The sequence below is a fragment of the Meriones unguiculatus genome (assembly GCF_030254825.1).
Source record: "Meriones unguiculatus strain TT.TT164.6M chromosome 13 unlocalized genomic scaffold, Bangor_MerUng_6.1 Chr13_unordered_Scaffold_28, whole genome shotgun sequence".
In the NCBI taxonomy this organism is placed as follows: domain Eukaryota; kingdom Metazoa; phylum Chordata; class Mammalia; order Rodentia; family Muridae; genus Meriones; species Meriones unguiculatus.
Window position 1 is genome coordinate 6,902,951 of NW_026843644.1, and position 72,089 is coordinate 6,975,039.

Sequence of the window (72,089 nt, forward strand, 5' to 3'; positions counted from 1 at the left end):
TTTAATTACCTATTTGAATCATACAGTCAACTCTCCATTGCAATAACAGGAAAAATATTTGCATGTCATGCTCAGGTTTGCAATCACAGTAAAAGGACTAGTTTCTTTTGTACATCCGAGAGAGAAATAAGGTATTCAAACAGCTACTGATTTCACCATTATGAAAATGAACTGATTGTGGCAGGGTGAGTGTTTTGTAATTTCCAAAAGAGTAATAATGTCAGAGGACTGAAGATAGACCAGATTGGTGGGTGTACAATTTGGGGAGGAGAGCATTGTGGGGATTTAGGAGCCAGGTGAAGGAGGTGTGGGAGTGTTGACAAAACCAACCCAGAATCCTGGGAAATCAGACTGAAGGTGCAGGTCTAACTTTATTGTCCAGTGCAAAAGTCTTTAAATAACTGAAAAGCCAAAGAGACCATCCCATGGTAGTCTGACCACCAACAACAAAGTTTGGTGCAACTCTAAGGAAATGGGGGGGGGGGGGCAAGGTCACCTTAGGAGACTCCTGTAAAGAAGGGGGAAGCAGTCCCAGCCCTAGTTTCAGATCCATTTTGAGAGTTTAATAGTGAGCTAGGCGTCCCTAGGAGATGAACACTGTATGCAGTAGATCAGGATCTTTTGAGGATCCATAGGAGCCACTGACATCACTCACCATTCCTTTTTGGGCCTCCAAAAGGATCATGTGGCCACTCCCCTCATAGCATGATCTATTGAATAGTGAATATCCAACCAGGGAACTGTCCTTTGCAGATATGTCCAGGCAACAGGCACATTTAAGTCAGCTCTGACGTTTGAGACACAGGCCATTCATTATAGGTGTGTGTGTCAGGTAACAACAGATCTAAACAAATAACATTGCTCTCAGGATTAAGTTCACACAATATCTTAATAATGTCTTTCCCTTTGCAAAGGAAAGGCCTGATCTTTTTCAGTGTCAGTTAGGCAACATTTAATTGGAATCTCTTTACCATTCCACTACCAGCAGCCACAGTGGTGTGATTCAGGAAAATTCAATTCCCAGTACAAAAGAAATTGCTGAGCTGCAGAGGTTTCTCAAGTGTGCATGTGTTATTCAGGTAGATAGGGCAGATTTCACATCTTGTGCCATTATCCATATGTCCAGGAAGCTGACATGAAAATATAGTTCAACATTATTTTGTGTGTGGGCATCACTGTGGCTGGGTTTGCTGAAATTACAAATAGGCTTGAGGAGCTGCAGATCCATAACAGACCTTTCTGATCACTTCCCTATACAGAGAGATGTATAGAACATGGGACCTCTCTGGAAGAGAAATAAGTAGTAGCAGGAGAGTCAGAAATTAGTTATTTTGTTTGAGTTATGAAATTTGTGTTTGTTTAATTTCTGTGCACACACAATTGTAACATTGGTCAGGTTCACATTCTTCCTGTTTCCTTAGGTCATTTAATGAAAACTTGAATATAATTTGGGGCTTATGTTTTCTGTATTTTGGTCTTCATCCACTTCTTCTTTCACTAATACTGTATACCTTTTGAATATTTTTGTTTTAGGGAAGTACAGAAGTCATGTTGTCCCAGTGTGTGTAAAATGTCTTTGTAGTCATAATGGGAATTCTGAGTTTTTTACATGGCACATGGCTTTTGAATCAGCTTTTCCTTAACAAATTGTTAGGAATTCTCTTTGAATTGTTTTTAATTCATGCTGCAAATTGAAAGTTCAAAGTCTTTTATCTTTTTCTTTTGAAAACATAGCTTAAGTGTTTGAAATGGGAGAAGATATTATATGGTCATTATTTGGTGTAAAACAGTAAGTGTGACATTTAAACTTTTGTCAAATGATGTTCAAAGCTATATAAAGAGGGATAGAGTTTAGTGACAACTAATACATTCATATGGTCACATAACAACCACATTGAGCAGAATTCTTATAAAAGGACAGAATTGCTATGGGTTAAAGCAATCTTCTCATTAGATTGTCTAGTCACATGTAGTTGGTATTTAGAAGTATCACAGTTCTCATTTTCATTGCATTTATAGTCATCATTGCCTACATATTAAAATATCTCCCATGCTTGTTTGCCCAGGATAATCTGGTGCCTCAAGAGGACATCATGATAAAAGAGTGAAGACAATAACAATCACTAAATGATTATACACTTATAACTGACTCTTACAGTCAGTGCTGTATTAATCATGAGACATCATGTAAAAGCAGGAAAGTCAGTGTCAACCCACCTTTTCTCCCTTCTGATTTTAATTATTAGTGCAAAGTTTTTTTTCCAGATGGATAGGAGAGATTCATCCATCTTGTCTACACTTCAGGTGGTAATAGTAAATGACGGGCTGAAAGCACAGAATCTAGCTCACTCAGTCTCCTTCAAAATGTTTTTCTAATGTTCTTTTAGGTGGTATGTGGATAAGAAAAATTAAATATCAAGATTTTGTAGCAAGAGTTGTTATAAAAAGGAGAAGCAAATGTGCTGTTACAATAGATTATAAAAAAAAATCCAGAAAGTTGATTTACTTGGATGGTATGAGAGATTTCTTCCAATAAGTCACACTGCAGGCAAAACTACAAATGAGTTTAAAACACACATTGACATGGGTGGATTTAAACAATGACAATAAATTACAGTTGAACAAAATATGATTTCTTAGAAAAGTGACTCATCTCTTTTTCTGATTAAATAATCACTGTAGATGATAAGAACTTCACTTTTGCTTTGGATAATGTGTTTAAACATGTAACATTTTTATACATCAGTTTCTTTATGTTTCACATATTATATAATAAATATATGTGTACTGGATAGTATTTCATATTTATTTCTATTTGAATAGTTATTCAAACACTTGGTTTCCTTACAAAGAAATAAGAGTATTCTTTTGGAATGAAATGCAGGAACTTCTGTAATTCATCAATAAAAACTAGTGAAAAATAACACCAGAAAATGACCTGAGTTTGTTTTCTTTTCTTTTTTTAAGGAGTTATATATTATTTATACAACATTCTATGTGTACACCAGATCTTACTATAGATGGTTATGAGCCACCATGTGGTTGCTGGGAATTGAACTCAGGACCTTTGGAAGAACAGCAAGTGTTCTTAACCTCTGAACCATCACTCCAGCCCCTGAGTTTGTTTTCTTTGTTTCACTTTGCTGAGAACAATGCTTTTCATTTCACAGATTTAGACATGGCCTGAGAAAGAGCTTGTCATGAATTCCCATGTGATGTTCAGCCACTACACAAAAAGAAAGGGAATTCTGTCTGTCAAAATCAAGCTTTTCCTATCTTTATTATTTTGCTCCTCTTTGTCCTTTATTGTTTCCGTTCATCCTGCTAATGTACACAACAAACTAATCCTCCTGTTGTGGTCTGAAAGTGTAAGCTGATCATGATATGCTACAGCTGGGATACAAAGTGAATGTACTGTAATTAGTAAAAAAAATTAATTAATTGTAAATAGATGTAATGCTCATAGCTTCTTCTCCAGAACTATGCCTGTCATGTTCCCCACCATGGCATAAACCTCTGAAAGTCTAGTATAGGTCATCCCAAATCAAATGTTTTCTTTTGTTGAGATGTCATGGTCATGGTGTCTCTTCACAGCAATGGAAACTGTAACTAAAGCTAAAGTTGTTACTAGGAGCTGTGGTATTGATGCAATATACCTTATCATGCTTTTCTATGGAGGAATGTGGATTTGAGAACTGTAGATTAGGAAAAGAGCTAGAGAAATGGAAATAAGGGAGTAGCGACCTCAAGATAAGACCCTATGCAGCCAAGCTTCCATTCCATGCATGTTTAGGGCCATGCATGGTGGTATGTACCTTCAACACTAGCACTCAGGGGATAGAAACATGTTGATTTCTGAGTTCAACGTCATTCTATGGAGCAAGTTCCAGCAGAGCCAACCTTAATCAGTGAAGAAAAACTTTGAAAAAAAGGAAGCTTGTATAGAATTCATTTAACAATGATTCCATGTTCCAGCCCCAGCAAGCAGCAGAACTCAGCAGCTTCAGCCAAGTGGTTCTTCCTTTAGAGTTTAGAATAGGAGAATGTGGTTATACCATATTCTGCAGTGCTAAGATGGCTCACACAGGTAATCCAGCACTCAGGGAGGCAGAGGCAGGTGGATCTCTGTGAGTTCGAGGCTAGCCTGGTCTACAAAAGCAAGTCCCCGACTGCTAAAGCTACACAGAGAAACCCTGTGTAGAAAAACAAAAAAACAAAAACAAAAAAAATCAAAGGAATAAAAAAAAAGAAAAGAAACAAATACCCTGAACTTACCATGAAACCAAATTAGTATAGTTCAAGTAAGTAAAAACCCAAATAGTTGGGTTCTGTGAGTGATTTATTTTATTTATATCTTTTGACATAAGAAAACCCTTCTTTAATCTGGACTATTTGAGGTGATAAACTCCCTGAATAAGCTAACCCACATATCTGGTGGCAGCCTACATATATAATGGACATTGAAGATGGTCAATCTGCCTCTTGTTCTGCATGCCTAAGCTCTGGCTAGTAAGTTTATTATTATTTTTTCACTGACATTAGCGACTACTTCTTTGAAATTCTGTAATATTCTGATAAGCAAGAAGCTTAGTTATCCAGCCAAACGTTCTGAACAGCTACTAGATTCAACGCTCCACTGCCTGTGAGCCATTCTTATAAAACAACTTTCCACATACACAGAGAACTTCCTTCTAACAGTTTTGTTCGTATAGAGAGCCTTTACTAACACAGCTTTGTTTTTTCCACACCTTTCCATCGAGGAAGAAGTGCTAGCTGATACTAATACTCCAAAGTGTCATGTGTTTCCTGCTTTTTACCCCTGGGTTGTCTTATACCTTCCCAGAGGAAAGTAGCTGCGGTTTATGTGACCCCAGCATGAAATCACAGAACAAAAATCTCATTACATTTTCTAAAATTTCTCTTTAATTCTTAATATTCTTGGCAACCTGCCAGCTGTAGGTCATATGGTTCACTCTGTGGGTTGAAAAATGGACTGTGTGGCATATAGCCACCTTGATTCCAAGAGGAAGAGGGAAATTGCCCACTGAGTGTAAGATAAGGTAGGCCAGGGGAGGAAAGGCACAAATGATGATGAAATACAAATATCTGAAGGTCTGGAAAAAGTCAGCTCCTGAAATGGAATCTGCGCCAGGTATCACTCACTGTACCTTTTTGCTCCCATACGCTGTAACGCTAAAGATGTGTTCATGTCACTCAAGACTCACTGGCCAATCAGGACCCTGAGGCCATCCCTCCAGTCAGAGGAAGAGGCGGGTTCTTCCTGGTGCATTGCTCCCTGTTCGCTCTGTAGCTGAGCAGGCGCGATGGTCGGTGTGCTGTGGTCTGAGCGCGGCTGGTGAGTACTCTGAGGGGTTTCAGGCGAGTTCCAAAGTCGCAACATGGTGAGTGTGTGGCTGCTGCCCCTAACCTGGTGGGGCAGGAGGCTGAACAGCAAGGCCTGCATGTCGGGTCCTTCCTGGGAATGGGTGGGAACCTGCAGCCAGAGGCAGCCACGGGAGAGATCCTTTGTGCTAGCCTTGAATGCTTTGGGGGCATCAGAATGTATTGGGTTAGCAGTGTAAGCTGAGAAATCTCACTTTGGGAACAAAAGGTTAAAAGGAAAGCTTTATTTTCTAAGCACAGGGAGGCGGCCTGTTCTGCATCTGAAAAGCCCCCAAGGGGGTAAGGTTTGCTGTATGATTAAAGGGATAAATCCACAAAGCTAGGCAACCTTGCTGAGTGTCTGGGTCATCCAATCAAATTTTAAAATTGTGGGTTAAGCAAGGGAGTTTCTGTTCAGGACACCTGGGCTCAAGGCCTTTAACTATTTTCCAAGACATTTGGTCTGGAATCCAAGGTCCTTAATTCATCGCTAGACATTTGGAGATCTAAATGATGAGGGAACAAAGAAGTGAATCCTCTGTCTGTGGAGAGCCGAGACTCAGATGCTACTGGGTGGCCCTGACATCTCGCCCTCAAAACTATAAACCTCCAGGGTGCATGCGTAGATGCGTATACACGCTAAAGATTGCGTAAGCACGCTAAGAATTGCGTAGGCATGCCGGTAAGAGTGAGCAGCCAATCAGGGTATTGACACGTCACTCAGGTGGACCCGGGCTTATATAAACAGCGCTACTCCGGGGCCCGCCCTCTCCTTCGATCTCTTCCTTCCCCGTTTCCCCGCCTGGGGCCGCGGCCCTCGGGAAGCCGCCCGCGCCCACGAGGTGGCAGGGCGGCCTCTCTCCCCTCTTCATCGCGTGACTAATAAAGTTTACTGCGGAAGGATTCCTGTGGTCGCGTGCGTTTCTGCCGGCGAAACATTCACGCGGCGGCTCCCAACATCTGTCCATAGTGAGGGCTTTGTAGGTGATGCATTTTTACAATTTAGGCACCTCTGTTAAGGTAACAGTAAGTTTAACCAGTTCACAGATAATTAGGAAAATGTACGGGGGGTAGGGTGGGAGATGGCCTTGCAAGCTTGGGAATGTGAAGTTAATTTAACCTTTCTAGTAAAATGGAAGAGCAAAACTTAAGAGTTGCTTGGAGAAGGCTGGGCTCTGAAAGGCTGCCTCCTTACACACTATGGGGCTGCAGGTTCACAAAGCGTTTGCAGCAGGGGTTTGAAAGTGGAAATGTCCTTAGTAGGATGCAGACTCAGAGAGGCCTTGTTTCTAGTATTTTCTCTAAGTTATGATCTTGGAATTTGACATTTAATTATAAGATTCATTTGGAGTTAATTTTTTGGAGGTTGTAAATAACACATATGTTAATTAGCACTTCATTATAAAGATGAGATGTAAACGAGTAAAATTGTTGATGTAATGGATTTACCAGTGGTTAGGAGACAGGAAGTCACACCAAGTAGAATTTAGCTAAGGGCTGTTTTAAAACACCCCATGTATATGTATCATGACAACCAGGGCTGTTAGAGATTAGGATGCTAGGAAACATGTTTCCTTAAGAGGATAGTCAACAAATTTGTCTCCAACCAATAATCAAGGAAACCTCCCTGATTCATACCAACCATTTTCCCATCTCCATGTCAAAGAAGAGGCATGTAACAAGCTGCTTAATGGACCAATACAGAATCATAGCCAACAGTAATTCCTGGGGTGCCATAAAGTTGCAGATTCCTTCTTGAGAAAAGCATAGTTTTGTCACATGTGCAAGACATCTGGTTTGAAAGAGAGATCAGTAGGAGGTGAAGGTTAGAAATACAATTTAGGGGTCACTTTGAATTGTTTTGTAGGTGGTATGAATTCTGCATAAATTTGTTGTACACATAGAATGAATGTAACTTGGATCAGATTCACACCCTATATTATGCTAAGTTTAGGTGAAAACCCTAAACAACAGTTTACTAATATCTGAGCAGAAAAACCCACCAATTCCTGAGCTACCCCCCCCAGGTATTATCCATTAGTTGGAGTTCATACCTATCTCTGAACAGGAAAACAAGGAAATCCTGAACTCCCCTAAGTGCAGAATTTGAAAACCTCCCAATCCTCACTCTGAAAATCTCTGCCCTAGAAAGCTCCACTCCATAACAAATCACATTAAAAGGCTGTGTCTGCTCACTTCTCTGCTGCCTTCTCCAGGGAGCAGAGGCAGCCACTCCTGGATTTCTTCCTCCACTGGCTAGATCCTCCAATATAAACAACTTTTATGAGATTTACTGCCAGGTTTGACTCTGCTTGGAAGGAGCCAAGAAGCACAGCAAAGGAGAGGTGAAGTAGGAGTAAGGACAAGGCTCCTGATGCCCTTCCTAAGTTCAACTGGGGATACCCTCCCATGGGAGTTGTGACACCTCTGCTGAAGAGGCCTCCTCTCAGAATTATGTGCTTCTTTGACTCTCCTGTCTCAAGATTCCATTCCATAGGGACATTGTCCCACCTCTGAGCTGTGTGGTTTCTGAGCTCCCGTATCTCAGGATGCATTTTCATTGGGATACTGTCTCTCTTCAGATCTGTCTTGTTCCTAGGCTCCCAAGTCCCAGGACAGCTTTCCATGTGAGCAGGCAGGCCAAAAGTATGAGTTTTATCTGGAGGACCAATTCATTGATGAGAGTTGCCTGTCATGCTAGGAGCCAGGTTCTTCAGGGAGTCACGCTAGAGAGTCTGCCTTGTAGCTGATCAGGCTCGAAAGATTCCATGTGAGGTGTTCTGAGCACTGCTGCTAAGTGTTCTGAGGGTATAACCTCCAGCAAGTTCCAAAGTCCAGACATGGTGAGTGGAGGGTCACTGCCCATGATTGGGATGAGCAGGCTGCTGATCAGACCTAGATGGAGTGGTGGTTCCTGCCTGGGAATAGTTGGGAAGACAGATGGAGGACAGGCACAAGTGCTACTGAAATCCAAATCTCTGCAGCGTGGAAAAGACCCAACACTCATCTGGAATCTTGGCCCAGTAGTATTATGTTGTGTCCCTCAGCACACTCTATCCCTAAGAGAGGGGCTCATGTCACTCATGACTCACTGGCCAATCAGGGTGTCTAGGCAGGAGAGAAGGTAGGTCCTTCTAGGTGCCCTGCTCTAGGTAATGCTCTATTTATGAGCGGAATGTGTGATGAGATGTAAGAGCTGCTGCTGGATGTTGTGAGGGAAGCTAGAGCAAGTTCTGAAGTCCAAAAATGGTGAGTGGACAGTCATTGCCCACATATGGGAGGAGTAGGCTGCTGAACACAGCTAGCTGGAGTGGTGGTTCCTGCCTGAGGCTGGATGAGAAGACAGATAAGTAAGCTATGGGAGGACAGGCACAAGGGCTACTGAAATGCCAATGTGTGCAGACCTGGAAAAGGTATGGCCCTGAACTGGAAGCCTACTACTGGTAGTTACGCTTTTTCCCTTCAGCACACTCTAACCCTAAGTGAGGGACTCATGTCACTCAAGACACACTAGCCAATCAGGGCCTGCAGGCCTAAGAGGAGGCCTGTTCTACCAGGCCCCAAGCTGCAGGTTCTGCCATTTCTGAACTTGCTGCAGCATCTCTTAGCACGTCAGGGTGCTGTGAGGGGAGATCTGGCAAGATCTGAAGTTGCAACAGGGTGAGCTCAGGTTCACTGCCCACAACGGGGAAGAGAAAGAAGCTGAGCTCTAGGAGCTGGTGGGGTGGATTCTCACTGAAATTGGGTGGTAAGCAGCAACAATGTGCAGCCACCTCCTAGGTCTCTTGTGGTCCTAGTAATTTCTTTGAGCCAGAGTGGCCTCTGAATAACTTCACTATGAGGCTACATTTGGGCAAAACTTTTGGAGCAGGGGCTTGTGTGTAGAAGCATCTTTGTTAAGATGCCAAATCCAGAGAGCATTAATTTCTCTAAAATCTTCAACAAGTTCTGCCCTTAGCATTTAACATTCAGGTGTAAGATCCATTTAGAGTTAATCTTAGGGAGGTTCTGGCTCACATGCCAGGTATTTTTGTTTTGTTTTTATATTATTATCTGTTAGGCCTGGAATGTAGGTTTTGTACGTGTCAAGCATATACTCCTGTATTGATCTTCATCATGATATTAATACTACTTGAACCTTCTGAGTCACATTGTTTCAACTGTGTGATTTTTTTTTCCTTTTTAGTGCTTGTCTTAAACATTTTTTTCAATGAATAATATTATTTTTTCTATAAGTAATGTGTGTCTGGTCCTCTAGCATTCAGAATATGGCCTCAGAATTTCTGAACTTAGAGTAATGGATAGGTGTGTGCTCCTATGTATGTCAAGGTAAGCTTTTCAGAGGCCAATAGGGAATGGCAAGTGAAGCTTCAGTGACTCCTACGACTCCTTGAAAGGTCCTGATCCACTGCACACAATGTTGTTCTACTAAGGACTGCTAGCATACTAGTGAAGTGTCAAAATGGATGACAGCCAAGAGCGATGACTGCTCCCCCCTTTTTTATGACTCTCCTAAGGTGACCTTGCCTCCCCACTCAACTACCTCATTTCCTTAGAGTTGTACCAAACAAATTTATTGTTGCTGGTACTTGAGGCTGGCATGGGATGTTCAGATTGGGGCTTTCAGTCATTTACAGGCTGTTACAATGGATAATGAAGTTAGATCTGCCCCTTCTAGTCTTGTCTCTGGAGTTTGATTCTCAGGATTCTTCGAGGGCTCTGTTGCCACTCTGTTGCCAGTTGCCCGCAGTTCTTGATTCCCATATTTATGTAGGTACTGGCAATCAGTACTAATTATTTGCAAGACCAGTGAATCCCCTCTGCTGAACCAACTCTCATGCCCAATGTTGCCTATTTTTGACCAACATTTACATTGCTGATGCTTTCATCTGTTTTGTAACTGTTTAAACATAGATTTCATTTTAGGAAGATCATATCAACGTTACAATTGAAAGTGAGGCACTTCAGGTTTCTAGAAGATGTGTACATAACTAGAGGGAATGAATAGTTTGAAGAAACTTGAGCAAAGATCTGTCAGTTCTTTCTATCTATTGTTTGTTTGATTAATTCCTGCAGAGTATTATGTGCCCCTGACTATTCTGTAATTCATTGCATAGACCAGGCTACTGTCCAGCTTTATGAGATATACCTGCCTCTGTCTCCTGAGGGTTGTTGGAATTAAAGGCATGATAAAATACACCCAGCTTGCCTATTGTTTTTATACTCAGGAACTGTTCATACACTTTCTCTGAGGTGGGGTAAGCACAGTTGATCTGTTTACTTGTCTCCCCTCTTTATGTCTGTTAATTAGCATTTCTTTTTCAAAGCTACATCTTTTTTGAAATTTTAAATTTATTTTTATTTTAATTAGAGTTTATTCACTTTGTATCCCCCTGTAGCTCTCCCTCCCACCTCCCCTCCCAGTCCCACCATCACTCCCTCTCCCCTACCAGTACCCCTCCCCCAGTCAACTGATAAGGGAGGTCCTCCTCCCCTTCCCTCTGATCCTAGTCTATAAGGACTCATCAGGATTGGCTGTATTGTCTTCCTCCCTGGCCTGATAAGGCTAGGTGTGGGGAACACACCTGCAGGATAAGCACTCAGGAGGCAGAGGCAGGAGGATCATGTTTCCAAAACTTTTTAAGGAATTATTTATTATTTATACAACATTCTGCCTGCACATTAGATCTCAGTATAGATGGTTGTGAGCCACCATGTGGTTGCTGGAAATTGAACTCATGACCTTTGGAAGGATAGCAAGTAGTGCCCTTAAACTCTGAGCCACCTCTTCAGCCTCATCCAAGAACATTAAGGAGGAACTTAAGGTATTAATTTGTTTGTGGTCCTTTCTTTCTTCCGATTTGTTGGTTTATTTATTTATTTATCTATTTATTTATTTATTTATTTTACATTGTTCTGCTGCATGTACCACTGCAAGCCATACGAGGGCATGAGATCTCACTATAGATGGTTGTGAGCCACCATGTGGTTGCTGGGAATTGAACTCAGGACCAAGAGCAGCCAATGCTATTAACATCTGAGCAACCTCTCTAGCCCTGGTCCCACTCTTCTTCATGTTGCTTAAATTTTCTAAAACATAAATGAATGTGTTATGAACATCTGTAGAAAGAGGCATTGTCTTCCAAGGAAGAAAATGAAAAGATGATTAACAAATGTCTTAATGATTCTTTCCTATGGTCACACATAAGTTTGAATGAATACTGTCAAGTTCATCTCAAATGTCACCATATGGTGAATTAAATTTATCATTGTGTTTTCAGGATGATGTTTCTTACTCATGACCACTGGGAGGCTGTATGCTGCCTTAGTTGAGCTAACTGGATGGATGAGTAAATTGCACCTTTTCATGGGGAGGTGGGGAGGCCAGCCTTGAACTTGTGATCCTCCTATGTCAGCCTTCTGAATGCTGGGGTTCAAAGCTTGGGCCGCTAAGGTGAGATTATTGAAGCAGATGGTACATTTATCTGTTTGCAAGGGTTATCACCTTTTGAGATTTCCAAACTTGATATGGTTAATGTATCTCACACATTTAATAATTATTAAAATGTATCCCTCTGCCATTTCACGCAACCCCTAACCAACTGTAATTCCAACTTCAGGGAATCCACTGTCCTCTTCTATCCTCCACGGAAACACATACACACTCACACACACACGAACATGTGTGTCTTTTAAAAAATAAGTGTGCAATCGGCATCACAACCAGAAAGCATATTTTGAAGAGATGCAGCTGAGAAGCACCGTGATAATGTCGCCTTGACTCGCTGAATATTTCTGCAAGTGTTTCATACCATTCTTCTTCAGTAGAAGGTGTTCATATGTTCCCTATACAAAACAAAAATAGAACGCTGTGTCTCCCTGCAATTGCATGGGACTTCTGTAGTTTCTCCTGCCTTCTTTGCTTTTTTGTTTTCAACACATTAAGAATTTCCAGTAATGGAGATTTAAAAATTGAAATAAATGAAGATTTAAATCTTTCTTCCATCTGCTATTTTTTTCTGTAAACTCTACTGTGTGCCTTCCTTGTGAAAGGAACCTGGCAAAGTGCCAGCAGGCATGGCTTTGATGTTTGGATTATTATTATCATCATCATCATCATCATCATCATCATTATCATCATTTTGGATTTTTTGAGACTGGGTTTCTCTGTGTAGCTCTGGCTGTCTTGGACTTGTTCTGTAGGCCAGGCTTGCCTCAAACTCACAGAGATCTTACTGCCTCTGCCTCTCCAGTGCTAGGATTAAATGTTTGCACCACAATGCTTGGAAGGACTTTCTTATAGCCTGGTTGAAGTCATACTATGGGACTTAAGACATGTCCAGACATGTGAGTGTGAAGAGCTGACAGCAGGTACAAGCCCCTGTTTTTGAAAGACAGGTTTTCTCTGTGTGACCTTGCATGTTCTGGAATGATTTACAAACCCAGATGACTTGGAACTCACACAGACCCTGCCTACTTCTGCTTGCCCCACTGATTGTTACAGGTGTCTGACACCACACTTGGTTTTTTGTTATTATCTTAAAAAATGATTTATAGTCTCTGCCTTCCTGAGAGCAGCCCTGTTTTTTACTGAGAGAGTCAGCACTCACTAAAAGAAAGTGTGGCAGGGATCCCAGGATTTATTTTTTAGGGAGGAGGGACTTGCTGGGCCCTGGCTGAGCAGGAGAATTTAAACTGGACGCATTTAAACTGGGATTATGTTGTGGCTGTGGGGCCAATAAACTATCTGTACTTACTAATGGATGCTTCTGTTTTTTGTCCTCTCCTAAGAACTGTAAATCTCATCTGTTTGTTTATTTTTACACATATGAGTGCTTTGCCAAGGTGAACAGGTGTACCTGTTTTTACCAGGTGGATGCCTGGTTCCTGAAGAGGCCAGAAGATGGAAATGAATCCCCTGGAACTGGAGTTACAGATGGGTTGAGCTATCAGGTGAGAAACATATCTGGTCCTTTGCAAGGACAAGTGCTTTTAACCTTGGAGCCATTTTGTAGCCCCAGAACTCTGAAAGGCATCCATGATCTCATCCTTGGTGTTGTGGCATATTGGTAGAAATCTTCTCACAATATTGACTGTAAGTCTAGAAGGCAGTCACCTACATTTCTGGGTTCCCATGAAAACTCTGCAGCTACCTTGCCCCCATTGCTATGGGGGTCAGTCAGGAAAGTGGCCAACACACTGCAGAACACCAGCACACTGGGTGTCAGGAGCCTGGCTTTTGTAAATCAGTCAGGAAAGCTCTAGCCAGAAAAGTCACAGTGGACACACCTCAGTGACAGGACAACTGGGTATCCCAGGACAGAGTAGAAAGCAGGAATTGTGTCCTTGTAGAATATGACAATTGCCATGGCCCAAGAGCATAGATTCCGGTCACTCCAAATTCCATGTTCCAATGTGGAGGCAGTCCCATGAAATATTTATAGTATCAGAACAGCCATAAATGCTCTTCAGTTAGACCTTAGAAAAGTGGGTTATGGCAAAGCATAGAAAACTCAGCTATGTGACTCAATGCTATCAGGTGAAATTCTTAACATAGGGCCTGCCAGACGCTTGTGTTCTAGTTAGCACAGTCCTACAGGTATTCATCAGTCCTAGGACACTAGGTTCAAAAAAGAGGCTGGCAAGGAATGGCTAATAGGGGCTAAATATGGCCCAAGAAAAATTGTTATTAGGCTCTGGACACACCAACATCTCCACATCACTCCAGGTCTGATTGTGGCCCCAATACGACTCCCTTGGAGAAAACTAACTTTTAAATGTATTATTATTATTATTATTATTATTATTATTATTATTATTATTATTTAAAGAGGTAGTAAGTGTTCTTTTTGTAGGGAGGGGAACCTTATTGATGATCCCTGGTGTAGTTCTTTTTGAAGATGTTTATTATTTTTACAGTATTTTGCCTACATGTACACCTGCACGCCAGACGAGGGCACCAGACCTCACTATAGATGGTTGTGAGCTGCCATGTGGGTACTGGGAACAGAACTCAGGACTGTTGGAAGGGAAGCCAGGGCTCTTAAGCTCTGTGAAGTCTCTCCAGCCCCCTTATTTCTTATTTTTTATTTTTAAACTTTTATTTATTCATTTCACATCACTGTCGTAGACTCCACCCTCCTCTCCTCCCAGGTCTACCCTCCCTGTTTCTCCTATCACTCCTTACCTGGCTCCTCAGAGAAGGGGATCCTCCCTCCCCTGTACCCCCCCATGCCAGGATATTAAGTCGCATCAGGACTGAGCACATCCTCTTCCCCTGTGGCCTGGAGAGGTAGCCCCTATAGGGGAAAGTGATAGTGAAGCTAGCTTGTGAGTTATGGTTGCTCCTCCTGTGTTTACAAGGTCTTGTTACCTTCCTGTCCTTCATCCCCTCTGGCGCTTACACTCAGCACACAGTGTTCCTTGAGCCTTTAGGGGCAGGCATTACCTGGGGACATCTCATTTAGGGTGGAATGCCTAGGTCTAAGGCTTCTCACTCTCTGTGCATCAACTGGACGTGGGTATCTTTATTTGTTCCCATCTGCTGCAATATGAAGTTTCCGATGATGGCCAAGCAAGGCACCGATCTGTAAGTATGGCTGTACTCCTTTAGCACAACTGAAACATTTAAATTTCTCTTAAAATCCCTGGCCTGTGTAGACTCAGGTTCCTGGCCACCCAAGCAGTATTGGATCAAGTTTCCTTATCATGGAGTGGGCCTCCTGAAACCCAACCAGATATTAGTTGGTTACTTCCATGACATTTGTGCCACAAGAGCACCAGGAAATCTTTTAGGAAATCTTTTGGAGAGTGAAGGGTTTATGGCTGGGTTGGTGGGTATTTTTCTTTTCTGGTGGAACACAGTAGATGTTCCAGTATCATGAACAGCAGTCCACAGGGGGTGAAGGTTCTAGGTAGGCGCCTGCTGGAATTCCCTGTGTCCAATGACTTGTGGAGGTATTGTACTCAGTAATAGGATCTTACCATCAGGTTGGGTGGCCCCAGGCCCTGCTTTGATCTAGCACAGATTCCTCCTGCTCTCAAGACACTCCTTTGTCTGTTCTTATTGAATTGAAATAAATACGTAGTATTAAATTAAAACATCAAATATATAAAGCTAGTTATTAAGTGACACATGCGCGTCACCAGAGGGCACCAGATCCCTTGCAGATGGTTTGAGCGCCACTGTGTGGTCCCTGGGAATGGAACCTGGCACCTCGGTAAGAGGGAGTCTTTGTGTCACAGAGCCCTGACCATTGGGATGACAAGCATGAGCCACTGAGTCCAGCGCTCTCTTCCTTCCTTCCTTCCTTCCTTCCTTCCTTCCTTCCTTCCTTCCTTCCTTCCTTCATCCCTTCCTTCATCCCTTCCTTCCTTCCTTTCTTTTTCTTCCTTCCTTCCCTTTCTTCCTTTCTCTTTTCTTTCTCTCTCTTTCTTTCCTTCCTCTTTTCATTCATTCATTCATCCTACAGCATTCTGCCTGTGCACCAGAAGAGAGCACCAGATCTCATTACAACCAATCTCATTGGTTGTAAGCCACCAACTGAACTCAGGACCACCAGAAGAGCAGCCAGTGCTGTTAACCTCTGAGCCATTTCTCCAGCCTCCATTTTATTTATTTATTTATTTACTTATTTATTTATTTTTTAATCTTTAAAAAATATTTATATCCGTGTGAGTGCGTTGCTGCCTTCCCAAGACCAGTCCTGCTTTGATTGGATGACTCGAAATGACTTTAAAAATAAAAAGTGAGGGACCCCCAGATCACTTCTGCAGGAAGCCGGGACCCGCTGGACTGCATGTGATCTCAATTCAAAGTGCACATTTTTCTTGTACACAAGAGGCTTCCAGCTACCGGGTGTTCTTACTTCCGGTACCAGGGGCGGTGCCATGACGTCACAAATCGGGTCCAAAAGGCTGGGGATCCTGATTACAGCAAGGGGCGCAGGGCGGGGACAAGGGAAACCGCTGTGTGCGCTGTGGTGACTGGAAAGGGTTTCGGGGTATGCTTCTGGGTCCAAGCACACCTGCCAGCAAAGGAAGGATGCAGAAGTTGGCGTGGAACGCTGTAACAGCGCGCACAACATTCTGGGAAATGTATTTCCGCGTCGGCGACTTGGTAAGGCGGAAGACAGGGTGAGACCTGGCTATGTGACTACAAACAATCCCAGAAGTCCTTGCTCCGAGGCCCGCCATGTTTGTAGTCCTCACAGATGCTCGCAGCCGGCACAGTGCACTCTGGGATTGTTTGTAGTTCCCTGGCTAAGGAATGCTGGGCTTTAGGAATCCTCCAGGTTGTGGTTCACATCCGTGTCTGGGACATTTCACCATGAGTTCAGTGCTCTGTCGTAAGGATGTTCACAGTCGTACTAGATAAAACAGATAATTGTTGCCTATTATACAACGGAAGTGGCTAGATGTGGGGCTGAAATGCGGTAGATAGTTTAGAGCCTGGATAGCTCCTAAGAGGGTGGATACGGGGGGGGGGGGCAGAGCGGGATAGACAGGACTATGGTGAATGTTGAGTGGAACGCGAGCACCCACAAGTATGCATGCCATGTCTTCAATGTCTTATATATTGTTGAAAAAGCAGGCACTTGAGGAAAACTATAAGGTTATGTTCCAAGAACCTGACGGTAGAAATTCAAAGTTCAAGAGTTAGCATAGCACCTGTTGATTTTCCTAGTTCCTCTTTCTATATCCTGTTATTTTCAGGTATTTCAAACTGAACACACAGCATCTTTTCGGGCTGGAAATGGAATGTAGTTTTCAGGTCAGATAGGTAATAGCATATAATTTTTGAGGATTCTCTTAGAAAACCCTTACCAATAACTCAAAAGCGGACGTCTCACGCCTGGTGTTGGAGTTCTTGTTAGATGGAGGGACCATTGTCATCACAGGGGCAAAGTTTTGTTTACACTAAATTTTCGTTTTATACAACTTACATGTATTATACATATCTTAGGTAGATTGTCACTAATATGATTTCGTGTTACTTTTTCAGACATCCTTACTTTTATTTTACCTTCCTCCTTTTTTGTATTTCTCTCAGTCTCACCTCCTGATTATTATTACCCCCCCCAATGTTTTTCCCATTTCCTCTTTCGAATCACTAAAACCCTTCTACTTCCTATTGCTCCCACAAAAAGGCATTTTCATTTTGGAAATGCTCCCTTTTTCACTCTTTGTTATTGCAATATCTGCCAGATATGGACTCACATCTGAGTACATACATACTCAGTTTAGAGCTAGGAACCTTAGAGGAGAGAATATGTGAAGCTTTTCTTTCTGTGTTTGGATTACCTCATACAAGCTGATTTTTTTTTTCTAGTTCCATCTCTTTACCTGTAAAATTTTTATACTACTCAACAGCAATTCATTTTAAAATCATGAGCTAAAGAGGTAATATTTAGTTCATTTTCCAGGTTATAATATAATTATGCCATTTTGTGCCTTCTCTTTTCTTCCCTCCAAACCTTCCCACATACCTCTCCTGCTTCTCTCTTAAATTCATCGTATTTTTTTCGTTAATTGGTATTATACTCTTAACATTAGTTGCTCAGTTTAATAATGTGACTTCCATGGATGTTTTCAGGGCTGATTGTTTGGTGTTGGATAACTGATTGTTCGCTCTTTCCTGGGAAGAATATTTATCCCACTCTCAGCCTTTATCAGTTCCCTGTAAATTTTTGCATATGATTGAGGCAGTGGTTTCTTTCTGGAGCACATTCATATGTGTTATATTTTTCAACTTTCAGTCCATGTTTATGCAGGTATATTGGTAAGTCTTTTGTTTTCTTTATTTGTTATATTGGTAAGTCTTATGGCAGTGGCTTCTGGTGTTATTAGGAGACACACTACCAGAACCTACTCTGATCCTCTGCCTTATATACTTTTTTCATCAGCTGTGCTGCATGAGCTCTGAGCCTTAGATCTGGGAATTGTTTTGTAGATATGTGTGAGTGTTCTCCAGAATTCTGCCTTATGATTGGTTGTGCTTTTCAGTTATGATTGTTGGTGTAAAGAAAGGCTTCTTTCATCAGTCACGAACTGATGAAACTTTAATTATCTGTGAACTTTACTTATCTGTGTGAATTATTAAAAATATTTAGGTTATGATGTTTATATTCATGAATGGACTTACATGTATTATAGGGATTTTATGTAGATAATTCAGAGAATGGTTGCTTAAAACTCACAAATATTTACTATTATTTCACTGACTTCCTTCTTTTATATATTTATCCATCTTCATATTTAGAGTTCTTCCCCCACATTATTCCAGTCAGATCAATTATACCCTGCCATTGTATGTTTTCTTGTTTCTACAGTTATTCCGTGGTGAATACTCATATCGGAATATTTGGAGCTAGATGCCCCAAAGTATAGAATGGGAGATATTTGTCTTCTGAATATGGGTTACCTTAATTATACTTTTTCTCTTACATATATTTATGCATGATATTTTTCTTAACAATTTATCTTGTTAAAGATATTTATGGGTTTACATTTCTTACCTATTGTGAATAGAATAATAATGAACATGGCTGAGCAAGTATTTCTAAGTGGGATATCTAGTCATTTTTACATATGTAAAGGAAAAGAGAACAGGGTCATGCAGTAGATTTATTTTTATCTTTTACAAAATTCTCTATACTAATATCTGGAATGGCTCAACCTGTTTAAAAGTCCATTCCCTTTGCAGAGATCAACTTTTTTGCCTGTTATATAGAGAATATCAAATGCCACCCAATGCCCTGTTATACTCCTCAAAATAACAAAGAGAAGAAGTATTTAGTTCTTGTACTATTTATCTCAGTTACTGTCATTTAATTATATTTGGAATATTTAGATTGTATATGAATTGAATTCATAGGTAACATGCATAACATACTAAAATTTTAGCAGCAGCTTCACTTCTGAAAAAAAATGTCTGTGATTGTGAGACACAGTGAGGGGCTCTTATTTTTGTTTAAATATACATTTCATAAAAAAGTTTCTGAAAAGTAGGTAAATACTTTACTTTTAGTATACTAATGAGTTTTATTAGAGAAACCAATACATCAAAATGATCAGTTTTTCTATGCTATTTTTTGTTTTTCAAACATCTCAATGAATTTTTATCAGGTTTTAAGAGAATAATGTAGCACTTTGGGAAAAAGATGCACCCCAGCAGCCCTGCACTGGAGACCAAGATGGAGAAGACCTCCACAGCCACCATGGCTTTGCCCTTGGTGCTCAGATAGACTGGGATGAAGGTGACCCAGACACTGCAAAACACCAGCATGCTAAAAGTCAGAAACTTGGCCTCATTGAATGTGTCAGGCAGGTTCCTCACCAGAAAAGCCACAGTGAAGCTACCTAAGGCCAGGGTCCCTAAATAGGCCAGCACACAGTAGAAATCAGTAACTGAGCCCTTGTTGCATAAAATGATGATATGATCATATTCAGAGTGTGCATCTCTGTCAATATAGGGAGGTGAGGTTCCCAGCCAGACTCCAGAGATAATGAGTTGGATCAAGACACAGACGGGGATGACAGCATTATAGACACCTGAGACAAACAACCTTCTCATTGTTCTTCCTGGTTTCATGACCCTAAAGGCCAGAATTACAGTTATAGTTTTTGACAAAACAGTGGAAATAGACAAGGTGAAGACAAGTGCAAATGTTATCTGTTGAAGTATGCAGGAGGTTGTGTTTGGGAGGCCAATGAAGAGAAAGGAGCAGAGGAAACAGAGGAGGATGGAGATGAGCAGTATGTAGCTAAGAGTCCGGTTATTGGCCTTAACAATGGCTGATTCTCGGTGTTTGAGAAAGATCCCCAGAACTGCAATTGTGCTGACAGAGAAGCAAAGAGCTGTCCATGCCAGGGCTATGCCTAGAGGATCCTCAAAGGAAAGGAACGTCACTTTCTTGGGAAGGCACTGGTTTCTCTCAGGGTTTGGGTACTCTTGAATTGGGCAAGGGATACACTCCTGCTGATCTGTGTGGAGAAATTGTATCAATATTTCACCTTATATAAGTACATATTCATTGTACATTAAATTCATTAAACTGCTTTCAAGTGATGTGTGTAATGTGGTGTATTCTGCTTCCTGTTACTGCCAAGGACATGAACTCTCTACAATTCGCATTTCTACTGTTTATCTTGTTTAGTTAAAAATAAGCTTTCTGCTCAACAGCTTATCACTGTTTCTCTAGGGTAGTGAAATCTATTTTACTCATATTCAGATAAAATAGTACTATCAAGTAAGCCTTCAAATGCTTTTATTGTTCTTTGAGTTTCTAAGAATGTGTACATTGTATTTTGATGACATCAATGTATAAAAATGCACTTTCTTGTTTCCATCATCATGGCTTCTTCTCATTTTTCTTCTTACTGTTTCAGTGGTTATTTGTTAATCCCATTCCTATAATTTTTCTAAGGTAACATGGTAATAAGTTAGGTCCTATCTCCATGAACTATGGAACAGTTCTAATTTGGTGGTAAATATACAACACTTGCATCAACAAACACCAGCTGTAAGCTCAGACCAATTATTACATATCTCAGCTGTGGAAGTTGGAAATAAATCTCTATAGTCTTTGACATCCTTTGACGCAGGATAGGACACTGTCTCTTTCATTTTAATTCCAGAATAATCCTGGGAGTTGTTCTAATTTACACTCTTGTTCTTCAAGTAATATTCTGAAGACTGAAAAATGACCCACATGTCATAAATACCAGAAATCTATAAAAATGTTAAATCAGAAGGGGAGAATGACATAGCCATTTTCATTGAAATTGCTGAGAGTCATGAAGCACAGTTGCTTGATGCTATTCAAGCAAAGCTGTGCAGATTGTTACAATCATTGTTCTTCTATCTCTAACTTCTGTTTTTTGTTATTTTGTTTTGTGTGTGTGTGTGTGTGTGTGTTGCATTACTGTGGACTTTCTTCACTATGATTTAATTTCTGTTTTTTTTCTTACAGAAAAATTATGTCTGATTCTTTTTAAAATTAGGCATTTTTAAATTAATTGTACTTTATTCACTTTGTAGGTTGGCTGTAGCCCCCTTGCGCATTCCCTCCACACCTTCCCACCCTCATTTCCTCCAATGCCCCTCTCCAAGTGTGCTGATAGGTATGTCCTCCTCCCCTTCCCTCTGACCATAACTTATCTGGTCTCATCAGGACTGGCTGCATTGTAAGGGGAACAGGGACTGTCTCTGACATAAACTCAGTGGCTGGCTCTTTGATCACCTCCCCTGAATGGTGAGCAGCCTTACCAGGCCATAGAGGAAGACAATGCAGCCATCCCTGATGAGACATGAGCCTTATCAAAATACTAAACTTAACTTTTTCTGTCCACTGTCCACTGCAAAACTTCTTTATGCCCTAGAGATTATTAAGCAGAGGTAGCCATATAGGAAGATGAAGCCATTATTTCAGGAGTTTTCTTGGGGTATGTGCCCCTAAACAGTATATTGGGGCAGGGTAAACAAAGGCACTATGCGAAGCCTGAGAGGCCTGGAGATTCAGGTATTGATTTAAGATGCTTTTTTTATAGGCTTAGAGCTCCTGGAAAATGTAGCTTAAAGATAGAAGATCAAAGGGGGTACACTCCTTATGGAATAAAAACCTAGTAAATAAGATAGATTGACTTAAATAAGGTAGACTGATTTAACCTTTTTTCTACATTGTAGCATAGATGATGATACATATAGTAAAAGGAGCTGTTTATTTGTATTTGCTATGCATAAAATGATCAGTTAAAATATTTTCTGTTTTTCTGGACTGCACTCATACTGTAAACAATTCCAACCTACAAGCAGGCTTTCACATATTAAATGTGTTTTCTTTCAAGGAGACAGTCTTTAGATTCTTTAGAGTTATAGGGCTACGAATGATAATCAAATATGTTCTGTATGTACTTTTAAAATTGTAACTGAGCTTTGATCCCTGTATAATGAAAAATCAAACACCCATTCTGTACCACTTGTATAATCATTAATCAGTGTTTGTACTGTGAAACTTCTGTAAACAAACAAGAGCCTTGTCAGCAAAAAGTCAGAGCCAAAGAAACATCTACATTTTAGTAGTCAGCTTCTAGATTCCCCTAACCACCACAGCTGACTAATTTCTTCTCTCTGACCCCTGATCTGCTTGCTGGAGCACCCTGTAAACAAACACCTCTCTTTTCCATGCTCAGGATTGCCCCACAGAAAGGCTCCTGGAACAACATCACAGAGAATGAACTGCCAACAATAGAGCATGCATGGGACAGATCTGGGCTCCCTGCACATAAAGACCAACTTGTACAGCTTGGTCTCTATGGGGACACCTAACAGCAAGACTAAAGCTGCCTTGTGTAGCCTCAATAACAGAAGTTGTGCATAATTTTATTGCAACTTTAAATGCCAAGGCTGGTTGATATCCATGGGAGACTTCAATTTTTTTTTGAAAAGAAAGGTAGGAGGGGCACATTGGGTATGGAGGTGAGGTGAGAGAGAGGGTCTGGGAGGAGAGGTGTGAGCAGAAGCTCCATAGTACACAAACAAATTAATACTATAATAGAAAAAAATAATAACATTGTAATAGAAATGAATGAAACAGAAACAGAGAAAACAATACATAGATTTAACCAAAGGAAGAGCTGGCTCTTTCTGAAGATAAACAAAAATGACAGACCCATAGCTCAAGTAAATTAAAGAAAAAAAATAGAGTACTCAAATTAACAGAATCAGAATTTACAGAAAAACGTTACTACAGAAACCAACAAAATTCAGAATATTCTAAAGAAATATTTTTAAATCATAATATATTCCAGTAAGCTTAAAAATGTACATGAGATGGATAAGTTTTAGATTTGCCCAAGCAACCATTATTCAAAGATGAATTCAATAAAACTTCAACAACCTAGGTAGACTTAAACAGACCCACGAGGAAATTCAAAAGGTCACAAAAGGCTCCCACCAAAAAAGAAAAGAAGGATGAAGATCAAAAAATGGAGAATTCAATATGGTGGAGACCAGTGTGCCACATATCTGAGGGGCAGAGATTCAGATAATCTGAGACCAGTGTATGGACAAGTGGTTAGATCCAGAGCATCAACTTTGCTGCTTTCTGATCTGGACAGGTCATCCAGGGAATGGAGTTGATCTGATCTAGGCCCCCTGTGGCCATCTCATGGATCCAAGAGTAGTAAATTTTGGACCACCTGCACCTTCACATATTCCAGTGAGTTTGGATCCCCATATCCAGGGACTCTGTGCTTTAGCAGCCAGATTTCAGATCCCTCCTGCTCCCTGTGTGCCAGCTTCATGATTACTGGGAGAGCACCCCAGCCACCAAGCCACTGTTCTTCTACTCACCTCATGGACAGCAGGTGAACAATAGAATTTCAGAGATCCCAGATCCAATAAAACAGATCTCAGAGAAATCTGAGTAAAGGGAACACAGTTTGGGGCAGGCCTGCAAGTGGCTGCACAGCATTATTCTGAGGAATCCCAGGGATGCCACCTGGGGCACCTGAACCTTGATAATGATGAGCACCAGTACCTGCACCCCAAAATCCAGGTTTCCAAAGCATGCATACCCCGGTCCTTCAATTCACCAGCCTCTACATGTTTACACTGCCCTGTGCCTTGCCCTTCAAGATGCTGTCATCTAAACCATCAGCACCCATTCTAGAGCCACTGAACATTTGACATCTTCCTGAATACTACTGTAAACTCCAAAGACAGGAAGATCCAGGCTTTGGTGCAGTTTTCAGAAAAAACCAAAAACCAAAAAACAAAAAACAAAAAACAGGTAAGGCTACAGATACAGACAACCAGATGGCTAAAGGCTAGCATAGCAACGTAGTCAACAAAAACTGGGACATCCTGGCTCCACCAGAACCCACCCCCAAGAGCAATGGATATTCTAATACAGCTGAAACACAGAAAAACAACATTAAATTTATGTTTATGCAGTTATTAGAGACACATAAAGAGGAAAAGAACAAAGGTCTCACAAAAATACAAAGAAAGACAAGGCAAACAAAGGGTTCCTGTGCATGCACACCTCTCTCCTTCAATTCACCACCCCCTACATGTGTATGTGTCCATACACTGCCTTGTGCCTCCCCTTTCAAGATGCTGTCATTCTTTGTATCTCATTGTTTGTATCTTAAGATGCACCCATTCGTGTGCACATTGGACATCTTCCTAATAACTACTCTAAACTCCAAAGACAGGAGGATCCAGTCTTTGATGCAGTTTCCAGGAAGAAATAGGTAAGGCTACAGACAACCAAATGGCTAAAGGCCAACAGAGAAACACAGTCAACAAAAACTGGGACATCCTGGCTCCACCAGAACCCACCCCTGAGAGCAATGGATATTCTAATACAGCTGAAACACAGAAAAGGGACATTAAATCTATGTTTATGCAGTTATTAGAGTCATATAAAGAGGAAAAGAACATGTCTAAAGGAAATACAGGGAAATACAAAGCAAACAAAGAGAGGCCATCATAGACAAGAACCACAATTAAACAGGTGAACTAAATTATTAAAATTATTCAATTCTTGAAAACGGAATTTGAATCAATAAGGAAACACAGAGAAAACCCTGGAGATGGAATACTTAGAGAAGAGATCAAGTAACACAGAGATAAGCATCACCAACAAAATATAAGAAATGGAGGAGAGAATCTCAGGCATTGAAGATACAATTGAAGAAACTGATCTATCTCTCAAAGAAAATGTACAACCATAACAGTTCAAGGACTCCATGAAAACGTGAAACCTAAGAACAATGGGAATAGACTAAATAAATGATTCCAGGCTCCAAGGTGCAGAATATAAATTTAATAAAATCATAGAAGAAAATATTTCCAACCTTAAGAAAGTGATAACCTTAAAATTACAAGAGGCTTACAGTACCACAAATAGACTAGACTGGAAAAGAATATCCTCTTGACATAAAATAATCAAAACAATAAATCTACACAATGAAGAAAGAAATATCAAAAGCATCAAAGGAACAAGATCAAGTGACATGTAAAGGTAGGCCTATCAGAATCACACCAGACTTTCCAACAGAGGCCATGAAACCCAGAAGGTCCTGGGAAGATGTCATGTAGATGCAAAGAGACCACAGATGTCAAAGCAGACTACTGTACTCAGCAAAATTTAGGAGCAACAGATATGGAGGAAACAAGATATCCCATGACAAAAGTAAATTAAAACAATATCTATGCAAATATCCCTGACCTTGAGAAGCAACTAGAATGAAAACTCCAACACAATGAGATCAACTACACTTACGAAACACACGATATAGGTAACATGAGAACAAAAATCAAAAAAACAAACACACAAACACACTATCCACAATAACACCATGATAAAAGGAATTGAAATTCATTGGTGACTAATATCTATCAACATCAATGGAATGAGAAATCCAATAAAAAGACACATACTAACAGAATAGTTATGGAAACAAGATCCAACATTCTGCTGCACACAGTAAACACACTTCAGCCCCAAAGATACACACTACCTTGGAGTAAAGTGCTTGAAAATGGTTTTCCAATCAAAAGGACCCAAGGAGAAAGTGGCAGTACCATCTTAATATCTAATAAAATAGTCTTCCAAACAAAATTAATCAAAGGAGTAGTGAAGGATACTTCATCCTCATCATAAAAAATCCACCATGAGGACAACAATATCTTGAACAACTGTGCCCCAAATAGAAGGGCACTTGCATTTATAAAGAAACATTATTGAAGGTTCAATCACACATCAGTCCCAACGTCAGTAATAATGGTAAACGTCGATACCTCACTCTCACCAAGTGATAGATCATTGTCACAGAAGCTAAACAGTGAAATAATGAAGCTTACATAGGTCATGAATCAAATACCTAATAGATGTCCTCAGATATTTTTGCCCAGACACAAATAGGCCTTCTTCTCCACAAATGAAGAACTTTTTCTAAAATTGAACATATATTAAGGCACAAAGCAAGTCTTAACAGATACAATAAGACTGAAATAATCCCTTGGATCCAATTACACCACCATGTTCTAAATCTGGACCTCAACAATGACAGAAAGAGCAAAATGCCTACACATAAAACATGGAACTTGAACAACTCAATAACAGGTGTCATGGGAGAAAAAAAGAAAGTAATTAAAGATTTTCTAGCATTCAATGAAAATGAAGGCACAACATGCCCAACTTAAGGGACACAATGAAAGCAGTGCTAAGAGGAAAATACCACTAAGTGCCTTCATATAGGAATTTGAGACATTTCATACAAGCAATCTAATGCTACAATTGAAAGACCTAAAAAAAAGATGTACACAGGGCCAAAAGGAGTAGACATCTGGAAATAATAAAATTCAGTGCTGAAATCAACATACTAGAAGTGATTCAAAGAATCAGCAAAACCAAGAGCTGGTTTTTTGAGAATATCAACCAGAGAGACAAACTCTTAGCCAAACTAACTAAAAGGCAGAAAGACACTATCCAAATGAAAAAAATAAAAAACAAAAAGGATGATAGAAGGACAGAAACCGAGGAAATCAAAGGAATCATTAGGTCTTATTTCAAAAGTTTATACACCATAGAAATTTAAAATCTATATAAAATGGACAACTTTCTTGATAGATTCCACTTACCATAGTTACATCAAGATCAGGTAAATAAAATGTCCTATCTTCCCTAAGGAGATAGAGGAAGTCATCAAAAGTCCCCATCCAAAAAAAATCAGGGCCAGATGGTTTCAGCTCAAAATTCTACCAGACCTTCAAAGAAGAGTAAATTCCAATACTCTTCAAACTATCCCACAAAAAAGAAACAGAAGGAACATTAAAAAATTGATTCTATGAAGCCACAGTTATGTCACAGTCAAGACCGAAGAAAGACATGAACTTCAGACCAATTTCTGTCATTAACACTGACACAAAAATACTCAATAAAATACTCGCAAACTAAATACAAGAACACATAAAAGATATCATCCACCACTATCACATAGGCTTTATCCCAGGCATGCAGGAGTTGTTCAGTCTATAGAATTCCATCAATTTCAACTACCACATAAACAAAGAGAAGTAAAAGAACCACATGATAATTTCTATAGAAGCCAAAATCCAACGCATGTTCATATAAAAATTTTGGAGAGATCAAGGACACAAAGCACATACTTAAACATAGTAAAGCAAATATACAGCAACCCTATAGCCAATATTAACATAAACAGAGAGAAACTCAAATCAATCCCACTGAAATTAGGGACAAGGCAAGGCTGCCTGCTCTCTCCATATCTTTTTAATATAGGAATTGAAGTCATGTGTCACTCTGCAAGGAATTTGACTTATGCTAACATTAGATCTTAGAATATGAAGAATATTTAATTAATTTTTCAACATTTGGTCATTTGCAATAATACATAAAATCCTGTTTGTATTATGGTTGTCCAAGGATTGGCCTTTTTAATATAATAAATAGTAGATTCTCATCATTATATTGCTGTATTTCCCTTCTGACTTCTTATTTTTTTCATAAAATAATTTCATTTTAAAAATAATATAATTACCTCTTTATGCCTCTTCTTTTTCATTGCTCTAAACCTTCTGCCTGACCCACCTTATATTTATTCTCTCTCAAATACATGGGCTCTTTTTTTCATTAAATGTGTTTATTTGTGTGTGTTTTTGTATATAAAAACGCAACCTGCTCATTCCATATGATATTACTTATATATGTTAGCACAGTTGACCACAACCCTAAACAGGTAGCCATATTTTCATTCACAAAGACTTGCTTTTTCTATTGTTGATACTGAAAATTACAACTGTGTTATAAATGCAGTTCAGTTTCTTGCGCATTCAGAAACAATTAGACATATACTTTTCCTAGAGTTATTTTAAGGCAGGAATCATTAGGTTTGTTAATCACAGAAATACAAATCGATCCTGGACAACAGGAGATCTCACACTTAATGGGGAACTCATAGCATGGAACACTGCAAGAACTGAGATGGCCATTCCATGCACCAAAAGGCAGGTTTTTAAAAGTAGGGTGCATATGACACAACACCCTGAAAATTGCCACTCTAAATTCACACATTGTGTGCCTTCAGCCATGATTAATGGATTTGGGGATGAGTGTTAGAGACATATGGAACAGCACTACATTATGACACCAAGGTCACTTCTTAACTTTCCCCATCTCCATTCCCAAGCATTTTGAGTAAAAGTATTATTTTTCTACCTGTCTGGTTGGAAATGTGCTGATCTGGACAAAATGCACAAGAAAAACAGCAGACCAGTCTTTCTTTTAGTAGAACTTTCCAGAATCCTGGACCACAGCTCTGTGTACATACTGATTGTGGAGTCTGAAGGCAACACAGAAAAACTAGTCATGATATTGAACATCAGTTTAAAATAGTTTAGGCTAAATACATGTAACCTATGGAAATTGTATTTGTTTATGAGGAACTCTGAGGTTTTAATGTGGGAATGTAGAATGGTGATTTAAACTCACCATACTTTCTAATACTAAATGTTCAACATCCCTTTATGGTGACCAAACTACAACTCTACTGCCTGTGCTGTGTGAAATGTGTTGGACATCAGGATATCCTCTTCTGTGAGGCAGCAAGCCAGAACTTATTTTGTTGTATGAATTTTGGGACAGTTGGATTTTAAGACAAGAATCCAGTCATACTTGCCTCCAAGCACACTTTTTTTCTACCTTTATATTTCCATTCTTGTAGTAAAAACCATCCACTCTGATTCAGCTGCAAAAGGAAGTTCAATTTTCTCATGAAAATGGTTTGGCCATTGGTGAATTATAATCGGTTACTGTGACTTTTACCCTTAACTCCCAATGCTAGAGATTGTTCTATGCCTTTCTTTTCAAATGTTTGTGATGTCATCAAATGGGACTTTCACCAGTTACATTCTTAATCACATAACTACTAAAATCCTAATGCAATTTTAGTTTGTTATATGTTAGAAATATTGTCGGACAGAAAATATTTCTATCTTAGACCTCTTTTCTGCCTTGGTTTGGATTCAGTTTCTGTCTATTGATATGTACATATTAAGAAGAATATGTTTCTGGATAACTGTATCAGCTGTTAAGAGTGCATACAGCTCTTGAACTGAAATATGGCTACAGTTCCTGACACACATATTTGGCAGCTCATACACATTGTTTACAGAAATGTCTTATGTCCAAATTTATAATGTATTAATAATTTATTAATTATTTATGCTAGCTCACAACCTTGTAAATTTATTGATATGCTTGAGTATTAATTGTGTGAATGGAAGGATGCTTGAGCATCAGCTAACCTTTATATTTAATATGTGAAAATTTACATAAGTTTGTGTGCATGTGTGTGCTTACATATAGAAACACACATACATGCCTTTATAAAACTTTGAACACTCGATCATTCATTCACTGAATTATGAACAAAAACATTCAAATCCAATTCTTCTAATTCTAGCTAAGAAATTAGCTGACATTATGTACGCATTTATATGTATGTGTATGTATTTATACATATATGTATGTATATGTGTATGTATATATGCATATATGTAATTCTGAAATATTGGTTCATTTCTTTTTTTTACTTGTTTATTTATTCATTGCCTGTGTTCTGTTCTTACAAAGAGGTAACATCATTAGTGATCCAAGTGGGAAGAAAAAACATCTCTAGTATCTCCAGCCTCCCCATCATTAATTAATTCCCGAACACTTCCAGGTCTCAAACGATGAGCCATGCATGTATCAAGGACCACAAGCACCTCTTCTTGTTTTTTATTAACAACACTTAACACTCGATATTAGAACAGTGAAGAGTGAACATCTACCTTTGTTTTAAGAATACATAAACAAAATGTAGTTTACTTATTTAAAAGATACTCTGAAGGTATCACAATGTAAATGTTGATTAGGTTTGTGTAAGATGTGGAGTTTTATCTGTAATTTTCTTCTATATTTACTCTTTGTCTCCACTTTCTATTAAGAGTATGCATATATATATATATATATTTCTATAATAACTATTGAAATATAATTTGGTTCATTTCTGATTTAATGTTATCAAACAGAACTAAAGATATATTTTAGTATTTAACATGCTTGCCACATAAGCAAGAAAACATGAATTTGATAATGATGAAAGGATAAAAGAAAAGTTGGGTGCAGAAAAATAGGACTGTAATCCAAATTTTATGATCATTAAGACAGAGAGAGAATCTAGGTAATGCTGTCCACTGAGTTTAGCAAAATCAGAAAGCAAGGGTTTCACACAGACAAAAATAAAGTTGACAGCAAATATAACCACAGTTGACTCAGGACTTAACAAGCACACACGCTCATGTGCATGAACACCCACACACTAGCTCATAGTCACAATAGAACTAAGAAATTAAAATTTCACAATTATTTTAAAATTTCAAAGAATCATTACACAATCATATTTTATAATTCTTTACAGATAATTCCCTTCATATTAAATACTGAAAAATTTCCAGACCTGTTTGAAGTTGCTTGGCCATTGAATCAGAACTTCATTGATGAAAAAGCCTTGATCTTGTGTATTCTTGAAGACAAACTCTCCCACTTTAAGTAGTAATACATTTTCAATACTATATGCAATAAAGTTTTGTATACCATATGTTTCCATAATATTCTTGTTCTCATCAAAGCTTATTTCATCTCCAGCTGCATTTATAAATTTAATTTTCCTCAGAAATCGATGCAGCTGAAGAGAGACATCATATGATATGAGTGTCCCACACAGATTACTGGCTGACTTTAAAGAGAAGTTCATTTTCCCTCTCTCTAACATGGCTTTCTTTTCCTAAGTGCTTAATTTGTTTATTTGTCTTCCCAGTTGTTTAGTGAGATTAAAATTATTCCCCATAGAAACAATGCAAGAGCTACTGAACACAAGTAGAAATATTGTCTATGAGATGGAAGATAATATAGTGTGTAGCATGTCCATAGTTGGAAAAACGTCCTGTGTCTTTTTCCAGCACCAGAAAATAATACTTCCATTTTGAAGATATAGATATGAAGAGGATCCAAAATGAGGCACCCGGTGCACACAGTAACTAAGGCTTTGACTGTAGTGACTTCATAGCAAGTGAGAGGCCATGCTGTGAACTTGAAAATTCCAGTGTCTATGCTTCAGAACTATACAGAAGTTACTAGAAGGAAAACCCCAACCAAGGGAAGTAAACAACACCCAAAGAGACACAGAAAATAAATAACACCGCTGCTGAAAAACCAAAATAAGACAAACACACAAACTCACTGAAATCATAAAAATCAAAACCACAGGCAATAGCAATCTTTAATTATTAATATCACTCAACATTAATGGACTCAATTCCTCAACAAAAAGACACAGAGTAACAGAACGGATGCTGAAACAGGACTCATCAATCTGATGCATACAAAAAAAACACATCTTAAAAACAAAGGAGAACATTACCTCAAGGTGAAGGGCTAAAAATAGGTATTTCAAGGAAACTGACCCAAGAAGCAAGTTGAAAGAAGCCATCCTAATATCTAATAAAATAATCTTTTAACTGAATTTATTCAAAACAGATATGAAAGGACACATATCCTAGCAAAAGGATACATATGATAGCAAAATCCACCAAGATGTCATCTCAATTCTGAATATTTTGGTCCAAATACAAGGGCACCTACATTTGTAAAAGTAACATTACCAAAGCTTAAATCATACACAAATACCACCAGAGTCTTAGAGGTAGACTTCAAAACCTCACACTCACCAAAGAATAGGTTATAAAGACATAAACTAAACAGAGAAACAATTAAACTAACAGAAGCACAGATCAAATGGATTTACCATGCTTGCCACATAAGCACAGATCAAATGGATTTAACATGCTTGCCACATAAGCAGGAAAACATGAATTTGATCATGATGAAAGGATAAAAGAAAAGTTGGGTTCAGAAAAATAGGAGTGTAATCCAAATTCTATCCACAGAATTTTCACCCAGACAAAAATAAATATACCTTCTTTTCAGCACCTCACAGAAACTTCTTCAAAAATGCGCATTGACTTGGTAAGAAAACAAGCGTCAACAGGTACAAGAAAATTGAAATAACCCTTTTATCTTACCAGACCACCATGGATTGAAGCTAGATTCCAATAACAATGGAAACAAGAGAAAACCTAAAAAATAAAAATAAAATAAACTCATGGAAACTGAACAACTCAGTGACCACTGGGTCAGCAAAGAAACAAATTAAAGATTTTCTAGAATTCAATAAAAATGAAGGGACAACATACCTAAACATTTGGGACACAGTGAAAGCAGTGCTAAGGAAATGTTTCAATACATTAAGTGCCTTCCTAAAAATAATTAACAAATTCTCATAGTAGCAATTTAAAAACACATGTAAAAGCTCTAGAACAGACAGAAGTAATCACACCCAAGAGGAGTTGACAGCAGGAAAGAATCAAACTCATGGATGAAATCAGCATCATAGAAAAAATGGAAACAATACAAAGAATCAGTGAAACCAAGAGCTGTTTTTTTTTTTGAGAACATCAACAAGATAGACATACCTCTAGACAAACTAACAAAAAGTCAGAGAGACAGTATTCAAATAAACAAAATCGGAAATGAAAAGGGGGAATAACTCCAAAGAATCATTAGATACTATTTCAAATGACTATTCCTCAAGTTTGGAAAATCTAAAGGAAATGGAAGATTTTCCTGATAGATTTCACTTACCAAAGTTAAATAAAGATCAGGTAAGCAGGTTAAAGAGTCCTATAACCCCTAAGAAAATAGAAGCAGTCACCAGAAGTTTCCCACCCCCCGAAAAAAAATCCCAGAAGCAGATGCCTTTAGCATGGAATTCTACCAGACTTTCAAAGAGGAGCTCATACCAATACTTCAGAAACTATTGTACAAAATCAAACAGAAGGAACATTGCCAAACTCATCCTATGAATCCACAGTCTCACTGGTACCTAAACCACACAAGGACTCAACAAAGAAAGAAAAGTTCAAACCCATTTCCATTATGGACTTTGATGCAAAAATACTCAGTACAATACTGGTAAAACCAGTCCAAGACCACATCAAATACATCATTCACTATGATCAAGTAGGCATCATCCCAGGGATGCAGGGATGATTCAACATATTTAAATCCATCACTGTAATTCACTGAAAGAAAAAAGTTAAATAAACATGTTCATCTCATTAGATAAAAAAAAAACTTTAATAAAATCATGCATAACTTCATGATAAAAGCCCTGTAAAGATCATGGATACAAGGCCCTACGTAAACAAAATAAAGGTGATATAACAACAAGCCAATAGCCAAAATCAAATTAAATAGGAAGAAACTCAGGGCAATTACACTAAAGTCAGGGACAATACAAGGCTCTTCATAGTTTTTCAGTGTAGTACTCTAAGTTCTCGCTAGAACAATAAGACAACTAAAAGAGTTCAAGGGGTCCAAATTGGAAAGGAAGAAGTCAAAATATCCCTATTCACAGATGATACACTAGTAGATATAAGTGATCCACAAATTTTACCAGAGATGTTCTACAGTAGACAAACCCCTTCAGTATGCTGGCTGCTATAAAATTAACTTATAAATTCAGTAGTCCACATGACTATAAATAATAAATGGGCTTATAAAAATTAGGAAAACAACATACTTCACAATAACCAGAAATAATATAATATATCTTGATGTAACTACCCAAGCAAGAGAAAGACCTCTATGAAAAAAAATTCACATCTCTGAAACACAAAAACAATGAAAAAGATACCAGAAGATGGAAAGATCGCCCATGCTCATGGATCAGTAGAATTAACAGTAAAAATGACCATCCTACTAAAAGCAATTTACAGATTCAATGCAATTACTATCAAAATACCAACAGTATTTTTCACAGACCTTGAAAGAACAATTGTCAATTTCATATGGAACACAAAAACAAAAACAGAAACACAGAATAGCTAAAACTTTTTTGTAAAATAAAAGAACTTCTGGAGGTATCTCCATTCCTGACTTCAAGTTTTATTACAGAGAAATAGTAATAAAATCTTATGGGACAAAAGGAAAGCAGTGCTAAGAGGAAGTTCATAGCACAAAGTGCTGCCAGAACGAAGTTTGGGACATCTCATACAAGCAACTTAATGACCCACCTAAAATCCCTAGGAAAAATAGAAGCAGACACACCCAAGAGAAATAGACGAATAGTAATAATCAAACTCAGAGCTGTAATCAATAAATTAGAAACAAGGAAATAATTCAAAGAATCAATGAGACCCACAGAGCTAGTTCTTTGAGAAAATCAACAAGATAGACAAACCCTTAGGCAAACTAACTAAAAGGCAGAGAAAAACTATAAAAAATCAGCAAAATCAGAAATGAAAAAGGGGACATAACGAAAGATACTAAAGAAATCCAAATAATCATTAGATCTTACTACAAAAGCCTATATGCCAAAAAAAAAAAAAATAAAAAATAAAAATCCAAAGGAAATGGAAAATTTTCTTGATAGATTCCATTTACCAAAATTAAATCAAGATTGGGTAAATAGATTAAATACTCCTGTATACCCCAAGGAAATAAAAGCAATCTCAAAAGTCTCCCTTACGAAAAAAACACAGTGCAAGAGGGTTTAAGTAGAGAATTTTACAGACTTTCAAAGAAGAGCTAACTCCCAATTCTCTTCAAACTATTCACCAAAATAGAAACAGGAGGAAAATTACAAAACTCATTCTATGAAGCCATAGTCACCTTGATACCTAAACCTCACAAAGACCCAGCAAATAAAGAGAACTTCAGACCTATCCCTCTTATGAACATTGATGAGAAAAAATACTCAATAAAATACTTGCAAACTGAAACCCAGAACACATAAAAGATATCATCCACCATGACCAAGTAGGCTTCATCCCAGGCATGTAGGTTCAATATACAGAAATCCATCATTGATATCAATCATATAAACAAAGAGGAGACAAACCACATGATTATCTCCTTAGATGTCAAAAAAGCATTTGACAAAATCCAATACCCCTTCATGTTTAACTAAGTCTTGGAGAGATCAGGGATACAAGGCACATTAATGACAATATACGGCAAGCATAGAGGCAACATCAAACTAAAATGAGAGAAACTTAAACCCATTTCCATTTTAACTTATACTTTTAAATATAAGATGAAAATATTTTATTGGCTTGACCAGAGTAAATTTCTAATAATGTAAGATTCTAAGCTTCTCCTGCTTATGAGTGAGGCTTACCTGCCATGGTAGAAGCCAGTCTGTGTTTCTGTCTTCTTTAGATCCCATTTCAGTTTTGCTCAATAGCATTCTATTTAGGGCATGGGCTACTGCATACACTGCACTCCATATGGAATAGCTGGGCTCAGAAGTATTTATCACATCATTTATTTTATTCTTAGTCTTTAGGGAAATATTCACTGCACAGGGTTTATGATTTCCACAGAGTGAAGCAAGAGGTGGACAATTAAAATTGTCAATCCAGAATTTAGAGAAGTAAACATCTCCTAGGTAATGGGAGGGTGTAAGTGCCTCAAGAAAGTGCTTGAAGCCAGGGATAGTTCTTTTCTTTGAAAATGAGAAGCTTCCACTGAATAGGTTTATCACAACAAACTTTTCATTTATTATAGACTCTAAGTATGGCGATTGTGGTTTTGCCAAGATCCACACCTTCTTTCTGGTTAAAAAGATATGAATGTCTACACAGAAGAACAGCAAATCATCTATATCACCATAGAATAAATGCACATTTACTCCTGTATGTTGTTTTAAGTTCAGTGAACCATAATCATATTTTAAACTAGACTTCCAATTATCTGGGAGTTTTTCTGTAAAAGCCACACAGATATCTTCTGATACCATCTTTACTTTCAGGTCAGAGAGAAACTCCCTTCCTCTCTGATCATCAGACACAATGAGCCCCACCCACTTCCAGCCAAAGTGTAGCAATAAAGAGATCAACCCTTGGGCTAGAGCTCTGTCTTTAGTAGACATCTGGTAAAGAGATGGGAATGTATCTTTGTCACTAAGCATGGATCAAATGGTCCATATGTGACCTGAAGAAGCAAAGAATAAAAGAGATTCTGATTTTCAGGTATTTGGAATCATCAGTCTGAGTGAGGAAGTGACTTCATTATTCACATAGGAGGGTTAAAGGACTGAATATTGTTAAGGAGGATGTTTTCTGTGAAATTAGCTTGTCTCTCCGTCATGTGGTGGAATACAGTCTTTTTCAAATACCATAGGCTCCAAAGTTACTAAGATGTCTGAAGGAGCCCATAAGTAAACAATAAGCTGTTCATTGGCTTTGAAAGGCATGATAGATCTCTCTTGTTGCAATAACAATGCAAAAGATTATCTGATGTAGAGAAGGACCACAGAAAACATTAACAGGTACTTTCTAGTCACATAACACCATATTTCCAAGAACCTTCATCTTTAGGAAAGCAAATATGGAAAGAGACTAACAAAGTTTTTAGAGATTTAGTTTCCTAAATTAAAATGGTGCAAGTTGTGAAGATCTGGGGCCACATTGCCAGGGGTTATTGCATCATCCCTCTTGATAGTTTTGATAGAGACAAAACTCAGATAGATGTAAATTATTGTCTTTTGTTTTTTGTTACATTAGGTTAAAACACATTTACGAATTATTTGACTGAGTGACAACAATGAACATTATCACGTGGGTTTTTTAATCTTGATTATTGCTGACTCTTGTGCTCACCAAGTATTTTTTCTGTTTGTAGGTAAATACTGCTGATGGATGGATTTCTTCAGTGTTGCCTGGCAAGGGTCAATTGTGGCAATCTATCCAAGTTTTTTGTCTCTGTGGATGCTATTCTGAGATCTACTTTTCTGAATGAGCTCATTAATTCCTTGAAAGAATTTCATCAGTGATGACTTGAAGATTTTTCCAAAATCTTTAGTTACATGTCCTGAACTTTCTTTTTGCATATGTCAGATATTGACAACTGGAGGAATTTTGAGATGTTTATATGCTAGATTGGGTAGTTAGGTATCTTTGCTTTAGAATTTGACTTATGATCAAATGCAGACGGAGTATCCACAGTACATCATCCATTGTTTGGAGATAGAATCATGGCTACTACTAAGTGATATGCTTAGAAATTCCCATAATTTACTGTTAATGCTTTTTACCACACTCTGTCACCTTTTAACTATTGTCATATCAAAGTAATTAATTCACTGCTATTTGAAATCTGCCTACAATAAACATAATTCTCTTCTCTGTGTTCTTTTGTTTGTTTTGTTATTGTTATTGTTTTTGTTTTGGTCAGATCTAACATGTGATTGTGCTCAAAAATAGACTCCTAACTTACTTGTGGGACTTTGTAGAGCTCTGAAAGTGTTGCAATTGAAACAGAAAATTCCGGCTTGGTTCCTGAAATAATTCCTAGAGCGTTGTGTTGAGTTTTGCATTTGTAGTTAGGGATATGCTCACTCCTTCCAGACAGCCACATCAGAGGGCCCTCTAAGGTTTCTTTTTTTTTTTTTTTTTTTCAATGCAGTTTATTCAGGAACATTGAACAATCCTCGGACCCCGGGGAAAGCCAGCCCACAGCTTAAATAGCCTCTGGGTAGCCAACCCAGGCGTGCCACGGGGGCAATGCAGATAGGTCCACATACATGGAAGCAAGCCAGATCCTCGGCCTTAGCCAAATGTGGAGTTGTTCCTGACAGAGAGCACTCCCCATCGGGAAGGTGGAAAGCGGAAACCAGCTCCATCTTTAAGGCATAGCATTCTGCAGCTCTCTACAGTTCCCCCTTTTTGTTTTAGATGCATCAGGCAAGAGTAGAGGTCTGATCTCTGATATTAGAAATAAATTGGGACTTTGTACAGATGTTCATTTAGGTGTCATCCACCCAAAGAGCATCGGACCCGTCCGATACCTTTTTCTCAGAGGCGGGACCTGGGGCACCAACCCGCATGCAATCAGACATGCTCTTCTCTGGGTCCAAAGCGGCTGACCCTGAGTGCAGTGCTTAGCCTCGCATCCTGAGCGTATCATTTTAGCTTTTTATGGTATCCAACCATGCTTGGGGAGAATGTCTTGCTTCAATGGCTGTAAAGGCCTGAATGATCATGGCTGCATCACACTGTTGTGAGACTCTAATCTTGCATATATACCACAGGCAAACCAAGGAGACCAACACCAGAAGGCCTGCTAACACTCCCATGCCCGCCCATTCCTTCAGATGATTCATGGCTGCAGCAATCCATGTTGATAATCCTGTGGCTAGTCCTGCGTCCACTCCGGTAGAATTTACTGTGACAATGGCCACTCTCAGCTGCTCCATCGTAGTATCGAATTCTCCAGTCCAATTACCTAAAATATAGCTCGACAATTGTTTAGACAGATTTGCAGCGCAGGAAAAATTCTCATGTTGTATGCTAGTGACACAAAGTCCAGCATACTTTCATTGACAGCCAGGTTGAGCGATTTGCCATAGGGTATCAATTTGCTCCTGCAAGAGGTCAATCCTCTGATTGAACACCATCAAGCTTCCTTTTAGTTGAGCATTAATTCCTTTATGTACAACTAAGGCATGAGCTACATTGGCTAAATGATTATTCAGGGTCTGAGCAGTCTGCCCAGTATGTTTCTTTATTAGAATTAAAGGCATTGTAGATGTGGAAACCCAAGGTCATATTGGGAAGCAGGTTTGAGTCCTTATTGATCTCTTCAATGGCAAAGTATAAGGACAGCATATATTGATAGTTTTTCCATTTCAGTCTAAACCAGAGGAACAGAATGAAGAGTATAGTCACTACATTTTTTTTCTCTGAAAGTGTTAATCAAATTCAGGAACCTAGAGGTCCTAGCCCTTGACTTTTCCTGTGACATGTAAATCTTGTGTGAATAAAACCTTAACAACTCAGGAATATCATGGAATGGCTCTTAAACTCTCAGAAATTGAACTTTATCTAATTTTTGGTGTACATTTAGTGCATAACATGTCACTTGCTTGTATCTTATGATTATTGAATACATAGGTGCTTATGATTTTTCTGTTTGTGAAAGCATTGGGTTATGGAAGAGTCATTAAGTTGTTCACCAGGAATATAAGTAAGAGCTTCATATCCTTTATTTTGTAATGATTCAATTTCACACTCACTTATGGAAATTCTAACAAGGTTATATGCACTCCTACTGTTAAAGTGTCTCTTTGTGTTAAAGATGTCGTGGCATCTATCTATAGATAGACTCCCTTGAATAAAAGCTAGCATCAGTTCTCCATGCCCACAAGGTGGCCTTGGAAATATGTGTGGCTCCAGTTCATAAGATTCCTTCTGGCATCTTTGGGCACCAGACACACTGTGCTATTCACACATTTATAAGAAGGTAAGCTCTCAAATACATGAAATAAAAATAAATAAACATGTGCAAAATAGTGTTTTGGGGGCTTGAAAAATGACTGAGATGTTATGACTACTTGCTGCTCTTGTGGTGGACTCTGATTCAAGTCACAGTTGACAGTTTTAGGTTCAAATAATATGTGACATCAGTCCTAGGGGATCCATGTCCTCCACTGGCCTCTGAAGGAATGATGTACAAAAGTGGTATACACACAAACATGTAGGCAAAAACCTATAAACATAATGTAAAAATTAACATATCCTTACAAGAATGTAAAAAGTAGTAACTAAATGAAAAGCGTTTCTCTAAGATCACATATAACATGAATGAGTAGAGTTTCCTGGGTAAGGCTGTGAAAAAAAAAGTAAGTTTAAACTAGCATATAGAAGAGAGGAGAAATGGGATTATATTAAGACAGTGAAACAAAATTGCTCACTGTGAGAAGATATGAACTTTGGTGCAGGTAGGTGGGCTAAACTATCTCATTCACAGCCTTCAGTGCTTGGGGATGGTTCCTCAGAAGCTTCTTTCAAAATCTGTTGTAGGTGACCCTATAGAGGGAGCTTACCAGAAATCATGAGCCTGAAATCCACTCGGTTCTCCTGGAGGAACAATTCTACCTTAAGACCTGCCATTACCAGGAAGAAATGCCATTTGGTTGCACTGCACTAATATGAGGTCTATGGTTAGATGCTTTGTTAAGAGAGAATCTATTGGTCAAAGCAGGCAATTAGGAAGAAGTGAGAGAAAGAGAATTAGTCTTCCCCAAGGATTATCCCATACTCAATATTGAATTGTATGAATGTATACATGTATCAGTGAGAACTCCTGGAAAGACCTGTGTCTACAAAGACTGGCTATAAAAACTTAATTTATATGGAGAGATTGGAATGTTGTAGTTCTAGGGGCTCATTACCATAGTCCAGGCTACCTGCAGCACCCTAGTAGCTATTTCTCTGCTGTTGAGATGATCTTCTATAGCTAATGAATAAAATCATTTTGGAATATAGTAACCCAACACACCACTTGCTCCTGCCAATCTAAAAGACAAGAATAACATCACATAGCATCTTGGGCCTGTACGATAACTTGCTGTAACCTCCTCCCTGATGTTTCCAGGAATGCACTGGATTAATAGCTTTTTTTAAATTCTGTTACTATGAAAAATACATGAAGCTGCTTCTACATTGTAACATGGAAATTGGAATAACGTAAATTGTGTTCATAGACTCTCCAATTTATTCAGCAATAAATTCTCTCTTTTTTACATTTGAGCTGAGGGATAATGTTTTTCCAGTCACATAAAAGCAATACTAAAGACTAAAGAATGGATTCAGTTGGTTATATCTGTATATATATTCATTTATTTATCTGTGACAGGAACTCCACAAGAAGATCATCAGGGCTAATCAACAAGGGCCTAGAGGAGCCTATGGATCCGGAAGCACCCACCAATAACAATGCATGGTCTGGACTTACGTTCTCTCTATATAAGTAGCTGATGGGCTTATTAGGCTTCATGTGGGCCTACTAGTTAGGGGAGTTGGAGATATCTCTGTCATGGAATGTTTTCCATTTGTTGATCACTTTCCCCTGATGAAACTTCCTTAAGAGAACACAGGGTAGATAGGTGAACACAGTCATCATGAGACTACAGGAGCTGGGGTGTGTAGGTATGAGGTAGAACAGGGGAGGGGGATGTAAGAGAGAAGATGGGAATAGGAAGAGAGGAGGGTTGGGTGTGTGACCAATATGTAAATTGAATTAATTAATAAAAAATATCCAAGTGAAAAATATGGAAATAAATTAGATGCACTCCATCAAACCCCTCAGAGAGTTCTGCTGAATATGGATTTAAGGAATTTAATGAAAAAAGACTTTCTCTGATAGACTTCTAGAGTCAGTAGCTATGCCTATCCACACATAAGATAGGCAGAAATGATCTTTTCTTTGATCATATTTCAACTGTGGTAATGCTGACAAATGAACCATGAATTGTCATATGCTTCACCGATCAATCCCTGCCCAGCATATGGACATTGTTGAGTTAATTTCCCTACTCTCCCTGGCCAAGTTAGGTTACTTTTCCCAATTTGCCCTCCACAGAAAAAATCTTTCAGACCTCACTAGTCTGGTAATTGAAGGCTGACGATATTCTGTGTGGCAACTGAAGCCTTAGTGTTGTCTTGGATGACATCCAAACACTGTTAAACTCTGCTCTCTGCAAAGTCTTTGAGATTGTCATGGAGGATCCCAGACTGGGTGCCCAGATATCCCTTAAGTCTATCATTTTGAATGATATAGAGGCCATTTGGATTATACTTACTGCTCAAATTTTACCCCTCTCAGATCTCTTGACATGTTAACAGCAAGTTGTCAGTGTAGAAGTTTAGCAGAGCCAATGAAACCTTAGGCATCTCCTCTGAACAAGACTGCAGCTGCATGGTTAATCCATATCATACAAAAAAGTATGGCCTTTTTTTTCTACAGATATTAAGTTCCCTGATGAAGAAATCATTACCTTGCTGGCTTCACACTGAAAAATCCAATCTCACAATTTGAATGAAATTCAAACTGAAGATACTAATACCTAACAGTTTATTTTTTACAGTTCTTTCATTGAAAAGAACTTGATTGTCAATCATTTATCCCAGTAATCAAACAAATTTGTCTCCTGGTAAATGCCTGGATGGGGGACACAAACACTGATTTTTTTGTAAATATCAGATCAGTGATACTGGTGTTAATGTAATCAGGTTAAACCTACTTCCATTAAACTTGGCAGGACTATAGAATGACACTATTTTTTAGTTCATGAATTCTACTTTTCAAATATATTAAAGCTTTGGGTGAGATAAAATCTCAAAATATCACTGAGAATCAATCAATCAATCAATCAATAATATGAGATTAGTATGCTGCATAGATTATGCCAGATTTTAAAAGTTATTTTGTTTCAGAGTATAGCTTTTAAAAAGAAGTGTTAGGAGTTGGAGAAATGGGTCAGAGGTTAAAAGCACTAACTATTCTTGCAGAGGGCCTGATTTATATTCCAAGTACCCACATGACAGCACACAGCTGTCTGTAATTCCAGGTCCAGGAGATTTTACACCCTCCTCTGGGCTCCAGGCAAGGATTTGATGCACATAAATTTATGCAAGACAAATACCCATACCCATAAAAAATTTAAAATGAAAAATATAATTTAAAAAAGTAAAATGAAGTGAAAAAAAGTCTCACAGAAATGGAATATGTGTGACCCAAATACAGGAAAAAAAAACATTTTAAGGGGACCAGAATGTATTCCAAATATATTAGGAAGGGGACCAGAAAAGATGGCAGTGAGACAATGGAATATTATTCAGCAATAAAAAACAAGGAAATCATGAAATTTGCAGGTAAATGGTGGGATCTGGAAAAGATCATCCTGAGTAAGCTAGCCCAGAAGGAGAAAGATGCACATGGTATATACTCGCTCATATAGACATATAATATAGGATAAACCTACTAAAATCTGTATACCTAAAGAAACTAAGCAAGAGAGAGGACTCTTGCTAAAATGCTCAATTCCTATCCAGAAAGGCAAGGGGGATGGACATCAGAAGGAGAAAAGAGGAAACAAGCCAGGAGCCTGACACAGAGGGCCTCTGAAAGGCTCTGTCCTGCAGACTATCAATGCAGATGCTGAGACTTATGGGCAACCTTTGGGCAGAATGCAGGGAATCTTATGAAAGAAGTGGGAAACAGTAAGATCTGGAGAGGACAGGAACTCCACAAGGAGAGCAACAGAACCAAAAAATCTGAGCACAGGGGTCTTTCCTGAGACTGATACTCCAACCAAGGACTATGCATGGAGATAACCTAAGACCCTTGCACAGATGTAGCCCCTGGCAGTTCAATGTCCAAGTGGGTTCCATTGTAATAGGAACAGGGACTGTCTCTGACATGAACTGATTGGCCTGTTCTTTGATTATCTCCCCCTGAGGGGGAAGCAACATTACCAAGCAACAGAAGACACTGCAGCCACTCCTGATGAGACCTAATTGACTAGGGTCAGAAGGAAGGAAAAGAAGACCTCCCCTATCAGTGGACTTGGGAGAGGCATGCATGCAGAGGGTGGAGGAAGGGAGGGATTGGGATGGGAGGAGGGAGGGAACCATGGGGGGGATACAAAGTGAATAAAGTGTAATTAATAAAGAATAAAAAAAACAAACAAACACTTTAAAGTTGATGTAAAATTTGAATATCTAAGAAACTGATTTAAGATATGTAATTGCAAGTTGTAAATATCTGAGAAAGTGGTTTAAAGTATGTGAAAATGAGAGTTAAAGATTTTAAATTTTCAGAGATTGAAAATATTAATCGCTGGAGTTCTGATATGCTATGAAAACCACCATGTGAAAGCACTGGATTCTCTCTCATAGTTACAGAATCAAAAGTTTTATTGTCCTTTCATTCCTGCTGAAGACATACTTCAATGATTTTCATTGTGATGAAATCTTATCTGTTATTAAATATACAGAGAGGAAATATTGTTCCTTTTTTAACCCCAGAACCAACCATCCTACTTGGTGTCCAAGGTTTAGCTGTAAAGCATGAATTTAACCCAGCTGTTTATAGATGCTTGTTACCTGTTTTTCCTAAAGTGATGATTGCAGTGTAAATTAGAGATTGGGGTCATGTTAATATATTAAAAACTTTTATATCTGTGGGTAAACTTTAAAAACTATAACTTAAGCTTCAAGGAAATGAGACTTGATCCATCTATCACAGGTGAAACAAAATCTACATTAAGACTTCTGTCAATTAACACTTCAGTCTTTTCTACCTACTGCCTATCCTAAGGATGGGCTGCTTCCTTTCTCTGGTGTTGTGATTCCTTCTCTCTCTGGCTGCAATGGGCTACTGAGCTATAGTTTCTCTGTCTTGTGAAAGCATTCTTAATAGTGCTTTACTTCCAAAATAAATCAGACATCTTGGTTTTTTTCTATTCTAGTATTCCATAACACTACAACTACCTGGTCCACAGGCTTATATGTTTGTTTCCTGCTCAGAGAGGAAATATGTACTGAGGTTTCAAGAAGACACTTCATAGCAAAGGACCATCCTGATCCCAAAATTCATGTTTATATGAACACATGTGCCAATCATATCAACAGAAAAACAGGTAACATGGAAAAGCCAAATGATTCCTCCACAGTATCATAAATAACCAACAACTGAACTCACAGTTTCTCAAAGAGTTAAATTGGCAGATGAATACTTCAGATAGTAAAAAAGATGAGTAACACAAAAGAAGACAGGAGCAAACAATGAAATAATGTGGATATTGAGAGAAGAATCAACTGTGTACAGGAGAATTTGGAATAGCAATAGAATAAATAGCAATCCATGGGAAAGTCTCGGTACCATAAAAGACAAATTCTAAGACAAAATTGAGATTCTGAGGGGGGGAGAAGCAGATACAAATGTTGGAAATGAAAATCATAAAACCTTCAAAACACAAAGCACTGCATTTCAGACATGAATGGCATGACTGTCAGAACACTTCATTACAATATCAATGGTAAATAAATAAGTCAAAAGTATGACCACAGTATCTAAACTCTGAGATACTTTAAATATACTACAGCCAGAACATGTGGAACAGGAGATGCTAAGATCTGAACTAAGGTCATAAGTGTATTCAAGTTCATTTCACCACAAAATCTCCAAGTCCCTGGAAAGAAACAGATACTCAAACATAAGACATTTAGATGGCCAAATAGAGGTGAGCAGAGTGGAATCTTATCTTGATATATTAGAGACAATGTGTTAAAAATATGTAAGTCTGACCATGGAATCACACCATGGAGCGGACACAAAAGTAGGTTATCTCTCTCTCTGATTTCTTCCTGACTGGAAACATAACAAAGAGAAATGGAAATGTTTGCAAATCTACAATGAAGCAGGAAAATGTGAAACAGACTTTCATATTCCTCCTTATATAGTTCATTATTCTCAATGGAGTACATGAGATTAGCAGATCATGTACTATCTTTTCTCCAGAACAAGCATAACACATTCAAACAAGTACTCACAGAAAGGTCCTCCATAGTAGACTTGGTTCACTCTCAAAAAGGTTCTGGACATCTTGGGGTAGATGGACTGGGATGTGAATGGGGATAAATGTACCAAGGATAATATCTGCCTCCATGTAGGTGCTGGGCTCCCAGTAATAATCACAAGGGAGCAGAGAAATCTCCATTGATGTATACACAGGTTGCAGGAATAGGATGAGACCAAGCAAAGGAAGGGACATGTTAGGCTCATCACAACACAGAGACAGTCCCCTGCATCTAGTCTAATCCAAGACTATTGACTTATGTCATGGAACAGGCTCAGATCTCAATAGTGTCAGGAAGTCTTTTTATGCTCCAGCTGCTTCCTACAGTTGTTTCAAGCTATCAGTCTGTGCACACCCTATGGTTCTCATGACAGGCCAGCACAATGAGGGTTCAGACAACTGAGGGTCACAGTGCTGAGGTATTTCTGTCACTATAGCCAGACTTGCTCTGAATTTGCTGTCTTTTTATTGTTCTACTTCCCTGTCATCCATGTGCTCTGGGAATTCCATAGTCCTGAGGCTCTGCACCTGGTTCTTCTATGTGGGTGTAAAACATGTTTGGTTCTTTCTTTCCTCCCAAAACTGTATGATTTCATCATGGTCCACAGTGACTTTGGACAGCACGATAGTCTGAGACAAAATTTTAGGTCATCAAAAAACAACTTGTTTGATTTGGATTGCTATTGTGAAAGATAGTTTGAACACCTGATTCCTCCTAGTAAAGGGAGCAGGGGCAGTCACTGGCATTAACTTGGGTGCTTATTCCTTCATCTCTTTCCCCACTCGAGGTGGATTTACTAGGCTACAGAGAAAGAGGATCCAGACAGTCCTGATGAGACCTGATAGGCTAGAGTCAAATAGTAGAGAAGAGAACCATCCTTATCAGTGGACTATGGGAGGAAAACGGGGGAAAGAAGGAGAGAAGGTGAGACAGAGAGATGAGGGAGGGGGGCTACAGCTGGATTACAAAGTCAATAATATATAATTAGTAATAATAATAACAATGAAAGAAGTCACCAGAAAAGAATATGTGATTTTAACAAAAGCCATAGCTGCATTCCACAAAGCACAAACTTAAAATATTCAATTTAGTGTTTGTTTTAAGAGAGGAACTGGTAATATCAGTTTCTAATGTCTGCCGGTCAGAAGCACTCCCTTGAAACTATAATAATAAATTTTAAAAAAGAGTAAGTTTATTACAGCCAAGTAAAGATAATCATTTTCAACCTCACCCTTTCATAGTATTAAGATTCTTAAGCCTTCATCTCACAATTTGTGTTCTGCTATTAGCAAATTTTTGTACCAGCCATTCCACAATTACATTTTCAATAATACACAATGTTGGGGTCTGAAACACAAAAAAAATCCAAGAAGTTGCAAAAGTCCATCAAAGCAAGAACTTTATTTGAACTAGGGGGCAAAAACTGATCAGTCAGGGGCAATAACACAGATTTGGGCACTGACTAGTTTTCTGAACATTTATCTTAGTAAATGTTTAAGCAATGACAAAATCTTATTGTACTCAGGCTGCAAGTGATTGGTCAGGTTCTCAGAACATATTTGAGAGCTGAACTATGACCTTAAAGTGAAATTGTACAGCATTTTTATAGAATGGAACCACAAGTCAAGAGGGAACAGAGCAGGTTGTAATATTTTGCAGTCATACTTTGACATGAGCTTTTGACCAAGAAACTAAACACTGCTGTCAGCCTTATCCAAGACACTTGGGCTCAGGGTTCAAAACTCAGCTTTTGTATTCAAATCTCCTCTGGGATGTCTGGCACCAAATTCAGAATTATACAGGAGCAAAAGAGAGGGAAAGGTGTTCATAATCAATTTTAGTCATGACAGGCAACACATTTACAACTTTTGTGCCTTAGTTTAGATGATCAGCAACTTCACTCTTTACATATTTCCTGATTAACAGACAAACATGAAATATGTGAAGAATCAGGATAGGAGAAGGTTCTGGGGCCTGTGAGTATGAACTCAGTTTTGAACTGGACAGCAGAAGTCCTGAGATGGCTGAACTCAGGCGATTGTCTCCTAACAACAACAACAACAAAATAATACTTCATCTCTATGCTTTTTCTACTTTCCTGCAATACTATTTATAATTAACACAATTGATATAATTTATGGTAGTATTAAATATTGTTATTGTAATACAATATAATGCAATCAAATTTTGATATCTCACTTTTGAAAAACCCATTCATGAAAACATGGCCATGAATTTTCAAAACAGTGAAAAAATTCAAGAGGCTTTGAAAGGAAGAAAGTGAAAAAAAATGATGTAATGATTGTTTAATATACAAACAAAGAAAAAAATTATTTAATGTCTTCTATGGATAATCTTACAAAATTTTGTTACTGGAATTTTATATATATATATACAGATTATACACACAAAACATATCTATCTATCAATCTATCTATCAATCTATCTATCTGTCTATATATCTCTCTATGTATATATAATTTCTATATAAAAAATTATATATCATAATTACATATAATATAACATAATACATATAATAATATGTAATAATCATATATAATATATTACATATTATATACATGTTATATATTATACATATTATAATACAATATATATTATATTATATACTATATATAATATATATTATATACTATATATAATATATAAAATTTTATACATTATATATATTATATGTATTATATATAATGTTACACATAATATATAATATGTATAATAAATAATACATGTAATATTATATGTATTATATATAATATATAATATCTTAATATATTATATATCATAAAATACATAATATATAATATAATATGTAATGTATATTATATTTTAGATTTCTCTATATAAATATATATTTATACATAGAAATTTATATATATATATATATATATATATATATATATATATATATATATGCACGAGCTCAATTTCTCTATGTTCAGTGAGTTGTGTAAGTATTGTATTCATTAATAGGGCCTTGCAGTCAATTTTGGGAGAGCAACCTATAATCTTGACAAAAGTCTGCATTGTTTGAGCATTCCAATAAAACTCCTTCGGCCAACACCTCAAGTAGATATTACCCATTACCAGTATTGGAATCTTCATTTGATGAGAAGTGACATCCTGTTGGTACTCACTCATAATATTTCATTAAATCACTTTCAGATATGTATCTTTTAGGAAGCTTCTACTGGATTAGGTTACAAGAGTAACATTCAAATGACATTTAATTTTAGCTGTGTTTCCTTGTATTACCTCCCACATTACCCTCTTTCCTCCCTACTTCCAACTTATTCTCCTTTTGGAGCCCAGCTTCTAGCTATAAATACATTTTTTATTACCCTATCCTAGGGAGATCCATTTGGTTCTTCTTGAACCCTAGTCCCTTATTCTGTTTGTATACTACATGTTTTATGTGCTGTAGCATGCTTATAATTCACTTTACAAATAATGTTAACATGTCAGTGGATACACGACATACTTTTATTTTTGAACTTATATTACTATACCCACTCTGATTTTTTTCTAGTTTACCTGTAAATACACATTTACGTTAAAATTACTTTGCTTACTTTTTTAAATGACTGAGTAATATTTTGTTGTGTAAATGTACTACATTTTCTTTAATTATTCTTCTGTTGATGGACATCTGTGTTATATCCAATTTCTGAATATGTTGATTAGAGTAGACATAAATATGTTTGAACAAATCTCTCTGTGGTACAATGAAGCATCCTTCGGATGTATGCCAAAGAGTGGTATAGCTGGTTCTTGGTGCAAAACAAATCCTGGTGAGGAACAGCCCCAAATATATCCTTAGTGGCTAAACATGTTTGTCCTCCTAGCAGTGTATGAATATTCTTAGCCATTGTGACTCTTTTTAGACTATATCTCAAACTACTTTTGATTTCCATTTTTCTGGTGACTAAGGATATTGAACATATCCTTATGTTCAATGGACAGTACTACCAAATGTGGAAATAAAGAAACTAATAGATATCATGAATCAAATGGAACAAAAGATATCCACAGAACATTTCTCAGCAGTTCATGGATCCTTCTCTAAAATTGAACATATAATCATTCACAAAGCAAGCCTTAGCAGATAAGAAGATTGAAAAACCTCTGAATCTTATCAGACCCCCATGGATTAAGGCTGGACTCAACAACAAGAGAAACAACAGAAAGCATACAAAATCTGAAAATTGAACAACACTACTCAGTGACTACTAGGTCAGGAAAGAAACAAAGAAAGAAAATAAAGACTTTCTAGCTTTCAATGAAAATGAAGACACAACATACCCACACTTATGAGACACAATGAGTGCAGTAGTAAGAAAAAAGCTTACAGGATTTAGTGCCTTCGTAATAAAATTGGAGAGATCCCATATGAGTAATGTAGCAGCACTGTTGAAAGCTCTCAAACACATGGAAGCAAACACACAAAGAAGGAGTAGTGGACAGAAAATATTCAAACTCAGGGTTGCAATCAAGAAAATGGAAACAAAGAGACTGATACAAAGAATCAATAAATCCAATAACTGGTTCTTGGAGAAAATCAACAAGATAGACAAATTCTTAGCCAAACTAACTGAAAGGCAGAGGGAGAGTATCCTAATTAACAAAATCAGAAACAAAAAGGGTGACATAACAGACATAACAGAGGCAACACAAAAAATAATTAGGTTCTACTTCAAAAGCCTGTATTCCAGAAATTGGGATAAAGAAACAGATGATTTTTGATAGATTTCATATACCAAAACTATATCAAGATCAGGAAACAGTATAAAAGGTCTTATAACAGCTGTGGAAATAGAAGGAGTCATCAAATATCCCCCTCCCCCCAAAAAAGCCCAGGTCCAGACAGTTTTAGAGCAGAATTCTACCAGACATTCAAAGAAGAGCTAATACCAACCCTCTTCAAAGTATTCTACAAAATAGAAACAGAAGCAAAATTGACAAATTTCTTCTAAGAAGCCACAGTCACCCTGTTACCTAAACCACACAGACTCAACAAAGAATGAAATTTTCAGACCAATTTCATGCATGAACAGCAAAGGAAAATACTCATTAAAATACTCACAAGCTGAACCCAAGAACACATCCTATACGTCATCAACATGACCAAGTAGGCATCATCCAAGGTATGCAGGGATGGTTCATTATACAAAACTTCATCAGTGTAATCCACCATGTAAACAAACTCAAAGAAAAAAAATCACATGAACATTTCATTAGATGCATAAAATGCCTTTAACAAAAATCCAACATCCCTTCATGATGAAAGTTTTAGAGAGATCCGTATTTAAACATAACAAAGGCCATATACAGCAAGCTGATTGCAAGCATCAAACTAAATGCAGAAAAACTCAAAAGTGATTTCAGTAAGATCAGGGACAAGAGGATATCTACTTTCTAGATACCTCTTCAAAATAGTAGTTGAAGTTCTAGCTAGAGCAACAAGACAACTAAGGGAGGTCAAGGGCATACAAATCAGCAAGGAAGAAGTCAAAATATCGCTATTTGCAGGTGAGATAATAATGTATGTAAGTGACCTCAAACATTCCACCAGAGAACTCCTACAGCTGATAAACAGCTTCAGCAAAGTAGCTGATATAGGATTAATTAAAAAACTTCAGTAGCCCTCCTGTACACAAGCTAGAAATGAGCTGATGAAGAAATTAGGGAAGCTACACCATTCACAATAGTCAAAAATACTATAAATTATCTTGGTATGACTGCAACCAAACAAGTGAAAGACCTGTTTGAACAGAACTTCAAGTATCTGAAGAAACTGAATAAGATATCAGAAAATAGAAAAATCTCCCATGCTCCTGGATCCAGAGGATTAACACAGTAAAAATGACCATCTTACCAAAGTCATTCTACAGATTCAATGCAATCACCATCAAAATGCCAACAGAATAGCTTAAACAATCCTATACAATAATAGAACCCCTAGAGTTATCTCCATCCCTGACTTCAAGCTATACTACAAAGCAATAGTAATAAAAACTGTGTGGTACTGCGATAGAGATAGAATGATTGATCATTGGAATTGAATCAAAGATGCAGGAATAAACACACATACCTTTGGTCAATTGATTTTTGACAGAAGCCAAAACCACACAATTAAAAAAAAAAAAACACAACATCTTCAACAAATGGTGCTGGTCTAACTGTTTTTCTGCATGTAGAAAAATGAAATAGATCATCTTTATTTCCCTGCAAAAAATCTGAAGCCCCCGTAGATCAAAGACCTCACTATAAATAGCAGATACACTAAATATGTTAGATTAGAAAGTGGGGAAGAGCCTTGAATTCATTAGCACAAGAGACAAATTCCTAAACAGAATATCCACTGCTCAGTCTCTAAGATCAACAACTATTAAATGGGACCTCATGAAACTAAAGTAGGTCAACTAAAGGTGATCAAGGGCATACAAATCAGCGAGGAAGAAGTCAAAATATTGCTATTTCGGACTCATAAAAATTTTCATGATATTGGCACTATCATGAAGCAGAATATGTCAGGCTACACATATCATAGGAAATCACACTGATGAATTAAATATTCAATTAGTAAATAAGAACACAAGCTTAAATGTTGATTGTCTTCCTCCCCGGTGATCAACGGGATTGCATCAACCCTAACCCTAACCCTGGCCCAAGTCAAGAGTACCCAAACGCTGAGAGAAACCACTGCCTGCCCATGTCAATGACTTTCCTGTCATTTGAGGATCCTTTGGGCATGGCTCTTTCATTTATTCATATATTATTTATATATTAAATTATAAATAAATCATTTTTTCTTTCACTTTCCTCCGTTCAAAGTCTCCTGAACACACTTTTTGGGCTTTTAAAAATTCATGGCCACTTTTTCATAAACTGTTTTTATATAAGTAACATTTCAAAATTTTTTTTATATTATAGTAACAGTAATATATAATATAACCATAAAATTAGATCCAGCATATTTATGATAAACAGTATTAAAGAATAGCAGAAAAAGTATAGAAGTAAAGTATTATTCTTTTTAGTTGTTAGTAGATGGTTGCCAGAGTCAAGCCATCTCAGGAACAACCTGCTTCTTACTGGCAGGGTGAAAATTGAGTTCATATTCCCAGGCCCCAGACCCAACTCTTAACCTTCTTCTTCAGGTCTTACCTGTTAATAGGTAAAGAAAGTAAAGAGGGAAGTTGCTGATCATCTAAACTGAGGCACACAAGTTGTAAATGTGTTGCCTGTCATGACTTAAATTGATTATGAACAGCTTTTCCCCTCTTAGTTCCTGTAAGGCCAGGAGGGGTTGTGATTGCAAAAGCTTAGTCAAGAACTCAAAAAGCATGTGTCCTGGATAGGGCTCTGTCACCAATGTTTATTTCCTTGATCAAAGCTCTCTTTCAAAATATGACTGGAAAATGCTACAGCCTTCCCTGCTCCCCCTTGATTTGTATTTTAATCCTATAAAAATGCTGTACAATTTTACTTTAACATTGTAGTTCAGCTACAAAGTCTGTTCTGGGACCCTAATTAATCAGTAGTGGCCTGAATGCAGTAAGATTTTTGTCATCAGCTTCCATATTTACTATGAGGAATGTTCAGAAAATCAGTCAATACCCAAATTTGTGCTTTTGTCCCAGAATGGTCAGTTTTTGATGCATAATTCAAATAAAGATCATGCTTTCCTGGGCTTTTGTGATTTTTGGATTGTTTTGGTGCTTCAAAATTCAACACTGGATTTATTTAAATAATGTAATTGTGGAGTACATGAGTGTGCTATTAGCAGAACACAGATTGTGAGATTAATGTTTGAGTATCTTAATATTATGAATGGGTGACATAGGAAATGATCATGTGTACTTGACTGTAATATCTTTAATCTTTAAAAATAATTATTGGTGAAAAGAGAAGACAATAGATAACGGAGTCAAGATAGATACAAGGCTATTGTGCTTTTGAATGGCAGACACAAGAGACTGACACCACCAGTTGCCAATCTTGAAATATTTTAAGTGCAGTTTTGTGGAATACAGTTATTGTTTTAAAAATCACCTGTTCGAACTACCTTCACAACAGCAATCCACAACAAAAAAGGTAGTTTTAGATGACCTACAATTCTGTTTCAGATTATGGGACTCTCCGAAGTCACTGTGGACCATGATGAAATCATGGAGGTTGGGGAAAAAAGAAAGAATCAAACATGTTTTCATCCACATCGAGTATGCAGGTGCAGAGCCCCAGGGTTATGGGATCCCCAGAACACAGGTAGGAGAGGAAAATACAACAATGAAAAGCCAGGAAATTTCGAGTGACTCTGGTTACAATTACAGAAATATCTCAGCACTGTGACCCACATCCTAATGTCTGGACTTTGCTTCAGTTTGTGAGTGGGTTTGTCATGAGACCCCTTGGTTGTACACAGACTCAGAACCTGAAGTAACAGTAGGAAGCAGCTGTAGCATACAAAGACTTCTTGGACAAGGTTGAGGTCTGAGCCTGCTGCATGACCGAAGCAAATAATCTCCTTGGATCAACATAGATGCAGTGCATTGTCTCTGTGTTGTGAAGACCCTGACATGTCCTTTCCTTTGCTATGTCTCTTACTACTCCTGCAATCTCCATTTACATCAATGGAGGGGACTCACCACAGTTGTTTTGATTACTGGCAGCAGCCCAACACATACATGAAGGCAGACATAATCCTAGGTGCATTTATCCCAATTTACACCACAGTAGAAGCACACATCAACTTCATGAATAATTTTGACAGCGAACCAAGTCTGCTATGGAACGTCTTTCTGTGAGTATTTGTGTGAATGTGCATTTGGTGTTATGGCTAGAAGACAGTGCCTGCTCTTCTGTGAACATATAATTTCTTTTACAATATTGAACTACTTACAGAGAAATGTAAAAGAAAGTTTCAAACTGTCCTCCTTCATTACACATCTACAAATATTTATATTTCTCTTCCTTCTATGTCAAGAGAGGAAGAAATCAATGAGAGAATCCACCACCTTTTATGTTTGCTTCATTGTAGAATTCCGTGATCAGGCTTATATATTTTTAACGCATTGACTCTAATATGTCAAGGTAATTTTCTTCTCTGTGCACCTTTATTTGGGCATTTAAGTATCTTTTGCTTGAATGTTTATTTCCCCAGATTTGGAGATTTCAGCTAAAATGAAGTTGAGTATCTCCACCTCCTTAATACAAATCTGAGCATCTACTGTTTCACATTCTCTGGCATTAGTTTCTTTAAAGTGTCTCAGAGTTTGGACACTGCAGTCATAGTTATGGCTTATTTATTTCTCACTGATACTTTAATGCAATGCTCTGAAAGTCATGTCCTTCATGCATGATATTCTGTTGTCTACTTAGTTCTGCTGGAAACAGTGCCTTGTGGTGTGATTGGGGGCTTAGTGGTTTTCATTTCAATATTAACATTTGTCCTTCTCCTGCTCTAGAAATTGAATTTTGTCTTAGGATTTCTCTTTTTTTTGGTACTGAATGTTTTATTTATATTATTCTTTTTGATCCCTCATCCAAGTTCTCCTGTGCACTGTTGATTCTTGTCTCAATGCCCAGTCAAATTCACTGTTTGATTTCATCTTCCTTTGGGTTACTCACCTCTTTACTTTCTGAAGTATTCATTGGCCACTTTATCTCTCTGAGTACATTTGTGTTCATTTGTTGGTTATGTATGATATTATGGAGGAGTCATTTGGGTTTTCCATATTTCCTGTTTTTCCATTCATGGTATACTTGGCATATTTGTTCACTTGAGTAATGATTCTGGCTTAGGATGATACTTTACTGAGAAGTATCTTCTGGAAGGCTCATTCTATGCACCTCTCTGTGAGGAGGAAACAAACCTATAAGCCTGTTTAACTTGTAGTTGTATTGTTATAGAGCATGTGAAGAGAAAAAATCCTAGGTTGCCTGATTTATTTTTCAAGTTAAGTACTCTTACGAATGCTTTCAAAAGAGGGAGAAACTATAGTTCATTAGCCCCCTACAGCAGGAGGTAGAAAGAGTCCCAAGACCAGAGAAAGAAAAGAATCCCTCCTCAGAGATAGGAAAGAGACAGAAAGAATGAATTATTAATTGTCAGAAGTCTTAATCTAGAATCTGTTTGACCTGTGTTAGGGGGATTAAGTCTCAATTGCTTGAATTTTAAAATATGTTTTAAAACTTTACTTAAGGAGATGAACATTTCAAATATATTAATATGAACACCATCCAGAACACACACTGTAATCCTCACTGTAGGAAAAGCAAGTGTCTGTAAACAGCTGTGATAGATTCATGATTTACAGATATACCTAAAGCTTGGAGATCAAAAAAGGATGGTTCTGGATTAAAGTCATGAAAAGTGAACAGACTTACCTCTGTCTATATATATATAATGACAGATAAGATTTCTGCATAATGGGAAGTACTGTGTCTTTAAAACAATGATAGGACATTAAAATGAGATTCTGTAACTATGAAAACAGGAACCACATCTTTCATCAGGTGGTTTCCATAGGATATCAGAACTCCACTGATTAATATTTTAAAACTTTGACATTTTGAAATCATAAAGTCTCATTTTCTCATACCTTAAACCACTGTCTCAGATATTCACAACTTGCATTTAGGTACCACCATTCACTGTCTTAGACAGTAAAAATTTGTGTGAAGTTTTTGATTATTATATTTATTTATTTTTTATTATTAGTTTCATTTTATTAACTTTGTGTCCCAGCTGTACCCCGCTCTCCCTTTCCCTCCCAATTCCACTCTCCCTCCCTTATCTCCTCTCTGTCCCTTTCCAAGTCCACTGATAAGGAAGGACCTCCTCTTTCATCTGACCCTTTTTTATCAGGTATCTTCACGACTGGCTCCAAAGTCCTCCTCTGTGGCCTAGCAGGGCTGCTCCTCCCTTTGGAGATGGGGAGGTCAAAGAGCCCACCATTAATTTCATGTCAGGTTTAAAGACTTTGTTCCCCCCCAAACCTTTACCAGGAGACTCTGTTAATTAAGCAGTGCTTGAAAAGCACGTTGTTTTAAATAAAAATTCTAACAATTAGATTGATGGATATTAATTACATAATAGCTTTAGTTTGACTTTCATATGTATCTATTTTTGTGTGATTATGTTGTTCACTGTGATGCCTGTCAGTAAGGCAAACCTTTCTGGCATAATGCTTCCTTCAGCAGGTGACCTACTAGCTGTAGAAAGAACAAGGATTGATTGTCACATATAGTATGGACTGACCATGCATTTGCAGCCTCATTTTGAAGATCTGCCTAGGGTTTCCTGGTTGCTGTTCAACTTCTATAGTGACAACTTGCTGTCAACACCACCAGAGATCTGAGAGGGTTAAATTGAGTAAGTAGTATAAAACCAAATGGCCTCTGTATCAGTCAAAAAGAACCCAGTCTAGGTTCCTCCATGGTGTTCAAATACTTTGTGGTGAGCAGAGGTTCTTTGGATGTCACCCAAACAACATTAAGACTTCAGCTGCAACATAGGGAATCAACAGCTTTCAAGCACCAGACTCGTAAAGTCTGAGAGATGTCTTATGGAAGAGGAACTTGAGAAAACTAACCTGTCTTGGCCAGGGAGATTAGGGTATTCATCTCAACAGTGTTCAGAGGTTGGTCAGAGATATAATAAAGCATATGTCAATTCTTGGTTCAATTGTCAGCATTACTACAGTTCAAATATGATCAAGACAAAGGCCATTTCTGTCCATAGTATTTGTGAATTGCCTTAGCTTATGACTGGAAGTGTATATTTTTGTATACTAGAGGGAGACTTTTTCTTTAGGTTTCTTAAATCCGTATTTAGAAGAACTCTCTGAAGGGTTTGGGGAACAACATCTAATTTATTAACCATATTTTATATTAAATAAACGTCATGGATATTTAGTTACTTGTGTAAGGTTTGTCCTTGATTGGACACACAGACACTTTTATCTCTGTGTAGGCATTATGTTTGTACTGTGCATGATGACAGGCCTACCTTTGAACATATTAAAGTATTTGGTCATCTGTAAGGTGTCTGACCATTATCCCTAATATTAATTATCTTTTACAGTTTTCAACAAGCTCACAGCTTTTAAGATTAGACTTTTGCACTTTTGCCCATGGTAAGTTTGAGCCTTAACATTTTGATATGAAGATTTAGGTAAAGATTTTTTACAACAAAAAAGAACCTTAAAACATAGAGTTCACAGAAAGACTAGGAATGTCACTTTCCAGATCCATTTGTAGTGTATCGTACAGAATATTAGTTTCTTATATGACTCAGTTTGTCCAGATAGTTAAACGCTAACATACTAAGAAAAGACAGAGAGGTTATATTTACATCTTCATGTAAAATTCTGGTATCCTAGATAGAACTTAGGAATTTATAGACCTTTGTTGCAGAAAATTAAAAAAATGATTGTTGGGCTCTATACTATTTATTATTATTTGCAATAACACTATCACTGTGGTATTATTTAACCCAGTATCACAAATAAGACTCAGATACTGGTTAGATTTTATATTTGCCTTATTTCTTTTGGGCCAGACAGATATTTCACATATGCTGCCTCAATAACCTCACCATTCATCTCCCAGCCCTCATCCAATGCCTTCCACCTTAATCCTCCTCATCTGGTCCACCTTCAATCTATAATTCCATGGTACATAGTAGCATTCTACATATGAGCCTTTTCGTGCCATTATTAGAGTCCTTCCTCAGCCCACATGTTCTTTTCTTCACAACAACCCATCATGGCATCCTTCTTCCTCCTCACTTCCCGACCATCTGTCTTATGATTCTCCTTTCCCAAAAGCCCCAGAATCTTTGCCATGCCTAACCCATTCTGCCCTGCCCAGATATAGGACATTTAATCAAACAATCAGGTATGTCTTAGGCAGGTTTTCAAAACTAAGATAGTTGTAACAGACCTTGAGTGCCAGTAACACACATCAGAACAACCTCCAATAGACCTTATTTATAAAACATAACTTAGTTATTTAACATCTGTTTTTCCTTACCTAGGTTTTTACAAGCCTCATTTTGAACACAGTTAGTAGAGATATATGTGTGTTTTTAGACACTTAAAAACTTAGACATACATCTCTAAGTCAGTCTCTGTTAACCTGAATAGATATTTATGACCTTAGAAATTTATAAACCATTGTCAAACATTTGATGTTAGTAAGTTCTATTTTCCAGAAATAGAAATTGTATTCCTGTAACATATACACTATGTTCTCACACGTTTATTTTTATAAATATTAATTGAATGCACATCATACACAAGCATGTTGTATTTTTTAGCTATTAATCTTTTTTCTTACAATTTTTAACCTGACATTTTGTTGATGACTTTACAGAGTTTTAAACCACACCCAAGAATTTACAAATCCTGAGTTATAGAATGTATAAAAAATATTCTTAGAAATCTTAAAATTTATATAAATCTTATATATAGCTTATATATAAGCTACAAGTTTTTCTCCATTAATTTATATATTTTTTAATTTTACATTCTGATAGAAGCCCTCCCATTATCCTCCAGTCCCTCCTCTCACACACACTTTCCCCCATTTTCCCTTCTCCTCTACACAGCAGCAGAAGGTTCCACATAGGCATCAGCCAGCCCTGGGACATTAAGTCTCTACAAGACCAGGATCATCTTCTCCCACTGAGGGCAGACAAAGCATCTCAGCTAAGGGACTAGGATCCAAAGTCACATCTCAGGTAGCCAAAGGTTAAAATCATCAATGAAGTTTTTATAGCCAGTCTTTGCAAACATAGCTCTTTCCAGGAGTTATCATTCATACATGTACACATTCGCACAGTTGAATATTTGGTATTGAGTAATTCCTGGGAAAGACTAATCCTCCCTCTGTCAATGGTTGCTAATTTCATGGTTTAGAACAATAGATTCTCTTTACAGCATCTAGCCATAGACCTCAATTTAATATATTGCAACCACATGGAATTTCTACTTGGTGATGGCTGGAATGAAGGCAGAATCTTTCCTTCAGTAGAAACCAGTGGACTTCATGCTAATGATTTCTGTTACTCTGCCTCTATTAGTGCCAGGCAGCCTCTCACCTACCTGGAGTTTGGAAAGAAGGATCTGAAGACCCATCCCCAAACATGGAAGTCTATGAGTGAGACAGTTCAGCCCAACTACCTGCACCAAAATTACATTTCCTCCTATAATGAGTAATTTTTTACTGCCTGATAGGACTTGTGTTTTCCTCCTTTTTTTATGCTAGTTTAACTTCTTTTCCTTCACTGCCTTACCTTACCCAGGAAACTCAAATTAACTATTTAGTCTGAAAACTTATAGAAGCACTTTTCTATAAGTTATTACTTTTTACATTTTTATAAAAAATTTTTGTATTTTTATTTTGTGTTTATGAGTGTTTTGCCTACTTGTTTTTTTGTGTACCACAGGTATGCTTGGTGTGTGCAGAGGGGAGAGGAGGACCCCTAGAACTGGTGTTAAATGGTATGGTAATCCAAAAAGTGGCTACTATGACTGAATCAGAGTCCTCCACAAGTGTATCAAGTACTCATAACATCTCAGTCATTTCTGAAGTCATTCCCCAAACACTATTTTACACAGGTGTATTTATTTTTATTTCATGTACTTGAGTGCTTGCCTTCTTGTGTGAATACAACATGTGTGCCTGGTGGTCTTAAATTCCAAAAGGGATCTCATGTCCTAGAGCTACAGATGGTTCCAGGACATCCTGTGGGCACTGAGACTGATGCTCTTCTTTGTACAAAAGGGGTCAGTGTGCCTAGATGCCTGGACGTCTATCCATCCTTCAGTGCAACACTTTAACACTAAGAGTGCATACAAAGTTGTTACAATTTTTGTAACTGAGTACGAAAATGAATAATTGCAAAACAAAAGAATATGAAGCTCTTATTCACATTCCTAGTGAACACCTTAGTGACTCTTCCGTATCCCAATGCTTCCATAAAGGAAAACATCATAAGCACCTATATAGTCAGCAGTCACAGGACATAAAAATTGACACTTTATCCACAAAATCTACAGCAAGGAAACCATTATTAGTTATAGTTCAATTTCTGAGAGTTTAGGAGCCATTCCATGGTGTTCCTGATTCATCAGGGGCTTATTCACAAAAGCTGTACATGTCACAGTAAAAGTCAAGGTTTAACACTTCTAGGTTCCTGAATTTGATAAAGAGTTTCTGAAAAAAAATGGACTGACTACACTCATCATTCTGTTCTTCTGTTTAGACCAAAATGGAGAAACTATCTATATTTGCTGACCTTATACTTTGCCATTGGTCAGATCAATAAGGACACACAACTGCTTCCCAATGTGACCTTGGGTTTTCATGTCTACAATGCCTTTAATTCTAACAAAAGAACCTTAGAGGGCCTTTTGATGTTGATGTCTGGAATAAGAGAGTATGTTCCTAACTACAAATGCAAAACACAACACAAAGCTCTAGAAATCATTTCAGGAACCAAGTCAGAATTTTCTGCTGCAATTGGAACACTTTCAGAGCTCTACAAAGTCCCACAAGTAAGTTAGGGAAGTATTTTTTTGTGCACAATCACAGGTCAAACCTGACAAAACAACACAAACAAAAGAAAACAGAGAAGTGTTTTATGTTTAGGATAGGCAGATTTAAAAGAGAAGTGAATATATTACTTTCATATGGCAATGGTTAACAGTAGAAAGAGTGTGGTAAAAATCATGCTCAGTACATTCTGAAAATTTCTAAGCAGATCACTTAGTGGAAACCATGACTCTATTGTCAAACACTGGAAGATGTACTGTGGATACTCAGGCTGCATTTTGTCATAAGTCAAATTGTACAACAAAGATACCTAAGTACCAAAGAAAGCATATAACCATCTCAGAATTCCTGCAGTTGTCAATACTGATGTATGAAAAAAAGAAAGTCTGGGACATGTAACTAAATTTAGAACAATCTTCAAGGTCATCACTGATGAAAATCTGATGTTAAATCAAGGAATTAACGATCTCATGCAGGAAAGTAGATCTCAGAATAGCACCCACAGAGACCAAACACTTAAATAGATTGCCACAATTGACTCTTTCCAGGATACACTGAATAAAGGCATCCATCAGCAGGCATTACTACATGCAAAGAAAATACTCTGTGAGCACAAGGGTCAGGAATAATCAAGATTATAAAACCCATAGTGTAACTCTGATTGTTATCACTCAGTTAAATAATTTGTAAATGTATTTTATCCTAATGTTAAAAAAAATGAAACACACAATAGTTTACATCTGTTTCAGAGTTTTGTCTCAGTCAAATCTATCATTAGACAGGGATGATGCAATAACCCCTGGCAATGTGATTTCAGATCTTCACAACCTGCACCATTTTAACTTAGGTAAATGAATCTCTAAAAACTTTGTTAGTCTCTTTCTGTATTTGCTTTCCTAAAGCTGATGGTTCTGAGAAATATGGTGTTATGTGACCAGAAAGTACATGGTAATGTTTTCTGCAGTCTTTCACTACATCAGATACTCTGTTTCATTGTATTGCAACAAGGGAGATCTATCATGTCTTTCAAAGACAGTGAACAGAATATTGTTTACTTCAGATATCTGAGTAATGTTAGAGATCATAGTATTAGGAAAAAAAAGACATATTCCATCATGTGATCAGATAGACAAGCTAATCTCAGAGAAGACATCCTCTTCACCAATAAGCAGTTCTTTGATTCTCATATGCAAAGTACGAACTCACTTCTTCCCTCCAGGTGATGATGATTCCAAATACATAAAACTTATAATCACCTTTTTTTTCCCTTTGCTTCTTCAGGTCACATATGGTCCCTTTGATTCCATGCTAAGTGACAAAGATACATTCCCAACCCTTTATCAGATGTCTCCTAAAGACAGAGCTCTAACCCAAGGGTTGATCTCTTTATTGCTCCACTTTGGCTGGAAGTGGCTGGGGGTCATTGTGTCTGATGATGGGATAGGAAGGGAGTTTCTCTCAGACCTGACAGTAAAGATTGGATCAGAAGATATCTGTATGGCTTTTACAGAAAAACTGTCTGATAACTCAAAATATAGAATAATATATGATTATGGATTGCTGAACTTGTACCAACATATACAAGTAAATGTGATTTTATTCTATGGTAATATGGATGACTTGGTGATCTCTCTCCCATACATTAAAAAATTTTTAAGAAGAAAGGTGTGGATCATGGCAAAGCAACACCTGACATATTTAGAATCTACATTCAATGACAGGAATTTTTGGATATATGCTTTCAGAGGAAGCTTCTCGTTTTCAAAGAGGAGAAGTATCCCTGGCTTCAAGCACTTTCTTGAGGCACTTACACCCTCCCAGTACCCAGGAGATTCTTACTTCTCTAAATTCTGGGTTGACAATTTTGATTGTTCACCTCTTGGTTTTCTATGTGAAAAATTTAAACCCTGTCCAGCAAATATTTCCCTAAAGACTGGGGATGAAATAAATGATGTGATGACTACTTCTGAGCCCAGCTATTCTATATGGAATGCAGTATATGCAGTGGCCCATGCCCTCCATAAAATGCTGTTGACCAAAACTGAAATGGGACCTATGGATGACAGAAACAAGGGTGAGATTCTACCATGGCAGGTAAGCCTCATTCATAAGCAAGGGAATCACCAGGATCACATATTATTGGTAAGCAATTTATTGTGGTTAACCAAGAAAGCATTTTCTTCTTATAATTAAAAGAATATTTTAAAATGCAAAAGGGTTTGTCATAGTATATCTATATATGTCTACAATTATCTGACATGATTTTGGAACTGAAAGCACAGATTTGAAGACATTAAATTAGAATGTGTTTAAACAAATGTTTCCTAACCTAACATGAAATTCTGAATATAAATATGTGATTAATGTCAAAATATAGCAAGTTCAATAATCAAAATTTATATTTTCTTGGAATATACCCATTGAAATAAGCTTTAGATATAATGACCATATCCAAAGCTGCTATTTCACGTAAAATTCAATCTATATTTAATGACAGAAGACCATAAAATTAGTAGCCTGTGCAAGTGACATAAGTAACTGAAAAGTAATGGCTTTTATAATTTCTTCATTCTTAATTACTTAAAATGAAGGAAAAACCAAGACTGTGTTTCTATTATTAAATGTTAGAACACAGTGCTCATAAGCTTAGGCACTATCTCTGTGTATTAGTGGTAGATGGATGTGTTTGGGTTTTAAACCGACAAGATATAAACATGGGATTCATTTATATACATGAGCCTTGATGGTCACATTCAAATAGGGTGCCATGAAGAAGTTTGTTGGACAAGTCAATTGGACTTTAAATCCATTCAAAAATAAATAAAATGAATTCTGAACATAGAGTGCACTGTGTAATTTAGAGTATCATGTAAAACAATAATATTTGGCATAAACACTGACACAGTTTGTGAATATAGCTTTCTAGAGATGTGATATTATCTAAGTTAGTATGTCCTGTGTACAAATAACTTAGCACCTAAGCAACCTTTATAACACACATTGTTAATTAGGTAACACAATATCATGTCTCAGTAGCTGAACTGTTTACCCATTGTATTAAGTTAGATATGTAATTGAATCATACTGGAGGATGACTCAGTGTTACATGTACTTGCTGCACATGCAGAGGACCCAAGTGTCGTTGTTAGCACATACATGGCTACTCACAACTTACTAAGGTACAACTGCTCAACTTACTAAGGGACCCACATGAAGATCCAACATCCCATCATTTACATACATGTATTGCACCTAGTTTCATTCCAAGTATAAAGCCCCGGTGGATGTAGGTCACTTTACTCTGTATTCTTGCAGCATTCTAGTCCACTTGGGTTCCTTCTATCCTTCCCAACCACTCTTACATGAGACTCTTCAAGCTCTGTGAGATGCTGGACTGTGAGTCTCAGCATGTGATTCGATTAACTGCTAAGGGTGAGGAGGCTCTTAGAGAAATGTTAAGTTAGGCTCCTGTCCCTAAACATAGCACATATCATTAATGTTGTCAAGGATTGGCTATCTCCCATGGGGTGGGTGTCACATTGGGGCAGGTATTAATTTTTCATTCCATCAGACCTACTGTATCTTTGTCTTTGTCCACCGTGGAGTTAAGATAAATTTTGTTTGGGAGGTTTTCAGGTAAATTGGTATTTCCTTCCCACCACTATAGGTCCTTCCTGGCTAGAAGGGGGCTTTCTACACTCTCAACTCCCACACTGATGGAAGGCTCAGCTAAAGACATCCCCATATCCTCCCTGTAGCCTGTAGCCTGACCCATCTCAACAGTTTGTCTCAATGATTTCCCCAACCTTCTTTCACCCTTTGTCTCCAGGCCCTTAAACCTTGCCTCCCAATTCTCCTCATATCTGCTTTCCCTCATCTCACTCCGCACAACCTCTCCTGTCCAATTCCCTCTATATTTCCTCTTTCACTGTCCATTTAATTTCCCCATCTGAGTGAGATTTAAGAAGGTCCTACCTTGAGCCCTTCTTGTTACTTAGTTTCTTTAGGTCCATGATTAGTAGTGTGGTTATTATATGGCTAATATCCACTTATAAGGGAATACATAGCATATGTGTCTTTCTGGCCATGGGTTACCTCACTCAGGATGATCATTCCTATTTCCACCCAATTGCCTACAAATTTCATGATTTGTTTGATTTTAATAGCTGAGTAGTGTAAATGTACCATATTTTCTTTACCCATTCTTTGGTAGAGGAACACCTATTTGTTCTCAGATTCTTTCTATTACAAATAAAGCTTAATGTATACAGTTGAGCAAATATCCATTTATGGTGAAGTATCTTTGTTATATGTCCAGGAAGATTATAGATGGTTCTTGAGGTAGAACTGTTCCCAATTTTCTGAGAAAGCACCAGATTGATTTGCAAAATAGTGGTCCAAATTTGTACTCCCATGAAAAATAGAGGAGGGTTATTTTTCTCCACGTCCTTCTCAGCATGTGTTGTCACAGCACCACACTCCCTCACTCATCTCCTCTTATGTCCCTCCTCAAGCCCATTGATGGGGGGTCATTTTTCCCTTCCCTTTGTCCCTAGCATATCAGGTCTCATCGAGACTGACTGCATTGTCTTCCTCTGTGGCCTGAAGTTCTTTTATTGCACAGAAATGCTGGGTTATTATTATTTTTTTTTATTTTCAATATAATATTGTGAATTGTTCTTTCAAGGTCTGTGATGAATTGTGTTGTTTTTTGGATAGGAATTATATTAAATATATAGATTGCTTTTGCTAATATGGTCATTTTTGCTATGTTAATTTTACCGAGCCATGAGCATGGGAGCTCTTTCCATCTTTTGATATCTTTTCAGTTTCTTTTTTCAGAGACTTGAAGTTCCTGTAACAGAAGTCTTTCTCTTGCTTGGGGAGAGTTCCACCAAGATATTATTTCTGGCTGTTCTGAAGGATGCTATTTCCCCAATTTTCTTATCAGCCAATTTCTCATTTGTATTCAGGCCACTACTGATCTTTTGAGTTAATTTTAAAGCAACCACTTTTCTGAAGTGGTTTATCAGCTGTATAAGTTTTCTGGTAGAACTTTTGGGGTCACTTATATATAATAGTACATCATCTGTAAATAGGGATGTTTTTACTTCTTCCTTTCCAATTTGGACCCCCTTTTAGTTATATTACTGTTCTAGCTATAACTTCAAGTACTACATTGAAGATACATAGAGAGAGTGGGCAGCCTTGTCTTGTCCCTGATTTTAGTATAATTGCTTTGAATTTTTCCCCATTTAATTTGATTTTGGCTATCTGCTTGCTGGATATTACCTTTATTATGTCTATGTATGGGCCTTGTAACCCTGATCTTTACAGAACTTTTATCATGAAGTGGTGCTTGATTTTATCAAAGGCATTTTTTTTGCATCTAATGAGATAAACATGTTTATTTTTTTCTTCCAGTGAATTACAGAGATGGATTTAAATGTGTTGAATCATCCCCACATTCCTGTGATGATGTTTACTTGATCATGGTGGATGATGTATTTGATGTGATCCTGGTTTGGTTTTCTAGTATTTTATTGAGTACTTTTCCATATAAGTCTGTAAGGGAAATGGCTCTGAAATTTTCTTTTTTGTTGGGTCTTTGTGTGGTTTAAGGTATTAGAGTAACTGTAGCCTCATAGAATGAATTTGGCAATATTCCTTCTGTTATATTTTGTGGAATAGTTTCAGGAGTGTTGGAATGAGGTCCTCTTTGGAAGTCTGGTAGAATTCCATGCTACAACCATCTGGCTCTGGGATTTTTTGGTTGGGAGACCTCTGATGACAGCTTCTATTTTCTTAGAGGTTATAGGACTGTTTAAACTGCTTACCTTATCTTAATTTAATGTTGGCAAGTGACATATATCAGGAAAATCTTCCATTTCCTTTTGATTTTCCAAACTTGTAGAATACAGTCTTTTGAAATAAGACCTAATGATTCTTTGGAGTTACACTCCCTTTTCATAACTGATTTTGTTTATTGGGATACTATCTCTCTCCCTTTTTGTTAGCTTCTCTAGAGCTTTGTCTATCTTGTTGATGTTCAAAAAAAACAGCTCTTGGTTTCACTGATTCTTTGTATTGTTCCCATTTTTTTTTCTTTGACACTAACTTCAGCTATGAGTTTGATTATTTCCTCTTGTCTACTCCTCTTAGATGTTTACTTCAGTCTGTTCTAGAGCTTTTACATGTACTTTTAAATTGCTGCTATGAGAATTCCGTAATTCTTTTTAGAAAGGCACTTAATGCTATGAACCTTCCTTCTCCTTAGCACTGCTTTCATTGTGTCCCAGAAGTTTAGGTATGTTGTCTCTTCATTTTCACTGAATTCTAGAAGATCTATATTTTCTTTCTTTATTTCTTCCCTGACCCAATGATTACCGAGTCATTCAGTTTCTATTAGTTTTATAGGTTTTCTATTGTTTCCATTGTTATTGAACTCTAGCTTTAATCCATGGTGGTCTGATAAGATACAAGGTGTTATTACAAATTTCTTATACTTGTTGAGGCTTGCTTTCTGACCAAGTTAATGGGCAATCTTGAAGAAGTTTCTGTGATGTGCTGAGAAGATGGTATATCCTTTTTTGTCTGGGTGAAAATTCTGTAGATATCTGTTGAATCCATTTGATTTGATCATTAGTTAGTTTGATTGTTTCTCTATCTAGTTTCTGTTTTCATGATTTGTCCTTTGGTTAGTGCGGTGTTTTGGAGTCTCCCACTATTACTGTGGACATATAAGTGTATTATTTAAGCTTTAGTAATGCTTCTTCTACAAATGTAGGTGCCCTTGTGTTTGAAGCAAAATATTCAGAATTGAAACATCATCTTGGTGGATTTTTGATATGATATGTATCATTTTACTATGATATGCATCCTTTCCCATATCTTTTGAGTAAATTCAGTTAAAAGTTTATTTTTATTAGATATCAGGATGGCTTCTTTCAATTTGCTTCTTGGGTCCATTTCCTTGAAAAAGCTATTTCCAGCCCTTCACTCTGAGGTAATGTCCTCTTTTTTTGTTAAGATGTGTTTCTTGTTTGCAGCAGTCCTACTTATGCATCTATTCTGTTAGTCTGTGTTTTTTTTTTTTTTTGAGGAATTGAATCCATTGATGTTGAGTGATATTAATAACTAATGTTTGCTAGTGCTGGTAATTTTGATTTTTATGGTTGTAGTGAGTTTCTGTGTTTCTCTCCTTTTGGTTTTGCAAAAATGGTGTTTTTTTATATCTTATTTGTTTTCTTGGGTGTGGTTAACTTTATTTGCTTGGAGTTTTCCTTCTAGTGTACGTTAAAGCTGAGAAGCATAGACATTGGTGTTTTGGGGTCCACAGCACAGCCTCTTACTTGCTGTGGAGTCACTAGAGTTCTAGCACTCAGAAACCATGTGGACTGGGCACCACCATTTTGAATCCTCTTCAAATATCCATCTTTTAAATGGAAATATTTTTTTCTGGTGCTGGAGAAAGACACAGGACCTTTTTCCAACTAAGGACACGTTACACACTATACTATCTTCTCTCTCATAAATGATATTTCTACTTGTGTTTAGTAACTCTAGCATTACTTCAAAGGGGAATAATTTTAATCTTGCTATACAACTGGGGAGACTCCTAAACAAACTAAGCACCTTTAAAAAGAAACCCATATCAGAGAGAGGGAAAATGAATTTCTCTTAAAGGTCAACCAGTAATCTGTGTGGGCCACTCATATAAAATTTTGTCTCTCTTCAGCTGCATCCATTTTTGAGGAAAATTAAAGTGACAAATGCTGCTGGAGATGAAATAAGCTTTGATGAGAACAAGAATGTCATGGAAACATATGATATACAAAACTTTATTGCATATAGTAAGCAAAATTCATTAATACTTAAAGTGGGAGAATTTGTCTTCAAGAGTCCACAAGACCAAGGCTTTTTCATCAATGAAGTTCTGATTCAATGGCCAAGCAATTTTAATCAGGTTGGAAAAATTTTCAGCATTTAATATAAAGGGAATTATTTGTAAAGAATTATAAACTTGATTGTGTAATATATATTGTGAAATTTCTTTTATTATTATTATTATTTTTTATCAGTTACATTTTATTAACTCTGTATCCCAGCCATGTCCCAATCCCTCATTCCCTCCCAGTCCCTCCCTCCCTCCCTCATCTCCACTGTGCCCCTTTCCAAGTCCACTGATAGGGGGGACCTCCTCCCCATTCATCTGATCCTGTTTTATCAGGTATCTTCAGGACTGACTGCAAAGCCCTCCTCTGTGGCCTAACAGGGCTGCTCCTCCCTTCGGGGGTGGGGAGACCAAAGAGCCAGTCATTGAGTTCCTGTTGTGAAATTTCAAGCTCTTAGCTCTGTTGTGACTGTGAGTTTGTTTGTGGGTATTCATGCATATGAACACATGTGCTGGTTAAGGCCACAGTTAACTGTGATTATCTTCCTCAGTTGCTGTCCACTTTCTTTTTAAATAGGATATCTTTCTGAAACCCTTACTTTCTGATTTTGCTCTGCTCAGTGGACAGTATTACCTATGTACTCTCTCTGTCTTCATGATCATAAAGCTTGGATTACAGGCATATTTTTTGCACCCAAACTTTCTTTTCATCCCTTCATCATGATTAAATTCAGACTTTCATGCTTATGTGGCAAGAGCATTACATACTTAGTAATCCCTTTATTTCTGTATGATGACTTTAAATCTGAAATAAACCAGTATTTCAAATATATATAATGTCTACATACACAAATAAGTACACCTACAGACGCACACATAATGTCAGCTAATTCCTTAGCTAGAATTAGATGAATTGAACCTGAATGCTTGTGTTCATTGATGATGCAATGAATGAATGAATGAGTGTTCATGGTTATATATAGGCATGTTTGTGGGTGTTACCACATGTAAACACACACACATGATAACACACACATGGATACAAACTTATCTATATAGTCACATATGTTAATTATACAGGCAAGCTGAAGCTCAATGCATCCTTCCATTCACACAACTCCAACACAAGCATATCAATAGTTTTACAAGATTTTGAGGTAGCATAAACAAGACATAATTATGGATTTTGATAAAAGACATTTCTGGAACCAATGTATATGAGCTGCCCAATACGTATGTTTGGAACTGAACTCATATTTCTATGCAAGAGCGATGTGCACTCTTAACTGCTGAGCCAGTTATCTACAAGCATAATACTGTTAATATAGACATATTTATGAGACAGAAACTGAATCCAAATCAAGGCAGATGAGATGTCTAAGGAAAGATAGAAATATTTCCTGTCCTACACAATTTCTAAAATATAATGAACTAAAACTGTATTAGTTTAGTAGTTATTGTGATTAACTAAGAATGCAATTGGTAAAAATCCTATGTGATGATGTCTCTAACTTTTGAAAGGAAAGGTACAGTATAATTCCTACCACTGGAGTCATGGGTAAACATCACAGAAATATATTATAATTCACCAATGGCCAAACAATCTTTCATGAGAAAATTGAGCTTCCTTTTTCAGCTGAATCAGAGTGTGTGGGTTTTAATACATGACTGGAAATGTAAAGGTAGAAACAGATGAGGCGAGAGTGTTGGGTTTTCTGTCTGACAATCCAACCCTTCCATAATTCATACAATAAATGAGTTCTGAGTTGCTGCCTCAGAGGCGAGAATATGTGGATGCCTTATACATTTCACATAGGTGAGGCAGAAGTGAGTCACAGTTTGATCACCATAAATGGTTGTTGAACACTTAATAATAGGAAGTGAGCTAACTTCAAATCTCCATTCTACACTCACATATGATAACCTCGGAGTTCCCCTTAAATACATATAATTTAATTTGTATCACAGTCATAAACCCTCCCTCATTCCCTCTCAATCCCACTGTCCCTCCCTCATCTCCTCTTTGCCCCTTTCCAAGTCCACTGATAGGAGAAGTCCTCTTCCACTTCCATCTGACCTTAGCTTTTCAGGTATCTTCAGGACTGGCTGCAATGTCCTCGTCTGTCACCTACCAAGGCTGCTCCTCCCTCAGAGGGAAGGGGGAGGTCAAAAAGCCAGTCATTGAGTTCATGTCAGAGATAGTCACTGTTCCCTTTGCTAGGGTAACCCACTTGGATACTGAGCTTGTGATTAATATAAAAAAATAAAAAAATTATAAAAAACTTAAACACACACAAAAAATACATACACTTTACATAGAGTATGTACATTTAAGTTGTTTAGCCTAAAGTATTTTAAATTAATGTTCAATATTATGACCAGTTTTTCTGTGTTGCCTTCAGACTCCTCAATCTGTATGTACACAGAGCTGTGGTCCAGGATTCTGGAAAGTTCTACAAGAAGAAAGACCCATTTGCTGTTTTTCTTGTGTATTTTGTCCGGAGTGGCACATTTCCAACCAGACAGGTAGAAAAATAACACCTATCCTCAACTGCTTGGGAATGTAGAAGGGGAAAGTTACAAACTGACTATGGTGTCATAATGCAATGCTGTTCTCCATGTCTCTTTCCCTCATCCCTGAATCCATTAGTAATCACTGCTGATGCCACA

At 37.6% G+C, this 72,089-nt stretch overlaps 1 long non-coding RNA gene across 1 annotated transcript; it reads left to right on the plus strand.

Moving 5' to 3' along the window:
- Window positions 1–13,250: 13,250 nt before the first annotated feature.
- Window positions 13,251–37,712, plus strand: LOC132650685 (uncharacterized). The gene is made up of 2 exons (XR_009588889.1): window positions 13,251–13,335; window positions 37,206–37,712. It is a non-coding gene; the product is annotated as an uncharacterized LOC132650685 (long non-coding RNA).
- Window positions 37,713–72,089: the final 34,377 nt, after the last annotated feature.